Raw genomic sequence first — 72,089 nt, 5'->3', positions numbered from 1 at the left:
TTTGTACACTTTCGGTGTTCACTGTGGGATTTTTTTATTGTTGTGTTTTTGGGGTTTCTTTTTGGTTTTTTGTTGTTGTTTTAATCAAACTTTGTTTTCTTTAAGGTTAAATGTGAACTTTAAAATCCCATTGGCTGCTAATACAAAGCTGTCTCTGTTATCCATATGGGAGCTCTGTGGCCTATGCATTGACTGAAGTGTGGTTGGGTTCTGCAGAAGACGACTAAAACCTACATATTTCTGGTGATGCCAAGCTCTGGCACGTGATATCTGCTATTTCATTGGGTACGGTTTGTACCATTATATCAAGCATCACAACTATTTCATATTACTCATTAACAAGGGACCTAACTAAATGACTGTGATTTGCTTTTCAAAGGTTAGCTTCCCCTTGACAAGAGGGGATGGAACCAGCTATCAAATGGTAGCCTACAGCTTCTGGTTTTGCAACAACTTTGCACCACTTTGAACAAAACACTTGCTTTTTCCTGATCCCTAGTTCCACCCTTTGAAAGGGGAATTATAATCCTGTTTTTTTTCCACCTGCTGTCAACCTTTGGACATGTGTTTTGCAGGTCAGGTGGTGCTGTGTGTGGATCACGTCTGAGCACAACAGGGTTCCCTTGCAGTCAACAGCCTCTGAGCAACACAAGTTGTGAGTTAATTAAAAAGAAAAGGCTGCACAGTTCTGTAAGCGTACAACACTTGGAGTGTGGCCTTGGATAATCTGAAAGCACCGGAGATGCTTTCTCCTATACAGAGGAATCAAGACTCCCATCTTCCTGTCTTTTGTTCTATCTGACTTTCATGAACTGCTTACTTCCCAATGCCTTAGTTTTTAAAAGCGGATATAGTATTTTCTAGTTTTGCCTTTTCAGCACAATATCATTACTGAGGAATCAGTGTGCAAGGTAGAGCAGAACAACTCTTGCTTCGTAGCTAATAGGTAAAGAGCTATCACAGATGAAGCTGAGTTTATACAACCAGAAAAGATCATTAATATATATACCTAAATGAATGAAGATTATTAAGTTTTCATAATAATTTGCTGCATTATTTGACCACTCCATAGAATCACAGAAAGGCTTGGATTGAAAGAGACCTTAAAGACCATCTAGTTCCAACCCTCCTGCCATGGGAAGGGACACCTGCCTCTAGACTAGGTTGCTCAGGGCCCCATCCAACCTAGCCTTAACCGCTGCCAGGGATGGGGCAACCTATTCTAGTTCCTCGCCACCCTCTGAGAAAAGAACTTCTTCCTAACATCTAATCTGAAATCTCTCCGCTTTAGTTTGAAATCATTTTCCCCTGTCCTATCACAATCTACCTATCACTTTCACCAATTTTTATAAGCCTCTTTTAGGTACTTCAGGATAGTCAGCCTGCTATGCATTTACAATTAGGTTTTTAAAGTTCAAAGCTAGAATTTTCAAAAGGCTTCTCTACCTTGCATCAACCGCAGTAAGAAGTTTTCCACTGACTTAATCCAAATCCACATTAGGCTAAAACATCCTAACCTTTCAAAAATCAAAATGATCTGAAGGCTCTTTTACTAGTTCTCCTGCTGACAGAACAATGGCACCAAACACAACAAATGGTTAGAAATTAGTAAGGCTAGTTGTAAGGTCTGCATGGGAGGGCTTCTCACCACCAGTACTACAAAAGTCTTCAAATATATGTCACTGGGACAAAATCCCAACTTATTTAAGACCATATATGTCATTATAAAAGGCATATTCGAGAAGGCATGTGGGATAAGTTTCATTTTGGAATTAAATCTGCCAAGGGATGTCAAGTGCAACCAGAAGGACTTCTTCAAGTACATCAGTAGCTAAAGGAAGACTAGGGGAAATGTGGGCCTGCTGCTGGATGAGGTATGTGCCCTGGTGACAAAGGATGCAGAGGAGGTGGAGTTACTGAATGTCTTCTTTCCTTTAGTTTTTACTGCTAAGGATAACCCTTTGGAATTCCAGACTCCGGAGGCAAGAAAGTCTGAAGGAAAGAAGTCTTTCCCTTGGTCGAGAAGGATTGGCTTAGAGATAATTTAGGCAAACCTGACACCCACAAATCCATGGGCCCGGAAGGGGTGCACCCACGATCCTGTACAGCCTGCTCTAGGTGAACCTCCTATAGCAAGGGGGTTGGACTAGATGAGCTCCAGAAGTCTATTCCAATCCCAGTCATTCTGTGATTCTGTGAGAACAAGGGATTGGATTAAGTGGCCCAGGTGTATGTTTTCCTGACCTATGTTCCTTCATTCCTTTGGGAGGTTATTAAAAATCATGCCTCTTAAGAATCTGAGGTACACACTGAGCAGTTAAGTCTGGCTATTTAAATTTTACTTTTATATTTAGACTCTTAAATTAATGTCTTGGTTATGAGACAGAATGAACATAATTTGTTTCCTTTGTCCTTAGGTAAATGAGATTCCTAAATTGTGTAATCTGAAGAAGAGTCATTCAGACTGTGTAGGAAAATAGTGGGCTTAGCAGTGTAGGTGCTTGTGAAGTACTTAAAGAGAGGAAGCTGTACTTAGGCTAACTCAACCTGCTCAGAGCTGCTGGAAATTTCATTAAAATGCTTATTTTCCGAATTTCAGTCATGCCTCTCTTTTTTTGATAGTTAGGAGCGAAGAGAACATTCTTTGGGTGATCACAACTATTTTTGTAGTGATTAGTAACAGCATTCATTGTTGTAGTCTAGGAATGTGACCAAACATGAAAAGTAAGATCAAGGAACTTCTTTGAAATCAGAGGTGTAAGAGGTGTAAGCAAGTACTGGAGAAGTAATATAAAACCACTGAGTAATTTACAATGCACGTACAGTGTGGTATAGTTTTTGTTGCATACTGAGGGATAACAGGCAAGAAACTTAATTTTTTAAAATTAAACTAACAGTTTATTAAACAGCGAGATGTTTTTCAAGATGATGTGACTGGTTCTGATGTTTACACCTATAGACAGATCCTTCTCTGTATGTCTTGCCCTTTGCATGACTCTTGTTTCCAGTCAGACTGCTACAGTCACTGTTCCCTTCTCTTCCAGCATTGGTTTTCTTGCTTTGTGGAAGGCATTTCCAGCCAATTGTCATGGTCTTTCAGGTTAATTTCAGGTTAATGCATTTTTATGCTAACTTACTGAAATGAATAAAGCCACTATCCTGTCTCAAAAAGCCAAAAGCCCGAAGAAAAAAACCCCGTAAGCATAGTAAGTGACTATTAGCTCCTTTTCTCAGAAATTATTTTAACAGGGAACCCTGTATGCCAAGGCCCTCTTTTTGCTGTGCCTTTGTATTATAGCACCTCACTTTCTGAATGTGATTAGACCCCTTGAGCATCATGATAACTGAAGAACAAAACCTAGCAAAGGCTAAGCAGTCACAAAAATAAGTTTCAAAGCTTGTCAGGATGATACCAACAGAAGGATGTAAATGGTGGGCTAAAAATGTAATTTATTTTTGTGCTTTGTTTTGCTGTAATGACTCACAGCCACTTATCACCTCTGTGTCAGAACAGGAAATGGAGACAAGCTGTCGTTGTTCCTGACAGGGCTGCATCTTCTCTGCTGTTCCTGTTTAGCAAGTGCATCCAGCTCAGGTGTGACAGCCTTGAGAGGCTTTGCAACGTGGTGTCTCAGCCGGAGCTGACCTTTAGATCAAGTATACATTTAGTCTTAGAAGCTGGTTCAAGATCTGAGCTCTGTCTTTAGCTTGGTGCCAAAGAGGCAAACAAGAGCTGTGACTCTTTTCAGTTATACCACTAATAGTTGAGTCTGAAAATACATCACTTGATTACATCCTTTTGCCTATAAATCTGCTTTACATCCAGTGTGCTCATTTGTGAGAAAAGACATGTCTTAAAATGTTCCAAATGCTTTGTGTACACTCTCATCTGAAACAAATTATAACAGTCCCTCCCATAAAAAGATGGAGAATGAAAAAGAGGAATGTTCAGTTTGGCTAGAAGATCTCAGCCCACACCTTTCTTACTGATGAATAGCAGAAAGTGAGAAGTTGATTTGATGTAATTTACTTCAATGATGGTGAACTTTTAGTTCCTTACTGGAAGCACCTCTAGATGGTAATGGGAAAATGAGACTTTTTATTCTGGAAGACAGTTTGAAAGTCTTGCTGATATTTAATATCTAGCAGCTAAACAAAGCAGGACAGAGGTACACAAGCAGAGCTCCACCAAACAAGGATTTTGTTGCGTCAGATGCATCATGGAGTAAATTTCTCATTAAGTCCAGTAACTGCAGTATTAGAGAATATTTCAATAGCTTTCAGTGGTGTATTGGAATTGGCTGTATTTTATTACAAGACCAGAAGTTTTTTGACTGAAAACCAAGAAAAGGGGGGGGGGGTACCTTTAAAGATCACCTAGTTCAACCCTTATGCCATGGGCTGTACCCTAAGCTGAGTTTTTCTATCATTAACAACTTTTATTGTTTCTTTTCCTCAAATTCTTTAAATGGAATTGAAACTGAACTCATCCCTTTACCTAAGTCTGAGCCATTTGGAAACTGTGAAGCTGTTTCAACAGAATATAATAATATTTTATGTTCACCTCCTTTTGCACTTCGTATCATCAGGCAGAGGTGCCTGATTGGAGGACAGGTTGCCACAAGACCCAAGCACTCCAGTGACTGGAGTGACTGGAAGCACCTGGTTGTTCATTCTTCTTGCCATGGTTCCAAACTCCAATTCTCCTTTTTCAAGTTCTTACTCCTGAAGGAGACTAAAGACAGATTATTCTGTGTGATTTCATACCACATCAGTTACCTGTATGTGTTCAGAGCTTTGTAGAGCTTCAGTTGCACTGTTCTTCATAGAGCTACTGGTGCTGACTCTGAACCTTTATTTGCCAGCATATGCTGTCTAATCCAGTTAATTAGACGTGATCTACCTTCTCTTAGGTATTAGAGTTTATTTAGTCTTAATTGTATTGAATTAATTCTGCTAAGGAGCAATTACATGGACAGTTATGCCACTGGATGTGAAGAGCAATGACCAGCCTTTGGGCATAGGCCAGGGACAGAAAAATTTTCATCAGAGTCAGCCACAACCAGAGGGCATGGTCTTAAGCTCTGCCAGGGGAGGGTTAGGTTGGATATTAGGAAGAAAGTTTTTACAGAGAGAGTAATCAGACATTGGAATGGGTTGCCCAGGGAAGTGGTGGATTCACCATCCCTGGAGGTTTTTAAGATGCAACTGGATGTGGCACTTAGTGCCATGGTCTACTGCCATGACAGTGTTGGATCAAGGGTTGGACTTGATGATCTCAGAGGCCTTTTCCAACCCGGTTGATTCTATGATTCTATGTGACACTAATCTTATGGTATTTTGAATACAGACCTTCGTGGAAAAGAACCTACTGTTGAATGCACAGCAAGGTTTCAAATTATCTTGGAGCTATAAGTTACTGAAAAGTTGGGACTGAGTGGTTGTTGGGATTTAATCTAGCCTAACAGGTAGTTGAAAGGGAGAACATGAGCGATATAAACCTCATGCCCAACTTTAAGATAGTTCCCTTCTTCATAAGAGTGGAGGTATTTCCCTTGGATATTTTGGGAACCATTCGTTTTCTTCTTTAAAGAGATGACATTTTATTGAATTATATGTAAGTCCTCCACAGATCAGCTCTGCCCACCACTGACAACCGAGCTGAATTTATTAAGCTTTTAGTCTGTGTTGTGTTTCTCAACCTTGGGTATTGTTTGTCTTTTGGAAGTGAGTTTTCAGCCTGAGGTCTCTGCATCACTAGAGACTACAGACTTAAATGGTCCAAAAAAAAAAGTAAGTCAGTTCTCAGTTAGCTGAGTCAGGTCCATGATTTTGTTGGAAAACATTTTAGAGGTTGGAGATTCTATACTAAGAAAAAGGCAGAAAACCTACTTACATGTTTAAATTGCATTAGACATAATAACTATTGTATATTAATTAATTAATTTAATCACATTAAGTCACATTAAATGTAGTTTCTGTACTGCTAGGTGTTTGTATTAAAGAAGTTTGTGTGAAATGAGGCTGACAATGCACTCATAATCTGAGGTGCTTTCTGTGAGGAAACTGTGTTTTGGGAATATGGAGAAAGTTGAAAACACCATATCAAACAGGTCCTTAGTTTTGAGGGAGGTAGAGACCACATCAAAACTAACTGTCACTTGGCCTGTGGAATTACCCTTTGCTTTCCAAATCTCCATGAACCACTACAATACAGCAGTGTCAATTTGATGTGTCACTGTTTGGTGTCACGTTTTCATTATTGATGTTGCAAGGATGCATTAATGTTGCTAAGTAATGAAAGTTAGTCTTTTGTTATTAATGTTGTGAAGCTTTAAAATCCTAAGTATTTCCATTGATTTTTGCATATCAACTGTCTACTTGATTTAGCTTGATTCCTTGCTAGATTCCCCACAGAAAATCCTCTTCGTTCTGGGGGTGAGCAGCCTCTGTGAGTCAGCCAGGGAGAGGCAACAGGGAGAGCTACCCACATATCCACACTCAGTATGACTCACATCTGCATGGGGGTGTCTCTAATGCTGTGTAAAAGGCTCTTGCCTCCATCATGATGACATAATACAGGGATTTAACTTACCAACCCTGAATATGCCGTGTTTGTTTCCAAATGAATAGTGAACAGACTGCAGATACTGTAAATATTCTATGTAGTTACTTAATTAACCCAAATGTCTGTAAATAAAGAGGACTTTTCTGAATTAGAGGGTAAATAGTAATTGCTCAAAGCCCTTTTGCCCCAGCAAACTGTGGGGTGAGCTGAACTGGTGTACAAGTGCCTTGTACACACAGTGTAATAAGACCTTGGACACACAGATTGCATGCAGACATGTACATAAAACCCCCTAAACTAAAATGGCTTAAAACTGATAGTGAGCCACTGGAAGAGGTCTCCCAGAGAAGTTGTGGATGCCCCATTCCTGGAAATGTTCAAGGTCAGGTCCCTTGAGCAACCTGAGCATGCCTGCCTGTAGCAGGGGTGTTGGAATTGCATCGAGATAATCTTAAGGTGCCTTCCAACACAGAACATAGTATGAAATACCCTGACTTTAAGATTCAAGATGAATGTATTTGTCCATGAGTTCATGACTAGCTTGTAAGGGGAAAAGGGACAAAAGTAGGTTTGCCAGTGATGAGTGATGAGATGGTGTGCCAAAATTTGAAGAAAGGAGCCCTAATGGGATCCCTCAATCTGCTTCACTGGGTATTGGCTATGATGTACCACACCTGAAATACTTCTACACTAATGCATGCGGTATGAGGAACAAACAAGAGGAGCTCAGAAGCTTTGGCCCAGTCCCAGAGATTTGACCTCACTGGCATAAGTGAAACCTAATGGGATGAGACTTGTGACTGGAGTGCTCTGTTGGATGATTATAGGCTCTTCAGGAGAGACAGGTGGGGCAGAAGAGGTGGAGGGGTGGCACCATGTGAAAGGTTAGAATGTATGGAGCTCACAGTTGGCAAGGGCACAGTTGAGAGCCTCTGGGATCTTGTGAATGAAGTTGAGATTGGTGGCCGTCTTGGCCACAGTAACCATGAAGCCATTGAGTTTAAAATGACTGGAGGAAAAGTGTCAGCAAAACCTGAACTATGGGCATAAGGAGAGCAGACTTCAGGCTGCTCAGGGAATTAGTAAGTAAAGTCCCCTGGGAAAATGTTTTTGCAAATGCTGGGGTCCGTTAGTGCTGGTCGCTTTTTAAACATCACCTCCTTAGGGCACAGGAGCAGGCAATTCCCAAATGTTGAAAGTCAAGCAGGTGAGGCAGAAGGTGAGCTTGGCTGAGCAGGGATCTTCTCTGGAAGAATAAGGAATGTGTGTGCCTGTTGGAAGAAAAGTCAGGTGACATGGGAAGAATTCAGAGATGCTGCTTGCCACTGTGGGAAGAAAATTTGTGCAGGCAAAGCTGAACTGGAGTTGAAGCTGGCCAGAAATGTGGGGACAATACAAAGAGTTTTTTCAGATATACTAATGGCAATAGGCAGTATAGAAATATCATTGGCCCATTACAGGATAAGGATGGTCACCTCACAAACAGGGACGGGGACAAGGCAGAGGTGTTTAACACTTTCTTCGTCTCTGTCTTCAACACAGGTGATGGACCAAGGGAGTCACAGTGCTCTGACCTGGAGGACCATGACTGCCAGGATGATCAACATCCAGTCGACCCTGAAATCTGCTCCTCCAGCTGGGTCTATATGGTCTGATGAGATTCATCCCAGAATCCTCAAAGAGCTGGCTGATATCTTCTCAAAACCACTCTCAATTATTTTTGAGCAGTCTTGGGAATCCAGAGAGGTCCCAGCTGACTGGAAGCTGGCAAGTGTTGTCCTGATTTTCAAGAAGGGCAAGTAGGAGGACCCCGTAAACTACAGTCCTGTCAGTCTCACTTCAGTGCCTGGTAAAGTTATGGAGAAGATTATTCTGGGAGGTATTGAAAAACACCTGAAACACAATGCAGTCATTGGTCACAGCCAGCACAGCTTCATGAGAGGAAAGTCCTGCTTATCAAACCTGGTTTCCTTTTATGACAAGGTAATCCACCTAGTTGAGCAAGGGAAGCCAGTTGATATGATCTTTTTGGATTTCAGTAAAGCTTTCGATACTGTCTCTCACAGAATCCTCCTGGACAAAATGTCCAGCACACAGCTGGATAAACACATGGCGTGGTGGGTGAGCAGTTGGGTCGAGCACAGAGGGTGACAGTGAATGGTGTGACATCAGACTGGCTACCTGTCAATAGTGGAGTTCTGCAGAGCTCCATCTGAGGCACAGTGCTCTTCAACATTTTCCTGAATGACTTGAATGCGGGACTGAAAGTGATACTGAGCACGTTTGCAGATGACACAAAACTGGAAGGAGCTGTTGACTCCCTTGAAGACAGGGAGGCCCTGCAGAGAGGACTCAACAAATTAGAAGACTGGGAAATCACCAACCGTATGAAGTTCAACAAGGGAAAGTGCTGAATTTTGCACCTGGGATGAGGCAACCTTGGATGTATGTACAGACTGGGGAATGAGATGCTGGAAAGCAGTGCCATAGAAAGGAACCTGGAGGTCCTGGTCAGCAGCAAGTTGAATATGAGTCAGCAGTGCCCTGGCAGCCAGGAGGGCCAACCGTGTCCGGGGGAACATCAGGCAGAGTATCACCAGCCAGTCGAGGGAGGGGATTGTCCCGCTCTTCTGTGCACTGGTGTGGCCTCACCTTGAATATTGTGTGCAGTTTTTGGGCACCACAATATAAGAAAGATATTAAGCTATTAGAAAGCGTTCAAAGGAGAGCAATGAAGATGGTTGAAGGGCCTGGAGGGGAAGCCATATGAGGAGCAGCTGAGATCACTCCATTTGTTCATCCTGGAGGAGACTGAGGAGAGACCTCATTGCAGTCTACAACTTCCTTGTGAGGGGAAGAACAGGGGCAGACACTGATCTCTTCTCTGTGGTGACCTGTGACAGGACCCAAGGGAATGGTCTGAAGTTGTGTCAGGGTAGGTTTAGATATTAGAAAAAGGTTCTTCACCCAGAGGGTGGTTGGGCACTGGAACAGGCTCCCCAGGGAAGTGGTCACGGTACCAAGTCTGACAGTTCAAGAAACATTTGAATGATACTCTCAGGCACATGGTGTGACTCTTGGGGATAGTCCTGCGGAGGGCTAAGAGTTGGACTTGGTGATTCTTGTGAGTCCCTTCCTACTTGGCGTATTCTGTGATTCTGTGATGTCATGGTTTAGGAATGGTCTAATTTAGTGCTACCGCTAAAATCACACAGCTGCTTGTTCCTCCCTCATCCTCCAGTTGGAGGCACCAAAGACAAAGATCATGAGCTGAGATAAGTACAATTTAATGGAAACAGCAAAGAGATAAGAAAACACAAATTATAGCAACAATACTAGTAACAAAAGATATAAGACAAAAGAGCAATTTCCACAGAAAAGACCATGACAATAAACAAATACTGGCTCTCCCCACCACATTTTCTTGACCAGAAGGAACCCCTTCTCCCTAGAAGAGAGAGTCCCTTTCCCCAGCCTTGGCAGTAAACTGAGGTGATATAGAATTACCTCTAGGTCCTAGCCATGCCCCCTCCTGGCTACTGCAAAAATTAACCCTGTTCTGGCAGAATCATGACAGTTCAAAACCTGAAAACTAAGATGAAACAAAAGAGTAGGTATGATCCCACTACTGTTTGTATGTTATGGATTTATATGAACATGATTCTAGATTTATCTGTTTCCCTGGGAGTTTCTACTTATCTGTGGAGGAAAACTAAACTGATATTCCATACGCAGTACACTGAGAGGCTGTTAAAATGAAGGACCATAGGTGAAGAGAAATCAAGCTAAAATTAGCAAACCTACTCTCTTAATCTTGAGGACTTGAGTCTAAAAATTCATCATGCAGCTTACAAGTGTGGCCCTTTAGCAACTAGGATGTGCCACCAGGAAATCTGTAGGATCCTGCATACCCATTTTTGTGTGCTTGGTGGCTTAATATGCCTGATATACAGCGTAAAAGACTAGCAAAAAGACATTGATGTGACAGCCTTATGCATAGGAATCAGGCAAATCTAAACTCACACTGTGCTCTTGGAAGTTCCAGAATTGAGATTTTGGATGAAGAACATTTAGTATGTATAACCATGGTGCCCTTATAGCTGATCCCTGAATACAGGGAGAAATGCAGAGTACAGCTAGATATTCTTTGCGTCTCTTGCTGTTTCTTCCTACTCCTGGAAAAGAGAGTTTAAATTTTGTGGATGCACTATTTGAAGAAAATGGCAAATAATGGACAGAATTGGCAGCTGATAATATTTTTATATTTCTTTGATCTCCTGAAGATTATTGCTTTATTCCACTATGGTGAAAAGACTTCCTTCCCATTTTACTATGGCATGAAATCTCAGGATTGTTTTACTTGCCTGTTGTTTACATAGTACATAAACTTGTGGCAGAATGAACGGCGTATAGTGGCCATATATGCTAAAAAATGAAATCTGTAGCGTGGAGACTTCCTCCTACATGAAAAGGCATCATCCCTATTGTCAGTGGAAGTTTCAATCTAACTAGGACTGTACATGTATGTCTTGCGTAAATGCATCAGTTATACGGATAGATTGCTGTTTCAGCATGGGATGAGGCTTCTGTCTTGTTCTGTAGCTGCATGAGGGATTTAAATGGTCTTTTCCTACTGCCTTTAAATGCTATGCAGTCTGAGAATGACTGGCCTCTATTTAAACGCAGCTAATCAGTTACCAACTCAGGTATGTTTTCTTCTGCTGAAACCCTTGCCTTGCTCTTTCCTCTCTGTAATTATGGAGACTTCTTTCTGTATAATCTAGAGGAAACATGAAAACCTTCATTGTGGAGTCTGGAAATCATGCAGGAGTTTAGAAGTTTGAAGTTTAGAAAATAGCACATTTACATTTAAATGAAGTGTTAAAATAATAGACTGCTGCTGAAGTTCAAAGCTGACGATCTGAATTTTTTACAAAGGGCACTTTGCATCTTCAAAGAAAGAATCATGGGCTTTTGAAACCCCTAAGTTAAATCTTGCAGCATGTGCCAATCCAGTAAACATAAATGAAAAGAGCTATGAGTAGAATTACAGGGGCTCCGTAACAAGTTATGCAATAATTGTCTGAAATGAGAGCATCTGAAAAGAAATGTCTCTTAGTCTTAGTTTACTCATTCTTTCCAGATAGGCTTATTTAACACGTGGTTGACCAGGGAAGCCTCAGTCAGATCTGAAGCATTTGTCTCTTCATGAAGAGAGGGCCATTATCCTTACAGCAGCTAATGTCTCTGAAGAACCATAGGAAACGATTTAGCCCTTACTGTTGTCAGATCTCATATGCCAGAGAAGAAATATGAACGTTACAAACAATATTTTATCATGTTTTCCTATCACTTAGGTGCCTGCTTCTTCTTTTCCTGGTGCTTTACACTGTAGATGAAGAGGTGTATCAGCATGTCTAAAGGCAAAAGAAACTAGACATTAGGTATGAGGGGATAAAAAAACCTGTCTGTCAAGTGTTTTCTTTTAAGAGATCCTAAAAAATAAATATTCTTCATTTTTAAATACTTTGTGTGTTTAAATACTTTTTGTGTTGCAATTTAGCCAATTAACACTGTGAGGACACTGCTTAAATGGAACAGATGAGTGAGCTGTCAGCCACTTGGAAACTAGGAATGTTTTAACTACTTGTGGCCTAATGAGAGAAGATTATGCTTACTGTTTACCCTCCAAAAGCACACATATCTCTTATAATGCAGAAATCTTAAAGGAATAATAAATTTCTAAATACAAAAAAGCCCTATAACATTTAAGGGCCATACTGTTAACACATATGCTGGTTTTAAAAATATAAATAGACAGTAATGGGGGAAGAATAAAATACATTTCTCTTTTTTATCTTCATGACTCCAAATGTTCTTTGGTGTCTTTGTGCTTCCAGCAGGGAAAAAAAGATTCTTTTGATGCTTTTGATGAGCACATGAGGGAGAGTATATCAGGATGAAAAGGTCATGGAATAAATACCTTGTTGTAACAAAGCCCCAGCCCTCTGAGGTGACAAAGCGAGGGGGCACAGAACAAAGACATCAATAGGACATCAAATAGTTTCAAATAACACCATGTTTCATACATGGCATTTCACTTAATCCCTGCATTGTTTTTGTATAGGAAAAGTTAAGATGATGGCATAAGTTGTTCAGCAAACTAAGTGTATATTTTGGAAAAATAGGTGGAGAACAAGAGGGAGCATGAAACTCTGGAGTCTGAAAACTTCTTTCCCAAAGAAATGGTACTTGAGACCACCTAGTTCCTTGTATGTAATGCATTTGAAAGATGGTCCCTATATATATGGGGCATTATCATTTTGTTTTAGGGGTTTTTCTGGTGTTTTTTTTTTTTTTATTAAAATGTTCTCCACGCAAACTCCATATGCAGAAGGTGCTTTAGTACAGATAACTTGAATACCCTATCAATTCACGATCTACACAAGAAAGGGCTGTTAGACCAATTGTGTTCACTTTTACTGTGTCCAGCCTGAGAGTATCCAGATCAATCACTGCAGTAGCTTTTTGAGAGTTCATATCTGCAGATTGAACAAAATACTCTAAAATACTAAATATCTGCTTGAAATTTAGCAGCAGAACAGGCTTTCATGGTGTTGCAGTGACACACAATGTAAGATTAGTGCCACTTTAGGGCAAAGGGAAAAAATCTCTTGATTCACTGTGTTTAATGATATGTTGCTTGAAATTCCTGTGCTATTGTGTAAAGTGTTTAGACTAAGACTAATTAACCCTTGCAGGAATCTAGTCCTATGAACACAAAATTTGCATTAATTTACAATGACATAGGAACTGAAGTATGACAAAAAGGCCGCAGTTGATTAAAGACAGAATTAGGGCTTTCTATTTGAAAAGCATTGGGATTGCTGGTTCTTGGCTTTACGGATTATCATTTATAAACTAAGGCATACGGTATTGGTGATACATTACAATATGGAAAATCTAGCTTATATGTTGAAAATTATATATATTATGTGTACTTCATATAAATATTTCTGTTTCATTGCCTTTTGAACAAAGTTAATGATAAAGGAAATAGAAAATAGGTTTGCAGTAGTTACTGTGGCTAAGTGCAGCTTTTGACAAAGATGCTTTAACATTAAGCAGCACAAAAGTGCTTGAATCAGACTGCTGAAGTGGACTTTCAGTGAAGTTCTGCTTGAGAGTAGTGAAAAGTGCAGAATATTATAACATTTCCCATGTCAAAAATATCCTTTGGAAGTCCCTGGATTGCTACTGAAATATAAAAGGAAAAAAATCCCAAAGCCTGTTCTTTCTTTTTGATTGATTGATTCATTCACAAAATATTTCCTTCTCAACTTGCCCTAGCATTTCATCAAAATGTCGTTGTCAAGGAATGTTAGATGTCTTGCCAATAAAGTCTCTCACCGGGCTGTGCACTTAGTTTAAATCATCAAGATTAACCTGCACCAGCTAAACTTAAGTCATACAAAAAAGCATCAGGCTGTTGCAAATGGGATGGAAAGGGAAAGGCTGCTTCAGGCTATGAAATACAGAGATTGGAATTGAATCTGTGCAGTAATCTCCTTGACACAGCACACAAAGTCCTGGAGTGACCAAGGTGAAGGCCAACAAGGATGTACCTGTGAATAGCTTGGTATTAAAGGAAGGGTAAAAACCATGGGTACCCACTTTTCAGTGGGGCGGGGAACCTAGTGAGAAGCTACAAGGAAAAAATTGAAGCACTCGGTGCGTTTTTTGTCTCAGTTTTCACTTGGAAGCTTGTCCTCAGGGGTCCCTGGTCCCTGAGTCTTCTAGCAGAATCCGTGGGAGCAAACCAGTACCCACAGCAGAGGAAGAAAGAGTTAGGGATCACTTAAGCCTCTTGTGCATACACGAGTCCATAGGACCAGATGGGATCCATCTAAGGGTATTGTGGAAGTTTGATAATCACATCTTGATGCCACACTGCAACATTTTAGAAATGACATGACAACTGGAGAGGCTCTTCATAACTGGAAAAAGGCAAATGTTATATCATTTTTAAGAAGGACAAGAAGAGGGATTCAGGAGACTGCAGGCTGGTCAGTCTCACCTCAGTCTCTAGGAAGGTGATGGGGCAAATCCACTCAGAATTAATTTCTAAACTCACAAATAGACCAGAAGGTGATTAAGTGCAGCCAGCACAGGTTTATCATAGATCATAGAATGGTTTGGGTTGGAAGGGGACCTTGAAATTCATCTAGTTCCAACTCCCCTGCTGTGGGCAGGGACACCTTCAACTAGACCAGGTGGCTCAGAGCCCCATCTAAACTGGCCTTGAACATCTCCAGGGATGGGGCATCCACAGCTTCCCTGGGCAAGCTGTTCCAGTGCCTCGCCACCCCCACAGTAAAGAATTTTTTCCTAATATCAAATCTAAACTTACTCTCAATTTAAACCTATTCCCCCTTGTCCTGTCACTACATGCCCTTGTAAATAGTCTTGATCCATCTTTTCTGTAAGTTCCCTTCAGGTACTAGAAGGCTGCCATTAGATCACCCCAAAGGCTTTTGTTTTCTCACCTTTATCTCTTTTTCCAGATTTACCAAAGGGGAATCATACCTGACCTTCCTCCCTGTTTTCTGTGATGAGATGATGAGTGCTGTGGCCAAGGGAGAGGAAGTGGATGTTGTGTACCTTGATTTTAATGTGGTCTTTGAACCAGTGTCCCATAGTCTCCTTGTCACTGAATTTGGAAGGTAAGGGCTGTATAAGAGAGCAAAATGGTGGGTCGGGAATTCGCTCAACTGGTGGACCTGAAGAGCTGTGATTAGTGTTGCAAAGTCCAGCTAATGGTCAGTGGGGTCCCTCAAGGATCAATAATGGGACCAATCCTACTTAAAGTCTTCAATAACAACCCAGATGATGAGACAGAGTGCATCCTTAGCAAGTTTTTGGACAACACCAAGTTGGAGAAAGCGTCCTGAAGGGCAGAGCTGCTACTCAGAGGGACCTTCTCAAGCTGAGGAAATGGGTTGTGAGAAACCCCATGAAGTTCAGTAGGAGCATGATATTGCTTGTAGGATGAAATAACGTAACACTACAGGCTGAGGCTCAGCCATCTTGGAAGCAGCTCTAGAGAAAAGGTCATGGGGGTCCCTTGCAGACAAGAAGCTGACCATGAGCCAGTAGCATGTGCTTGCAGCAGAGAGCTACATTAGGAAAAGGGTCACCAGCAGGGCAAGAGAAGTGACCCTTCCACTTTGTTCAGAGATTTTAAGACCACATCTAGAATACTGTGTCCTGTTTTGGACTCTCAAGTGCAAGATACGTAGTGATATACTGGAGTAAGTTCAGCAGAGGCCACCACGCTAGTAAAGAATATGGAGCACAGGCCACTTGAGGAAAGGTTGAGAAAGTGGCATTTATTCAGCCTGGAGAAGAGAAGCTGAATGACAGGCTGTACTGCAGTCCACAACTAGCTGATGAGAGGATGATGGAGCTAGTCTTCTTAAGGGCAAACAGTGATAGGATGGAAGGCAATGGGAGCAAGTTGCAATATAGAAGATTTCAAATAGATATTAGAGGGAAAAAATACATACGAATGATCAAATACTGATGCAGGATGTCCAAGGAGGTTGTGTAGTCTCCGGCCTTGGAGGTGTTCAAAATTGACTGGGCATAGACCTCAACAACTTGATCTGTTCAGATCTATCTTGAGCAGGGGATTGGACAGTTTGTCTTCGGAGGGCTCTCCCAACCTAAAACATGATGCTGGAATTCTGACAGTATTATTGAGATTCTGAGGGAAAATTACATCTACTCATACACTTATTGCCACACAGATGTGAATATTTCAAGCCAGAGGTAGTCTTTATTTTAAAGTTTCTTAAAAATGGTTTTGAAGTGGTTTTTTTTCCTTTTTGGTATGAACTACTCAAAACTAGAAAAAGTACTGAAATTGAAAGAAAGAGGCTGTGAGAGAGTCAATTTTTTCTGTGAAAAACTTTCTTGACAGTTGTAGAAACTGCTTAAGACTCCTCAGTCATGTAAGCAAATCATTCTCCGTAAGTCTGGGGAAACAAGGCTGGACCAAGATGCTTCTGATGTGAAAAAGAGGGAAAAAAGCATAATGAGAAAGAGGTACTAATGCAGTGAAGAGTCAAAAAATAGAGTCCTGGAAGTGTGCTGTCAGCAGAGGATTGGAGGAGGACACTGATAGCCTACTAGAGGAACCACATTTCTATTAGCATTAGTTGTGGTATTATCCTCCCATAAACTATCCTGGAGAGCACCAGGATTTCCCGAGTGCTTCCTTGTCCTGGCGTATTTCTGCACTTATTCTTTGTTCACAGTAATCAGGCAAGCTCCATTTTGTGGGCTAAATAAGAAGCATTTAAATTCATCATTGTGCAGTCTTCCACATTTTGCCCTCATTCTATCCTGTGTGTGTTGTCAGTGTCTTATGGGGACTTCAGAAAATCAGGAATTGTGAAGTGCGCATTTCTAGCAGTGCGCATCTTTTGCCATGGAACAGGACTGTATAATTTAATTTTTGCAAAGCTTTTAGGATTTTTGTTCCCAGGATGAAAAGGTTACATTTACACTAAATACATGCAACCAGGTTATTTGCCATGAGCGATGTAAAAGTATGGTCACATGAACTGCTGTTTTCTTCCTTTTTTTTTTTTTTTTTTTTTTTTTAGGACAAGACCTCACTGTTCATTAGTTTGTAAATAAAACACAGGTGGCATCAACAAACCTTACTTATGATTGCCTACACTGTCAGTTGGCATGCATTTAGTTGATTTTATCACATGACCATAGGTAAAGGGAACCTCAGTAGGTTTACAGAAGAGTAAAATGAGTTGGTATGTATTTCAGACATAAAACATGATTTTTTTTCAATGCTGTTATTGTGGCTAGCTCTTCTTTATTCTCCCAAAGAAGAATTCTCCCTTTATACAGCAATATCAAGGCTTTGTTCTGAAGCCACTGAATTATTTGGAATTATGCCTGCCCAATGCCATGAGATTAATTTACTTTGTGAGTGAACTCTAATGATAGATATTCCGTAGGACTTTCCCTACTATTCACAAGGACTAAAACCCCCAGAGTTGAACACAAGAGTCTTCAGTTAGTGAATGTGACAGTTCCACCTCTGTGACTGGGTCCAGTGCGTCTCACAGTGTGTCATGATCTTTGTTGTTTCAACCTCCAACTCCACTTGTTAAATAAGGAGTATCCATTTTTTGACAATGGATTTAATGTTCTTAACCCAGAGTAATGTTATGACAAAAAATATTTATAAATATAGACTGAAAAAACAATCTTATTAGTCAGCTGGAGGTGTTACTAATAAGACAATGAACAAGAATCAATTGTGTGTTCTGCAGCTGACATTCATAGTGGTCTCATTACACACTCATAACTTGAGGTAAAATACTCATTTATTGTCATAGACCAAGTGTGCAAGATCCAGTTAAAATAGCAACATATTCAGATGACTGAAAATAAATTGTCTTCCACATTTTCCATTAAATCTGTAAACATCTTCAAGTGCATCAAATTGTTCAGATGATCAAAATTATGTTATATACATATTAAGAAATATATACAATCTTCCATATATATTTATTCATTGGCACATTCCCAGACTTGTGCAGTTCATTAAAATACAATTGGGAAATAAAAGCAATAATTTTTATCTAAATATGTTCTTAAAGGAAGAAGTGGAGAGACAGAAGTGCATTTCTGCCCCTGAGAATGAACCAGGCAGGCAATAATTTAGTAAGAAAAGCTGATCTCATGAAAGTCAACAGTAACAGGACTGTTCTTCCTTGAGAGTGAAATTTCACTTGCACAGAGCAACAGGAGAAGGATAATGCATTGTTTCAGTCTCATTTAGACTTTACCACACCTCCACTTCCTACTTTACTGAAACAGAATTTACAAGTGGTCTTCACCCATCTATGCAAGGGTAAGCTTTTTTCTAATCAGAATTCTATTGTAAGAACAATTCGAGGAGACATTTATTTCTTTAAATGAACAGAAAATACAGCACTTTTAAATCAAGATAACATTAATTTTCTGGAAACAGACTTTGTCCCTGAGGTCCTAGCTTTTCCTTCACTAGTTACCTTATGCAGAACGCAGCATCTACCTGACTTTTTTTCCTCCTTTTTCTTAAAGTGTTTATGCGTGATATGCTGGTGCAAATACTTTTATTCAAGAAAAATAATATTTTTTTCAAAGATGCATAAATCTGTTCAGAGCTGATACGTTCTTCCTGACAATACTTTAAAATCACACTATGACCATATCACCTGTCTTGATGGTACATTTATAATTTCTTTCTTCACACATGAATTGAGCGAAAATGGATTTTGAGTTTAAAGTGAAAAAGGGAGAAAATTAATTTAAGGCTCCTGATGCAGGTAGAAGTATATGTTACTACATGAAGAGTTTTCACCATGCAAGAGCTGCATTTAGTCATCTAAATTAATATAATTTTTGTGCATTTGATTGATTTCCATGAAAATTTAAATTTTATGGATTTGATTGACTTCCAGGTAAACTCAAATGGAATGCTTTGTGGCAATGCATGGTATAAAACTTATTTTAACCAGCATGAGTTATTGTCCATACATCAGGACTTAACAAGTAGCAGTACCTGGCAAATTAATAGGTCCATTGGCTTTGCAGACACCATGCAGTGCAGGGTTCCATTCAGGAAATGCTGTGGTAGTAGAATCCACTCCTAATAATTTAGGACTGTTCAGAAAATTTTCTATCATTTGTGAGGAGGGATCAGATTTTGGAACACTTCTTTCTTTCAACAGTGCATTACTGTGTTCCAGTACTGTATTCAGGTCGGGGGCTCCCAGCAAAAGAAAGAAATGGACCTGTTGGAGCAAGTCCAGAGGGGGCTGCAAAAATGATCAGGGTGCTGGAGCTCCTTTGGTACAAGGACAGGCTGAGAGAGCTGGGGTGGTTCAGCCTGGAGAAAAGAAGGCTCCAGGGAGCACCTTCCTGTACCTTAAGGGAGCTTATAAGAAAGATGCAGACAGACTTCACAGGGGCATGTAATGACAAGACAAGGGGTAATGGCTTTAAACAGAAAGAGAGTGGGTTTAGATTAGATATTAGAAAGAAATTCTTAACTGTGAGGGTGGTGAGGCACTGGAACAGGTTGCCCAGAGAAGTTATGGATGCCCCATCCCTGGAAGTGTCCAAAGCCAGGCTGGATGGGGCTCTGAGCAACCTGGTCTAGTGGAAGGTGTCCCTGCCTATGTCAGGAGGGTTGGAATTAGATGATTTTAGCATCTCTTTCCAACCCAAACCATTCTATTATTCTTGATTCTATTCAGTTATGTGTGTAAGCTTCATTTAGGATCATTGAGGAGATACCAGTACAAGGATTCTTAAAGTGATCTTTAATTTTTAAAGAGCACAGATAATTTACAAAATGACTTCATAAAAATTTCAAGCCTTCTCCTCGTGAGTAGGGAGAATGATAGCAGCTCACTTTTACGGCCAAACAAGTGGTTGCCACATTTATATTTATTTTATGGAGCTAAACCAATAATTTTTGGACTCTGTTCTGGGCTCTGTTCTGACTCATGCCAGCGAGTGATAAACCAAGGTCAATCAATTTACTTCTAACATTAATTCATCTCTAAGTCAGTCAACAATTTTTGACTTTCAAGTCAAAATATTGAGTACTCAAAGAAGTCAGCAAAAGCAGGATTGTCAGAGAATCAAACTTAAGGTCCTTTCCTACAACTTTCCCAGACTCTTGAAACTCCTTATTTACTCTGGGGGAAATTTCCCATGTAGACATGCATGTATATTAGTTTTTTGTTCAGTACCTTGGTGTGGAAGTCATGAAGAAAGACAATACATATCAAAACTGTGTCAGACTTACAAAATTATGTTTCAGGTAGAACCTACATATTAATGATTGCTACTTTTAGCCACAATATTTTTATTATGTACCACCAGGTTATATTTGTCCCATCTCTTTATTACTCCTATTCACAAATGTGTCAGCTTCTTATGAGGCTACTACTGTCCGAGTCCTAATGTACTGGACTTCTGGCTATCAGAAGAACATGACAGCAGCTAAAAGAATAATCACATTTGTTCCTTTGCTGTACTTTACATAGGCTTTTGGAAAGCAAATAAAACATTTAAAATGCTGTGGTTATTTGATATTTTTCTATCAGTAGAGCAGCATAAGGGTGATGCTTAATACATCTTCTATGGTTCAGAAGCAGTATATTTGCTGTGCAAGTAAATATTACTACAGAAATATTTTTTTATAATAGCCAGGTCAGGAAACCCAAACTGGAATGTCTTAGAAACCTGAATTCCTCATTTTACCATTTCAGTACCTGACATGGATTTACCAGAGACCTAGCTTCTCTCCCCTGAACAACACTACTAAGAATAATGTGCATTTCAAGTCTAATGATAAAATAACTTCACATTGACTGTCTGTTTGCACACAGATCCCTAATCTGATTCAGAGATAATACAGCCACATTGTGTAAATTACTCTGATGCTGTGGAGTATAACCCAGATTGTAATCTGATCTGCACAGTTACAATGTGTTACCTGAAAAAGAAAAAATCCAGTTTGAATTCAAGCTGAGTTTGAAAATAAAATGGAAAGTCATCCTTTTATTTTATGAACTGTGCAAATATGAACTGTAGGTACACTATTTATGAGATTAAGATCACCTGTCTTTGCCTGAAATGTGTCTACGTGAGCTGCCTGATCTCTGTTACAGTCAATGAAGGTACACTCAATGAGTTCCATTGATCAGCTCCCCTTACCAATAAAGATGTCTGTTTCAAGATAAAGTGAATAATTTCCTAGAACTCTATGGACTATAGTGGGAATTTAGATAATGGATCTGGGCAAACATCTACACTGAAGTCACCCCAAATTAGGCAAAATAAATCCCTGTCTAGCTATCCAAAATGAGGTGTTTGAACTAGTAATCAAAGCTCCTTCTAAAGTCAGTGAAAGGAGACCAGCACCTTCACAAAGGAGTTCATCCCATCCTTGGATGTGTGTTTATCATCACAGATGGAAGGAAACATATCTCCAGTATCGGGAACCTTCAAGGTTGTCTTAGATTAGACACCAACAGAGGGTTTTGTTCAAGATTAGATGTAGACATGTGAACCAAGTATCTCAGCTACCATTATAGCCAAAAGGACTGCTGCTTTTGGTCTAGCATCTCTTGAGATGATCTAGGATGTCTTATGTAGTGGCTGGTTGCCAGTCCAGATGATCACAGGTCATATGTCATATTTTCCAGCCTATTGCAAATGTGTGAGGTGTGCTAAAGTGCCACAGAAAATTGGGTGTATATATTTAGGTAAATAAATGAAGTTCAATGAAAATTCAATCCTTTCTAAAAGATGAATATTGTGTGAAGTAAATCTGCAAGAAATCAACCATTTGTATTGTATTATCTACCATAAAATTGACCACAAAAGATGAGCAGAGTAAATGCACTGCATTCCCAATCTCAATGTATGTAAACATGAAAAACCCATGAGGGAAGTCTCTAATGTTAATATTTGCTTTTACACAAATATTATTCTCTTCAACTTACAGGTTTGTTTCAAAGATACTACTATTGTCATCAGTACATGCACAGAAATGCAGAGTCAGAAGGGAGGAAAATAGCACTCCACATCCTTGATGAGCTGCTGTACCCCTAGACAAGTACCTTCATTAAACCTTCAAGAAATGAATCCTGATACTCTATAAAGAATGCAAAACTCCCACTGAAGTAAAAAATACCTCATTTATGTGTCTGGAAGCAGGATTCAGTTCTGAGAACTAAAACAGCTTGCACCCACCTGCTGCTTTAGTTCTGAAACACATTTTCAATTGATATCTTCTATAAAACACAAATCGAGAGCTATGTGCTTTGCCAAGAAGACAGTATTCCAGTCACAAAGTGTTATCCAGAGGGAATCCCCCCCAAAAGTAAGCAGGAATGACCAGAACATTGCAACTATATTCTTGGTTTTCTCCATATCAAACTCTTGCATTGACTATGACATAGTTACAAGGTATCAGTTTTCATTTGGTTATTGTTGTTTAGAGCAGGAGAAGGCTTGCTCTTCTGGCCATCTGTCCCTCCTTTGGATGTGTCCTGGAAGAAAAGCCTTGGCATCCACAGTGACATTAAAATTCGTTTGTATTCATTCCGAAAATTCTGGTTAAGAAGTCCGTATATAATTGCATTAAGGCAGCTGTTGAAATAGGCCATTAAGTAGCTTATAATGAATAACCATTCAGGAACTTTTGGTGCCATTTCTGTAGGATCAATGGCTACAGCCAGTCCAATGAAGTTAAGTGGTGCCCAGCAAAAGGCAAAAATCACAAAAACCACAAACATGGTAAGAAAGTTTCTGAAATCACTTGGCTTCAATCTTGGCTTTGTTTCTGACTTGACTCGTCTTCTGACTTGAAGCACTAAAACCCAAATTCGAAGGTAGCAGAAGCTCACAATGGTGATAGGGACAATGAAGTGAATTACCACAACAGCTATTGTATAGTAGGAGCTTGCAGTCTGGACAAACGTGCATGAATAGATGCGTGGATCATACTTTAAAGAGCCAACAAAAAAATTTGGCACAGTTGCAATTACTGTTAATATCCAGACTAAGGACACATACAGCATCGTGTTCCAACAGCTGTACACTTTGTCATAGGCAAAACTATGACATATATAGCAATATCGGTTTATTGCAATTGCAGTGATGTTGAAAATAGAGCCTATTACACTCAGTCCCATCACAAAGCCACTCGCTTTACAGTGCATTTCACCCAGCGTCCATCCATTGTGGAAAATAGCTAAGAGCACCAGTGGATATGGATACAAGGCCACCACCAGATCAGCCAAAGCTAGGCTCACCACAAATGCATTACCTGGGGAAAAGAAAAATACATAGGCATAAGTATGAAAGCAAACATAGTTGTGAAAAAGAAGAGAATATGTTACATTATTTTGGATGTGTGCAGTGCTAAATTATTGATGATGCTAGCAAGCAGTGGGTATATAGGATCAATAGGGAAATAATTTCACTATTCAACTTAGAACACCATGGAAATATCTGCAGCAACATGATGTTTCAAATCTGTTGCTGACTAGTTTGTATCCTCCTTGCTATTTTTATCTTTAGTAAACATAACCATCAGTGAGACATTACATAAGCATGTGTTGAATTGTTTCAGTGTACCTAACTCCGCAGCTGGATTGAATAAGATGAAAAGAAAAAAAAGTCTAAATTTTGCTGGGTAGGCAAACCATTATGCCATTCTAACCTATCACTGGAATACTAACAGGCTTAACAAGTATCAAGGAGGACATAAAAGGACTAAGTCTATAGGGATTAGGAGGATGTGATGGTTTATGTGTACTCTAAGTAACCTGTAGTATAGCTATTATCTGCATGAATGGCTTACCCATACTGCAGTTATTTTCCCATTGGATTGACTGAGGAATAGTTACTTGCCTTTACCACCCTATATGGAAAGGCATATTTAATTATACAAGTGAAAAATGCATGCATGCAAGGGAAAGTATTCAAATTCGTGAAAGGAGTCTTTAGAACTGATGATGACATTCAAAGAAATCTTAGTGATATGGTTGAGCCATACTGTCTCTCTTTAAACAGTGTCCTTTTCATAAGTTTGAAATTTCTGGGCATTGCATCTGAAGATATTTTGATAAAATAATGAGATTTAAAACTCATTCCTGAAAAACTATATTCCTGAAAAATTAAATGCAAAATCATTCTTTAAGAACTTTACTCTAGCACATAGAGGTAATAACTTCAGATTCTTGGCATTTAGGTAGCATAAAATATATTTCTGGTTTGCATACTCATTTTTTTTTTTTCTGAAAGTCCTTCACAGCATGAACAGATATGCAGAAGACCCAAGTAATTTTTAAAATTGTGCATGGAACATAATGATTTTTTGAAAAGAGCAGTTAGATGCTTACTTCTACAAACTCCAAGCTTACTAGTCCTTATCTAGCAAAGCAGTTCTTCATTTCATTTTAAGAATGTCGTTAAATGGAAGTCATAAAAGCAACAACCACGTAGGAATAAACTGATCAAAAAATGATGGAATTTCACGTCTACTCTGTTTGCTCCATCTGCTTTACATCTGCTTTACATTCCTGAATTAAGGAATGGGGAGCTCTCTGTCTCCCATATACTGTAGGGGACAACTATGATCATTAGAACTTGCACCAAAGCTAGTGAACTTAACGGAAAGCAGGATTATCCACCTGTACCTACAAAACATGACTCATCTCAAGAATGGTGTACAACATATTTTAGATGGTTCCTTGTTATGTATTTAGTATCCTGGTTTATATATTTTAGAAAGCTACACAAGTATTTTCATAGCTGTAGTTTTATGATCTGTGAGAAAAGATTGAAAAACTAGGGAGAAAATTGAGCAGAACATCAGATCAACAAAGCAGGAAGGATATAACCTATTCCCATGATTGTTGTCAATATAAACAAGCTTCAGTCACAACAAGGAAGTTTCAAAGTAGGCACTGAGGAAAAGAATTTAATAGCAAGAAGAAATAAGTGTGGGAAAACCTCGCTTTGAGTCTGCCAGGGAAGACTGTAAGAAAACGTTAAATAAGCATTTGTCAGTACTGGCCTACATAAAGTTGATCCCTGTTCTGAGTATAGGAAGAATGATATGACTGTGAAGGCCTCTTCTAGCCATATGGTAAATACGATAAAAGACAAAACTAACAAAAGCACAGGGGCATCTTTACAGAATGTATTTACATCATGGCAACAAGAATTTCTCTTACATTTTTTCACCACTTTATCTGACATTAGAAGATAGAGAAGAAGGAAGGGAGGGAGGGAGAAAAAATATTTTTTTAATGTTTTAGAATGCCTTTTGTAGAAAAAAAGAATTTAGTCTGGGGTGTGTGCCAAGATTAATCTAAACTCTAAGGTCTTCCAGCATCAGCTTATATCTAAAACGTAGTTGTTCCATTGAAAAAGAGTGGACATTTGGCTCTTTCAACCATCTTTAGAAATTTACTGTAAAGTACATTTAATGAGATATTTTCAAAATTTTGTGTGCAATTTAGGACTTCTTGAAAATTCCGGGTGAAATGAATAAATACAGTTAGCAATGAACTTGTCAAAACCATAATATACTAGTTTACAACTCAGAAGAAAAATGGTCAAATATCTATAAAGACCTCAGGTGATTTTTCACTTTTATGGCTGTTTACAGGGTTGAGTGTTCACACTGTGCACTGCAAAGTAAGATCCAATGATATTTTTCTGTCTTTGTGACTGACTGCAGAATTAAATTGAATGTTATATTACTGCAATGAGTAGTCTATAAAAGTAGAGGGAAACTTTTCTAATTCATAAAACATAAGTAACACATTGAGAAATCAAAGGTCTTAGATTTCTTTTAGGTGCTTGGAGAAAGTAAATGCTCCTTGATATACCTAAGACACAACTTTTGGAGTGGCCTAAATTACATTCATAAGATAAAACTAAAGAGGTAACTTTTTGGTGCTTGTAACAAAATAGAAAGCACAGAATGTTCATCTAGTTGGAATTATTATTGGTACTTCTGGAATTTACCCAATGGACTTTGTTCCTAGACTTCAGTTTTGTAAGAAAGAGAATTACATTCATTTATAAGAAACATTTGTTCACTGGAATGGAAAGACTCCTAATTATAAGCCATAACTACTAAAAGCCAAATATCTTGCCAAGGATTCAAAAAGATACACATCTGTGCTGTTTTAAATATAGATAGTTGAGTGCATAAAAAAGAATGTAAGTTCTGATAGTGACTTTGGGTGCAACAGAACTAGATTGATATTTCATGAAGTGTTCTTGCATATTGGTTTTCTTACTTCAATTAACAGGAAAAAGAGAACTTTCACGCCCTCTTGTAATATTGATATGACCTGATATTGTAAGAATTTACTCATAGAACAAACTTTTTGATAAGGTCAGAACTTTTAAGGGCTGAGCATCTGCCTTCTGAAAAGGCAGCTGACTTTTAATGTCTCTATCAAAACCAGTAGCAGTTGCAATCACCAACCACCTTTGGAAGTTTTTCTTCTTTGTTTGGTTTTAAACTGGCTAAAATGATTAATTTTATATCATGGTGTTTTATTTTTTTATCAGGTGGTGTTTTGGTTGTTACTGATTTGTTTAACAAGTTGATATGCATTGCATACATATGTTACCCTCTTTGATCTGCTTCCCCTGGCTACAATCATGTTCATCCTGTGTATGTACTCTTCTGCATCCGTTATTCTTGCCTTTAACATACAAGTGCCTAGCTTCAAGACAGAAAGATTGTTTCTACACAGTCTACTGTGCAGACTGTTGCACTGTTTCTGCCCTTTCCTCTTCTACTGTCAGACTTGGGATGCTGTGTAGCAGCAAATGTAGGGAGTAGGGGCAGGTAAGGCAGAAAGGGTATGAATATGACTATAATGTATTGGCAGATTTTTTTAAATGCCAAGGATCAATGACTTAGCATAGTTATTTTATTCTTCCATTTCTATATCCTAGCCTTAAAGGAGAACTCAGAGTTGCTTTTACAGACTTTATTTCTATGTTTTCAGAAGGAATGGGTTTATGGCTTAAAAGCCTGTCTGTTTTTACAGTCAGGACTGTTTATAATTAAGTAGCCTTTTGTATTGGCTGAGAATTATGAGAACATGAGTTTCTCTGTGATATCACTCTGAAAACTACCTGTAGGAATTTATCTTTACTAAAGGAAGCAGGGCAAAATCTTGACTTTAATGAAGTAAATAAGAGTCCTATCATTCTATAAAATTAAGCCAATAATTTCTATGCAGAGTTCACAGTAATAGACATCCTCAAAAAAAGTTAGACTGACAGACTCTTCTCTTACTTTGGATAAAATTAGGCACTTGAATTACATTTGGATGTAAAAGAACAGAAGTCGAAGTCTAGACCCCTTTCATAGTGCCTACAACTTTTACTTTCAGAAAGAGAAGTAGCAGTACATGAATCTCAAGGCTTGTTGGCCAGAATTCACTACAGCAAGTGGCTTGTTGGATCTATTGTTTGAGTCTAGACCAGCATAGAGAGTGAAGAGGCACATCTTACAGTTGGAAGAAAGCAATCAGTCCTTCAGTCAATGACTGCCCCTCTTTAATCTCCCCTTGTCTATAATTACTATTTAGTAATAGAAACTATGCAGCCCTGATATTTATATTGTCTTGAACTTTCTTGTACAATGTCACCTTTTGAGAACCAGGCTTAAATTTAATTTCCAGGCTCAAGAACCTCCTGAATCCTCATTAAAATGAGTCTCAAGGTTTGGACCAGATAAAACAAGAGCATACTCAACTATGAACAAATTGGTATAAAATTGACTTTAGGTGTCCATGTCTCCAGTCCTGTTTGTATAAGAATACCCTTGAGATTGAAACCAAGGACGAATCTCCATTTAAGCAGCATTTATTCTGAATGCCATCCTGAGTGCAAACCTGAGTAAGGTACAAATTCAGAATTCAGGATTTTGGCAAAACAGATGATAACTGTGATGGAACTGTGTAGTAGGTCCCACTCCTGGAGCTTTTCATTGTATATATCCATGTCCATACTTATTCAGCTGATTATCTTTCTCAAAAGTTGAGTTAGTTTTGGCATATTTTATGGAAGAATTACATAACAAATTAGAAGATTATGTTTTCAGAGCCAGGACTACCACTAACCTTTCAGATACTTCCACTAACCTTTCAGATATGGCTTTTAAATGGGAGTCCTGGCCACCTTATTGCTGATTCTTGATGCTGCCAGTGATACCTGCATTTCTGACCTATCGTTTTTTCTACTGGCCCTCAATTCATATGATTCGTGAAGCTCGCTTCAGGCTTGTTTATGGAGGTTGTTCTTAAGTCTTGCTCTTCAATATTGAAGGGAAATGTTGACTCTGGAGGGACGAAAGAATTGGTGCCAAGTAGGCAGGCAGAACCAAGGCCTGGGTAGGTTTTTGTTACTCTTTTGAAAGTGGCTCAGCTAATACAGCTTAATGGCTTAAACGGCATGTAGAGAGACATAAGCTGCTCCTGCAGAAAAGCTGATGCTTCGTACTTCCTACTAATTTTTGTCTTGAATTTTGACTTCTTTGATTAGTATTCTTTTACAGTATTTAAGCTCTTGTAGATCTTGATTTTTTTAAAAATAGGTAATTTTTAAATCTCTTTAAAATCACCTGTGTCAACTTTTTTGTCTCCTCACAATCCATCAGAAAAAAATAGAACCTGCTACACTAATTCAGATGAAGCTCCATTCATATCAGCAGGAACGAAAGAACCGGAAATGGACACCGGTAGCAGGTGGAGCAGAGAATTAAGTCTTTCACACACTGACATTCGAATTCCCTGTGACATTACAAGCCAAGACCTAGGGTAATCTTTGATTTACTGAGACATGTTAATCTGGTATGATGTTCAACAGTGTGTTGCTAACAGAAGGTTTAACATAATGCTCCAAAGAAGTGCCAGATGGGTTTTTGTTTTCTTTGAATATGACAGTTTAAAAGCAGTGATATGCTCTTTTGTAGTTATGTTTCATGACTTCAGGTATTAGCGGGATATACTGAAGACTTTGATGTAAGGGAAAGAGAGAAGCAATGTATTTTCACTAGAACAGCGTATTTTAGAGACTCTAGCAAAAATATAAACAATGAATCAAAGCTGATCTTTGATTTATGAAACACTCAGGTTATTTCTTTTTTTTTGGAAATGTGTGTTCTATGAAACTGTTTAGAATAATTGGTGAATATAATTTTCCTGTGATATGTCCAAAGCAAAAGTCATCACTAGAAGTAGAATTATGAAATCATTCAGGTTGAAAAGTACCTTTTAAGATCATCAAGTCCAGCTGTTAACCCAGCACTGCCAAGTCCACCACTAAACCATATACCACATCTGCATCTCTTTTAAATATGTCCAGGGATGGTGATTCTGCACTTCCCTGGGCAACCTGTTCCAGTGCTTGACAATTCTTTCAATGCAGAAACTTTTCCTAATATCCAATCTAAACCTCCCCTAGTGCAACTTGAGACCATTTCCTCTTGTCCATTCACTTGTCACTTGGGAGAAGAGACTGAGCCCCACCTGGCTACAACCTCCTCTCAGGTAGTTGTAGAGAGTGATGAGGTGTCCCCTGAGCCTCCTCTTCTCCAGGCTAAACAACCCCAGCTCCCTCAGCTGCTCCTCATCAGACTTGTGGGCCAGATCCTTCCCCAGTGCCATTACCCTTCTCTGGACACACTCCAGCACCTCCATGTCTTTCTTGGAGTGAGGGGCCCAAAACTGAACATGGGATTCACCAGTGCCCAGTACAGAGGGATGATCCTGCTGGCCACACTATTGCTGATACAGGCCAAGATGCCACTGGCCTTCTTGGCCACCTGGGCACACTGCTGGCTCATGTTCTGCTGTTGACCAACACCCCAAGTTCTTTTCCGCTGGGCAGTTTTCCAGCCACTCTGCTCCAAGGCTGTAGAGCTGCCTAAGCTTGTTGTGACTTAAGTGCAGGACCTAGCACTTGGCCTTTTTGAACCTCATACAATTGACCTTGGTCCATTGATCTGGCCTTTGCAGATCCCTCTGCAAAGTCTTCCTGCCCTCCAGCAGATCAACACTCCCACCCAACTTGGTGTTGTCTGCAAACTGACTGTGGGTGCACTCGATCCCCTTGTCCAGATCATTGATAAATGACCCCAAGAAGAATGCAGGACTCCCAAGAACAGAAGCATAGCATGCAAAAAGGACCGTGAGATTTTGGCTTTGTGACTTGCAGACTCCTGGGCTGGGATAGACCTGTGTTCTTGGCCCTACATCTGCAACTACCAGTTAGTGCTGGAAGCTACATTTGCAGGAGCTGAATTTTTAGCTTATAAGGCAGAGATCTCAGGTGTCAATACAGTCTTGCTGAAGAGAAGTACACAGGTTGCAATGTTGTTTGATGTGTTTTTGAGATCATGATTTTGGCATGCTTGGCATCCGGGTATAAACACAGCCCAAAACAAAGCCTCTGCTTTTTCTGCGTGCTCACTCTTCTCCCTCAGGTTAAATACGGGAGGACCAGTCCTTGCTGTGAGTTTGCTGCCTTGAGTTTGCTAATAGACCACAGGTGCAAAAGTGTTGTGCTGTTAAAAACTTAGTATAAAGGCTTGAGGTTTCTAATTCCTAGGTGTGTAATTTTCCTCTCCTGTGGCTCCCTCTGGTGTGAATGGGGACAGCGGTGACTCTCTGTTGCCACCTGGTGCATGAGCCACAGCAGAAACATTGCATCGTCCAACAGGGCAGGAAGCAAAAGAAAGTGGTGGGCTCTTCCGGAGCAAAATGCTGATCGTTAATCAGATAGTACAATTTACAGGGTGATAAATACTTTTATGGGCTTCTGATACTTTCTGAGATTGCAGGAACTTTCCTGGTACTGGATGTTCTCAGAGATAAAAGGGGAAGCAGAAAAGGCAAGACAGACTCAACTACTAGAGAATTCAGTTGCCTAGTAGTTAGGACACTTCCATGGTAGAAGAGCCTTTTTTTGAAAAAGAACTTGAGCTTATGTCTCCCATACTCCACTTCCCTATAGACAGTGCCCTACTCACCAGCCCTGCTGCTCTTCTGGGGTTATTGTGCTTGTCTCTTTCTAGGTTATGTTCAAGAATTTCAGCTTATAATCAGGCCTTATCACTTGTATTGTAGAGTGCTCTTCATCAGTATGCAAAAAAAAAATTAAAATTGAAAATCCTTCTCATGATTTAACAGGTGAGAAACTAAGATAGGGGGACTCTCCCAAGACACATTAAAAGAACACTCCAGGTTTATGAACCTTGCTCTTGCTCTTCTTTAATAGATAATACCACCTCTGTCAGGTACGCTCTGAAAAAAATGACAGCACCAGTACAGCATGCTGCTCCAAAATGACACCACAGTGATATACTGGTACTGAGGGATGGAGCCAATAGAAGAGCTAGAGCTATTAAGCAAAGCTAGTTGAATTCAAAGCAAATAAAAGGGGGTGGTTGCAACAATAGATAATAAATCCTTAACAGATTTTGCAGTTGTAAAAATTTTACCTGTATTCAAGAGAAGGCTGGAAAAGTAAGAAACACCAGTTGAAGGTTACTCAACAGACATAGCATGGTAAGTTCAGGGAACCCTTTGAGCTGGAAGGAATCACAAGTGGCAAGAATACAGAAGTATCGCACAGGGTTGCTCTGTTCACTATTTTTCCTCAGTGGCTGCTTACATCTACAGTTAAAGACAGAGCATGAGGCTACCTATGCCCTTGGTCTGCACCATACAGCTGTTTCTGTGATGGGGGCAATAGGGTTTAGTGACACCATGCAGAAGCACAGCTCTTTCTCGGGCTGCTCTGTTGTGGTGGTCTGAGTGCTATGATGTGACATTGCAATTCAGAACCTTGCCAGCCACTCTACACAACTAGCCTGCTTTGGTTGACTAAATGTTTGAAGGAGCAATAACCTTGTTCTGTCTGTCCAGCCACCTGCAACTGAGCTGCATTTTGCAGCAGATGAAGATCCCTTATACCCATGCCCTAACACTGAAGTCAGGCTCTTTACCTTCAGGGTAGTCTACGATGGCAAAAACCATGTTGTTGCTGAGAGAATCATAGAATGGTTTGGGTTGGAAAGGATTTTAAAAATCATCTAGTTATAACCCCCTGCCATGAGCAGGGACACCTTCCACTAGACCAGGTTGCTCAAAGCCCCATCCAACCTGGCCTTGAACACTGCCAGGAATGGGGCATCCACAACTTTCTCTGGGCAACCTGTTCCAGTGCCTCATCACGTTAAACAGTAAAGAATTTCTTACTAGTATCTAATCTAAGTCTACCCTCTTTAGTTTAAAATCTACCCTCTTTCAGTTTAAATGTCTCTACCTAGGGTAATCTTGCTTTTCACGCAGGGAGTGAAGCTAAGACCTTTACCTAGAGTGCTTAGCGCTATGGGCACCAGTGGCAGCTCAGCTTCAAAACCTCCAGTTGCTGAGCACAAATATTAAATAACAACAAAAGCAGACTGTTTTTTCACTGGCCTATGAAAGAAATAGTGTTTCCTGTATCTGCCACTATGTAAAGCTTAATTTTCTTCTCTTGAAGTAATCACAGCTGTTGATTGCTTCAACCAAGAAAGAATAGGAAACCTACATGTACAACTGCAAGTATGAAAACTCATTTACTGCTGACAAAAGGGCTAATATGAAAAGCTGTAAAATACAACAGGTGCAATCTAGTTAGATACTATAAAGAGCTAGGCAACCTATAATTTTTAATAACTTTTTTTCACTCTCAATACTCTATGGCATGTCATAGAAGAAAGAAGTGAAATATGTTGCATTTTGTAGGATGTTATTTTGTCAAAAAACAGACAAAAAACCTGCCCTAAAGCTTGTTTCAGATCAACTTAAAAGACTGAAGTGTGGAAGCAAACAAAGTAAGGATATTTGACTCCTAAAAACTCTGTAGAAAATTTTTATGCCCTGGCAGATATTAATTTATATTGTATGAAAGGCTAGTTCATCTTCTATGACCTTCAATATTACCTTCTATTACCTTCATCTTTGCTACTGTCTTGAGCTTGAATTTGTGTCAAAAGAAATGATGTTGGTTTCTTCCTTTGTTACAGCAACAAAACAGTGCTCAAGTCCTTAGAATAACTTAACTTCCACCTTTTTTTAGAAAGGAGGACAGGAAATTGAAAAATGAAAATAATTCTGTTCAAACTAAAACCATGTTTTGTTTTGTTAAACTGTTTGATTTGTGTTTACTTTTATTTTAATATTTACTAGCAGATTAGTTGAATTAAAAAAAACCCAACAAAACAAACAACTGCTCTCAGACATTAAATAGTTTGATTTTAAAATATAAGGCTAAGATATTATGGAAGATTTTTTAAGTTATCAGACAGGTATATGAAGTTAATAAAATGGGGACTGTTGCAGACTATGGGACATACTCAGCCAAGAGGTTTGGTTATCTGTGATAAGGTGCATCTTGTAGCTTTGCCCTGTAGACCCATTTAAACAGAACAGAACTTTCTGATTTATATAAATATTGGATCTCCTCTTGCAGAAACAAAGACATGCAAGTGGTAATTTCCACAGTGATTTGCTCAACTACTCTGTGGGGCTTCAGATGAAGGACTCGCAGCGTGTGACAGCTACAGAGTCAGAAACAAATACATGCAAAGTATGTACATGTCGACTGGTTACATCTGTGAAAAGAAATCAAATTTAAGCCCAGTATTGCTGCTATGTACTTTTAGGTGTTCCTATGTTCAACTCCAAGACACAGTAGGGGATACTGGATTTTTATAAAATGGGATCTGACACACTGCAGTAAATAGAGTATATGGGAAAATCTAATATGGAAAATACTTATGTTGGCAAGTTGCAAATGCTTCTAACACCCTCTGGAGCCCCTTCATTATGATCTTCTTTTCCTTTCTTTTGTTTCCTGTTTCACCTTCCTTTCACCAAGGAAGAAAATAGATGATACTTGATGAAAATGGCCTTTATAATCTTCCAGTGAGGAAAAGTGTTACCCCTTTTGTTCTGAGCTTTTGGAAGGCCTTATCATTGTACATGCATAGGGAGATGAATGTCTGGAGAAGCTGTTGTCAGTCTGTGCCATCTGCTTCTTTTGGAAACAAGGTCTTAAAGCAAAGTACACTGACATGATTCATCTTATAATGATACTCATGGATTTGTAAACAGCATGTGAACATATGAATAAATAAAATGCTTTTGGAGAAAATCATTGTGTATTCTCTTCTGAAGTATTAGCTGGTTTGTGTTTCAACTCAATACAGACAAAGCGTGTAATGATCATTTGCTGAATCAAGATCTTTTCTGAGAGCCAGTAGAAACCTTGCAAAATGTGTAGACCAAAGCTCTGCTCTGGCTGGGCTGTGAGTCATGATATTGGTGAGATAGGTAAATGAGGGGTGACAGGTAGGCATAGGCATTCAACCAATACAGCCATAGGGTCATGGAAGTTGGAATTGATCTCTGGAGATCATCTAGTCCAACCCTCCCATTCATAGAGGGATCAGCTACAGTGAGTTGTTCATGGCCATGTGCGGTTGGGTTTTGACTATCTGCAGCCATGGAGACTCAATAAGGGTGACCTGTTCTAGTAAGCAACAAGTATACAGGATATTCACTCTTTTCACTAGGGAACAGAGGGAAGATGCTATTGATTTGGCAACAGATGAGGGCTCTACTTGGTCTACTAAATAGCAGAAGTTATGTAAGGTCATACCTGTTACTATGCATGTAAAGACAAGACATGCTCATAAACAGCAAGCTGGAGTTGCTTGGTCAGGAGAGATCCCAGTGCAGATTACAGCACACGGGGCTTTGTTTTGTTTGTCCTGGTGTCTTCTGATTCCTTGTGACAGCAGAATCTGAACAGTGTCTGGACATAATGGTCTGAACCAAACAGAGAATCTGGACTAACAAACATTTACAGACTGCTAAATCTACAGACCAGGAAAGGTACAGACTTCGAGGGGTGGAGGGTGGAGTGTGGTGAGGGCTGCACAGAAAGAGGCAGGAGACACCAGCTCCTAGCAAAAACACTTTTGTAAAGTAATTCCCACTGGCTTTAGCACAACTAGAATTTTCCTCCTTACCTACTCACATACTAGGTTCAGTTTACCAAGGTTGCAGGATCCTGTTGCACATGCTGCTTTGATGATCTTTGAGCACTGTGAGCTGCAGCTAGCCATTCAGACTAATCCCTTGTCCTAGGAGTCCTAGGTGTTATTCCCATGAGTGACCTGGTGGCCTGTGATCCAGAAGGAGCAGTGGGTGACTTCTGTCTGCGTAATGTACTGAGTCACACCTCTTTTACTGTGTGAATACACCTGGAAACTGGATCAAATCAATATAATTTTTACTAAATCAGGCTCAAATGGAAATCACTTTCTTATATGCTACATGAGAATGTTGTGTTTGAAGGTCACGTGCTTCAATATTTCGTTTGCTCTCCATAAGCAGAACAGATATTCTTGCTTCATATTGAACCAGGAAGCTGACTGTTCAGCAAATTTTACAGTCTTTATGGTCCTAGCCTACCAGGTGTTTAATAAGTGTGACTAAAGAGGATTACATTGTTTTCAGATTATCTAAAGGCATAATTACAGGACCTCAAATTAGTTAATTTTTCCTCTACTTTGAAACAACAGATGTCCAGCACTGAAATTGGACTCTGAATTGTGTAGTTGATGTTTCATACCCAGGACCATAATCCTAGGTAAAATCTTTTAAACTTTTTTAACCCACTTACCAGTAGATAATTTTTTCTAGGTAAATCACTATGGTTAAACCATCTTTTAACAAGACCTGTTTCAACATCTGATTAACATTTTACAAATTTTACTTCTAAGGACTTCAAAAGAAAGCATAAAAAATAAAGGAAAATCTTGATAACATGAAAACTTGTGCAGAAAACAATCTGTTGTCCATGGGTTGTAACCTCATCTGTGAATATAATAGCAAGTACTTTTGCAGTCACTTTAGAAATATCTCAGTGAGGCTTTATGTCCTTGAGTAGAAGTGCTCTAAGTTTCTGCAGCATAACAGTCATTTTCTGACACTGTATTTTATGCCAGTAAAACACCTGGAATATAACAGTGTACTACCTGACTTGTGGCAGGGGACTTTGAATTTTAAATTTGCTTTCTATCGTGACCTCTAATGTAACAAGACAAAGGCATACAAAGATACCTGACCCCTATTAATCAAGTATTTTTTCCTCCATAACAATTTAAAAATTACACCCTGTACATTCCTATGAGTAACAACTGATTTTAAACAAGCTGGTTGTAATGTTTAGTCTCTTGAATATAGATTCCCAAGACTCTTAAGAACCATAAGTCGAAGTTCCCAGAACTCAAATTAAATGCTATGTGTACTTGAAGTCTTGGGAAAAATGGACCTGGCTTTAGAATGAGAGGACAGTAAGAATTTCAGGCTTGGAGAAAATCATAGAGACATGAGGATGCCATTTATAGGTTCCTGTCTTCTTTGCAGTGATATATTTTACAATTCTGTGCTAGTTCTGAACTTACGATTAGTTAACCTAATTATATTTACAAGGCTGATGTATTAAGTGGATATTTTTCCTGTTAGTCAGACTGCTAGCTCCAGTAGCTGCATGTGATATCTTCTGACAACAGTTGTTGCCTACGTTGTGCAAATATGGCAGTCTAAAACAACAGGTGAGCAGATGTTGTTCTATAGCAGAAAGCTGACCATGTTTGTGGAAGCGTCGTGTAAATTATTGTAATCTTCACAGAGGTATTGAAACCGATCGAAGTCTGTAAAAAGCAGCTGAAAAAAATTAGTAACTTTGTCAGAAGGGTTTTCTTCTCCAGATGTAATTTAAGCAGCATTTATTAAGCAGTGAATTCAAATACCTCTATAATTAGTAAATAATTAAAATATAATCCCAACAGTCAAGATCTTAGTCACTTGATGAATGTGTTTAGGCTGTTGGTATCTGCTATCATGCCAAGACATAACTGTCGCCTACGCAGCTGAAATGTCAGGAAAATGCTGACTCTAAAATAGCTCAGTCCTTATCAATATTGAGATCAAAAGTAAACCAAAAGATTCCAAAGCAGCTGCTGTTGTTAGGGAAGACAGTGGAGTTGCACCCACAGTGATTTGGATATCTTTCTGTTGGTTTTTCCTGTCAGGAAGTCTATTTTATCCATATCAAGGTGGAAGATTTAAGAATGAAATAGATGAAAATTGCCATAGCATTTCTGCCTCTCTGCAAAGGAAAAAAAATGGCTTTGTTTTATCAGCTCAGGATAACATAGCTGTTTTCATATTCTTGGGAACAAGGCAACGTACTTGCCAGTCTACATCAAGGTACCAATATGCACTTGTAAGGGATAACTTCTAAGAGCTAAAACCTGGAGCATATCTGAAGATACTGGTACTCATAACAGGTCTGAATTGGAGTAGGAGTAGAATTTACTCCTAGAGGCAGAGAACTGGTTGTCACTGATTTAATGAGATGAATGTAGTCTCCTATAACATCCTCAGCACAATGATTCAAGTCACCTGGTGAATATATATCTGCTAAGAATAGATGAAAAAACTAGTCTTTTAAAATGAGCTGTCCTAGTGCTCCGTGAGGAGGTTTGGCCTCGTAGCTCTTTGGCTGATTGTGCCAAAGAGCACCATGAATCCTTGAATTGCTTCTGCTGGTCTATCCAAGAATAGAGCTGTACTGCAGAGAGGTCATTCTTCATACAGTCAACGAGTCTTGAAAAAGAAACTGCAGTCCAGAGTCCAGGAGAGAGCTGGCAGGAAAGGGAGTGCTGCTAAGCCACATGGGAATTGCCATAATACAGCTGCTAAGAGGTCCTTTGAATTTCCTGTATCTGAGAATATGTTTGTATTGGATATTTCAGGGAGATGAGGGAAACTTATTCATACTCTGAAAAAGAATAAAAAAAAGCTGTTTGACTGTGTTAGACTTGACCCTGTGGAGAGCCTGGGTATGCTGTTGCAGGAAAAGCATCACACGAACACCATCCTTTGATTTTCCTTTTGCTCAGAACACAGGTAGAGTGGACTTGTGCCAAATGAAATACACAATGTAAATGTACCCTTAGATTCTTCCATTACAGGTTCAAGAAAACCCTTATACTTCTGCAGCTTAACTAAATGCTTATCATTTTATTTCCTCCAAAGTTAAGCACACCAAAGCTCCATTTACTAAGTAGAATAGAACTTACCATTATATTCTAAAATAAAAGTGTCTTGGAGCCAATCTTGGCAATAAAATTCCTATTCCCTTGTCAATAAAATGAATATTCCTTTACAGGATAAAAGAAAATTATAATTTAGAGATATCATCTCATATGGTATTGCCAGGTGCTTCAAAGGAGGATACAAAGTACCCTACGGCTGCAGAATAACCTGTCTCAGATCATAATTTTACCTTAATCTGGATTCCTTGTGATGCAAACTGATAGAGAAGTTATTTTTCTACTTTATGATGTTTCTGTACTCCTAAATGCTTCTTTCAATCCCTTTAGGCTCATAATTACTTTACAAACTTTCTGTTTCCCAAATATTTTAAAATTCTGTATTCTTTAGATTTCTTCTCATCTAGAACAATCTTAGCGTGGTGCTTTTCACTTTTTCTAAATTTACTTGAAAGATTTACCTACTTTTACTGAAGGATACTTCCTTTGTTAAAGTAATTTTCCTGTTTTGCAAATGAACAATACTGGTTTTTCACTTTGGTCTTCTACTTTTGGAATTATGAACAGGTTAACAAAGTTTAGAGTTATTATTTCATAAGTAACTTTGAGGATTTATTTTCTCATCTGATTACTGTTTGAACCAAGTCTCAAGAAAAGAGGATGGAATTGGTGATGAACTTATTCTGTTTCCTCTCCAAGAAGAGAAGTGTAATTAGAAGTATGAGATGAATCACAGGCACATGACTGAATAATTCTAGAAGTGATGTAGAAAGATTTGGAGTATTGATCATTTGGTGGTTTTTTCTGAGAAGAGGTTTCATATCTTCATGGACAGACTTCACCTAAGCATATGGGATACCAGCTTGCAATCCAATCTGGCAGAATGAACAAAAAGAACTTGAAATTGAGAGATGGAAAGAGAACTTGAAAGGAATCATGCAGTTTCTTCATTTAACGCTCAGGGCAAGGGAATTTTGGCTTCAAGAAGGTGGTGACAAAAAGTACAGAAAATAGGAGCTCAAACACTGAGGAGTTCAGCTGGAGGGGTAATATAAAAAGCAGCAGAGTCAGTAAAAGAGTGCCAGGAACCTGTGCAATAAAATAGGGGATCCAAAACCAATAAGAAATAAAAATAAAACCTCATGGAAACAATTTTGTTTGAGTGGAACTGCACCAGTGATCAGAGAAGAGAAATATTAACCAAAAAGTCTATTGTCTTCATAAAAGGGGGGAAAAGAGACAGCAGGAGAGAGAGAGAATGATATCTATTTAGGTAAAAGCCAAAATTACATTGAGGAAGAGTTGTAAAGACAATGTGCATGGAAGTATGCAGAAACCTGCAATAGGATGAGAACATCTCCTTTTAGTAGGAAAATAATAATGGAACCAATTTAACAATGCGACACTGCAGGTCCTCATATGTAAAGAGGAAAGTAAGTACACAAACGGCTGCTGAGTTCTGGATATACACCCAGCAGATTTCTTCAATACAGTCTATTTGCCAACATATCCTGGCTTTTGTTTGCATAAAGAACAAAGACATCCCTGAAGGGCCTGTCATAGAAAATACGGTTGAATTGAAAGCAAGGAGGATTATTTTGGTTAAATTAAATGGAAGAACTAACAAAACAGATATAACTAAGAAAGGGGCTTGCACATTTTGATAAATAAAAGCAGCTAATTAGGAAAGTGAAATCAATTGTACTGAGGAGCTTAGGGACTTGAATGTGGAGGAAGGTTGGCATTTCTTCATACTAAAGTTCCAAAAATTAAGTTGCATCCAAAAGAGGGAAAAAATATAAGAAAAAGTTCCAGATCTAGATGGAGGAAAAAGCATCTCAGTAAGGATACTGAGGGCAAGAAATGAGGCTAGAAGTAACAGGAAAAGATATGTCCACCAAAGAAAACTGCTAGAGAGAGCAAAAATTGATCAAATGGGAACTGACAAACCCCCTAAACTTCATTGGCTTTGTGAAGACTTCTAAAATGACTAAAATGCTCTTTCAGCACAATAACAAAAGGAAAAAGGAAAGACAAGTTACTCAGGGAGGGGGAACCTGAAAATCAAGTTAAAATGGTTCCTGATCTGAAGAAAGATTTTGCTAGAGCTTTTAATGAGGACAGTGATGGTGGTCTTGGGGACAAGGTGGGCTGGCGGGTGAGGAATTAGCGTATCTACACAATAAAAATGTCAGAGAGATTTAGTATACTTGCTGACAGGAATTTTTAACATCTGTTACCTCGGAAATAGTGTCATCTGTTCTGAAAGGACAGAGAAGCTACATGTGGAACCTCTAAAAAGGGACTGAATGTGTTCTCTGGTCCTTACTGCCAGTAGGGAAGTGCTGATTTCTCTCAGGCTGTGGCAAAGAGCTTGGCTTCCACATGCATCCCAAAGAGCAGAGTTGCCATGACTCACTTGCAGCTGTGGTGCTCCCACACTTTACTACCCATTTCTTCCTCCCTTGCTACAGTGCTGCACAAATGCTGTTTCTGTTTGCATGAATGGTGCTTGCAGTAAGCCAGAAGAGCAATTAGTCAAGGAGTAATGAGAACGGTAAAACAGTGTTGCCACTTCTGGAAGATTCATTCCTCTACCACAGAGTGTGTGCTAACATGGCACTTGTGTTCAAGATGGGGAATTGCTGCAAAGGAAGGAAGAATCAAGAAATCCTTGGGCTCTTAATCTCATCCTAATTGTAGGCAAGGCTGGAGAAACAAACTTGAGAGGATAGGAAAATAAGAGATGCAGTTAAAGACAAATGGAATAAAAGTCAATGCTTATACAAAGCTTACACAAAGTGGCTGTACCAACAAATCTGATCATCTTTATTTAATAAAAGCTGGACTTGGACTTTCTGTACCTAAGAGGTTGCTCTAAATGGATCTTGGAATCACCAGAGTACCACGCACAGTCTGTTGCTACCACTGCCTGGATGGTGATGAAAGAAAACCGTTGGACCAGAGGGAGATAACCTACATTGAAGTAACTTTGTCTGTTTCAGAAGTATTATGTCACAAAACACAAAGAGAACTAATGAAATTTTGTGATAATACAAAGTTGAGAGCCTACATTGATACAGGGAAATGTCAAGATCTTTTTTTGCTTGAGGACTAAAAGAGCAGAAAGTGGATAGAGTATAATAACATGAGGTATAAGGTCAGGTACCGAAGGAATAATTGTGTAACAAAAGAAAAAGAAGAGCTGCATCAGCAAGTGAGTGCACCAAGAACAGTCACCTATATGATGCTATCACATAAAAGGAAAATGTGGCTTCAAGGCATACCAGGTCTATTTTGTCCATCCAGGAAAGGACGGAGTGGAACAGAACATTAATATTTTCTTGAAGGTATTGGTGCTATTTCCCCTGCATTATTATGAACAGTTCAGTTTTCTGTTGTTAAGACCTATTAATTTAGTTTGGATAAGTGATGTAAAAGGCCTAAAACAAATAGGGAAATTCAGACCCTGGCTAATTAGAGGAAACTAAAAGCATTTGGCTTGTTTAGTGTGGAAAGAAAAAACAGGTTGAGAGGTAAATGTGCTTAATCTCCATTAATATTGCACGAAAGTTCTCACCAGGTGGAGAAATGATCCATTCAAGTTAATGACAGTTATAGTTCTACAAATAAAAGTATCCACTATAAATTAGCAACTAATAATCACAAAGTTAAAATAAAATAAAAATTAGTTTGAACCACAGTATTATTACACAGAGATAGAAATTCTTTATTTTAAGTGTTAAGTTCCATGACCTTTTTTGAATATTGAAGCTATATTCCCATCAGTTTCTTAGTATTGAGCAGCTTGAAGCTGAACATGAGAAAGAATGTGGACGCCAAACATACACAGTCCCAGGACTAAGAAGTCCATGGATCCAGGGTTCGAGAAGTCAGGAGTACAAATCTGATCCCATAAGAGTGGGATCTCGGGCTCTGCTCATCAAAATATATTCTTGTCAGCATCACTGCTGATATTAAAATACAATTTTGCCAAGCGGTTTCGGGAACCAGGAAGCATATTGAACATATCAGCTGTATTGGTTTTTTTTTTATGTCAGTCTTAGTTAAATCAATATGATCTCTTGGAGGACAGGCAGTAAGAAGGAGGAAAACGTGCCATTTTTAAAATGAAACTTGACAATTTACTAGAAGAATTACATTATATCTTCTGACTTCATATTTGATTTCTTTTCATCTAATTGTAGGTGGTTACATTCAGACAGTCCTTCCTGCTTCTCTTTGTTTTTAGTGGAGAGACATTAACACTTTTTTTGGCTGAATCAGGTATCTCAATGTAGATGTATAAAAAAATTGTTAGGTTAACTATTCCCTGAAAATGCTCATTTTTCTCCATTGATTACAAAGGGAGCCCAAGGGAAAAAGTTCAGAAACAGGTGTCTCAATTTAGTCTTCCAAGAGATGAATTCCACCACAGGAGACAACTGTCCTCTATCCCAGTGGACAGGAATAATTATAGGGGAGGAATAAAGGAGGGAAAGAGAACTGGTTTGATCAAAGAGATGAAGAGTAATTTAAAAAAGCATTTAGCAATGGAGAAAACTTACTGTCAGCTATATAAAAGAGATGTGGAGTGAGGGCTATGGAAAGAGCATGGAAAAAGACTACAAAACTTGGTTATATTGCTGAACACATTTATTTAGTAGACAGAGGAGTACCAAAGTTAGAATTCTACATTCAGAAATGTTTTTTTTTTTGCAGATGTACCTATGAGAAATATTGTCTATCTCTACAGTCACACACACATTAGACAGAACTAAACATGCAAATACACCCATGTCCTTACAGGTAAAAGAAACATGAATTTTGATTTCATTTGTGTTGCAACAGCACCTTGCTATTCAAATGGAAATCAGAATCTCATTGTGCTGCGTTAGCTGTTATATATAGAACGGAAAATACTGCAGAGAGTGAAGAGGGCTGACAAAATGCACTAAAAATATCACTTTCCACTAATGTGTTCTTTGGCAATGCACCAAGGTTAATATTAGACCTTCTTCCAGAAGTCAAAGGGTCCCAAGTCCTCATTACTCTTTGAAATGATATTGAGTTAATTTGCCTAATTCTCACTTCTCACTGATTTTATGCTGGCTTTAAGGCCAATGAAATATAAATGGTTTGCTTTATCTTTGTCCTGTGGGAGATGCCTCGCCAGTTCCCACCCTCTGGAGTGCCTCCTACCAGGTTCTTAACCCACGCCATAATGTTATGTTTATAGCTATGGCTATAGGAATGTATCCTGAAATTCTTAAAAGCATTTAGTGGTTTTGATTGACTTGATGCACCCTCACAATAGTTGATCATTCAGTGGTGGTTGAACACATGTAAACTTTAGCACTTCAGAAGTTTAGCACTTTAAAAGCTACCTTCAACTGGGCACAAAATCAATAATTGTTTTTGAAAATTCAGAACACATTTGACATTTCAAATAGAAAGACAGGCTAATTTAATTTTATTATTTCCATATATTAAGTTTTATTTCATTTTGTAGTGTGTTGGATGAAATTACTCTCCTCCCAAATTAGAACTGATAAAAGCATTAATTTCTGTAAATTAAATCACTTTTAGAGATCAGAAGTTGCTCAGCCTCTCACAGAAAGACTGGGTGCAATTATGTAAGACAAGCATATTGATTCATACCAATTATGCTATGCATTACTTGGAAGAGTCTCCACAAAGTTTCCCTAAAACCAAATTCAAACCTGGGAAAGAGGCTTCCGTATGATCTGAAACAATCATTCTGCTGTAAGGCTGGCAAAATTCCCACTGTTTGAGGAGTGAATGAGCAATGTCTAGAAGCACCAGTCCTACCCATTCTCCATTTCTCTCCTGCTGAGCATAATATGTATCAGCTTAAAGGCTAATGGGTCATTTTATTTCACTCCATTCTTGAGCATCCCATTATATAACAGCATTAAAATAGATTTACTTTTGATCATGCCTTAATTTTCAGGACAGTGATGCATAATCACATTGTTTCCAATTATCAGATTTCTCTGTAAAGTCTAGGACAGAATAGTGTTGATAAATCCCAGAAAAGTGCTAAAGTCCTGTTTTGCTTTCTGAAGGCAAGATTACTGTTTGCACTACAGAAGTGGGCAAAGCTGATTAATTTATTCCTTATACATCTGTGATTTATTTGAAGTCCCAAATTCTCGTTATCCAAGAAAAATCTCTCATTAGCTTCTTCAAAGGGAACTGGGTGCTCATAGTGCTATAGGTTTTCCTTTTTTCTTTGATCATCTGGACACTCTGTCTCTTGTCACAACAATTCCACTAACTTCATTTTGTCCCTCTCTGACATCCCTTATTACAGCCCTAACTCCTTTCATGACATATTTCCTCACCATTTCACTTTCTACTACATTCACTCCCCTTGCAAGTACAAAGTTTCTTGTTTCCTCAGAAAGGAAAACTGCAAGTCCACCTCCTTGTCCATCTTCTTTCCTTGTCAGAGGCTAAGGGCTCCCATGTACTGCCTTAGCTTTCCACCACTTCCCCATTCCCTTTATCACTCCACCCACATCAGTTTGCAGTCCTCTTCCATTCTGCTCCCTCCTTAAGAAATTTTACCTGAAAAGACCTCTGTGGACATTTACCAAACTAATCCTCTTTCCTTTTCACCTCCAAGAGCCATCTCTCCCTGATGTAAAACTACGAACTGGTAATTTAAAAGCTATTTAACCTCGTGAAGATTATGCAGAAGGATTTTCCTGCTGTTCTTCACAGTACTTATCAAAGATGAAGAGATCGTTGGAACAGGGTCAGTGACATCGCATTAAGGATGATCCTAGAAGGAGATCAATTAGTGGGCATTTGAATTAGATAAGACGACAGTTTTTTTCCCCCCAGCGGTCCTAGGATGCCGCAGAGCACTTTGATCAGTATCTTGAAACTTACTTTTCCCGGCATCACTCTCTTCCAGTCCCAACCCTCCCCTCTGCTGTAGTTTGAGCGAAGGAAACGGTTCAGAGGAGAGCCCCTGTCTTGCTGCCCCCCAGCCGGGACTTGATGCCTCGGGCCGGCCGTCCTCTCCAGCGAGAGCCTGTTCCCTGGGTGTTTCCTCCCCCCGGAGGCCAGGCGCGAATCCCTCGGGAACGCGCCTTCCTCTAGCGCCGAGGGGGCCAGGAGAGCGCCAGTGACTCACGGGGGTCCCGAGGGAACGGGTGGACTCCCTGCCCCCAGCCCCGCTCCTCTCGTCCGGGGCAGCGCCCGGCGCTGCTCGGCGGCCACAGCCCCCCTCGGGGAACGCAGGGCTCCGGCTCCCGGGGTGTGCCCGCGTCGCTGCCCCCGGTATGGCTCTGCTTCTCCGGGTAGCGGCTTGGTCCCCTTGGATGTGCAGCCCAAGCACGAGCCAAAGGACCGGCACTACCTCACCCAAACAACCCTTCCAGACGTCTTCGATTTTGGCGCTGGTCCGTGGGCTGTGATTGCTCAACCTCACGCAAACGGGACTCGCCGGCATCCCTCGCCTATAGTTAGACGTGCAACCATGAGGGAGAGCAAGACTCACCCCTCCCTAAACTGTTTTTGCCCCTAAGTATGATTTAACTTGAAGCAAGGGCGAATGAGCGCCTCCTCCCAGTTAGCAGGAGCTCTAGACACCCCAAGCGAGACACGCCAGCCCTTGGGAAGCGACACTAGTCCAAAAAAAAAATAAAATCAGAAACCACAACACCAAAACACCCCCCCCCCCCCAACAAACCACAAACAAAGAAACTCCCCCCCGGAGAAACAAGTCAGCATCTGCCCCTCCTCTCCCGTGCCAGGGGAGCACCCGGAGGACCGACGCCAGAGCCCCCTGGCTCCCAGAGCTCAGGGGACCTTGCATATCGGACCTCGCTCAGCTCCCCACAAAGTTTGGTTACCCCCACCTGCGTGCGCATGGCAAAGAATGGCACTCAAGACCCGAAGGAGGGAACAGTTCCGGGAACTGCTTGGTCCTATGCGAACTGTAGTAGATACACGACTATTTCGGGAGTAGCACCTTATACTGCACCACCACCCACCAGTCAGTCGAGTGCAGATGTGCAAGCAGCATCCCTGCGCTGCGCATCGGTGAACAACCGGCACCATCGACGGTGGGAGGAGGGCGGGGGTCTAGTATCCAAACGCAGCGGGAGGTACGCGAATCAGGGAAGTTGGCCGGGAGGCAAATCCGAGTGCTTAACTACGGAGTTTTATAGTTTGAGACACGTGTAACCAGCCCAGCAGAGATGAGGAGAGAAAGCCGGTAAGTTTAGCAAATAAAACCCGCAGAGCCACATTGTTAGCACACACAAGGAAAAACTATACACACGATTCAAAGAAAACACCCCACTTTATTTGTTGCAAAGCTGGCTGAAGGATATGAAGTGAGGAGATGAAGAAAGACGATTTCGTGACAGAGTACCGTGAACTCTGATGCAAGGCTGCAGGCTGAGCTGCTTTCCCGCGCATGTACAGCACCGCATCTTCAGGACTTCTGAGCAAGTTTTAAAAACTCCTTTTTTTCTTCCGACCGCTTTGGGTACCCTTTTTGTCTCCGGTATTTTAAGCGGATGGAAGCGATTCCCCTTCCTCGGGAGCTCCATAGAGAGCACACAGTGCTTCATTAAGAGCATTCCTCGCTCCCGGGCCAGGCAGGACGGAGCACGGCCCGAGGGGAGCACGTGGTCGGTGCGCTGGAAAGGGTGATTGAGCGCCTGGGGGGGTTCCTGCACACACGACAGGGCAAGTACAGATGGAGGGGGCTCTGGTCCCACGCATTTAGCGGACGGCCCGCCCGGACTCCACAAGCAGGCTTGGCTCCTCGGGACAGCTGGAAGCGGCAGGGCATGGGTGCACGCAGGGCTTCGGGCGCTCGTCACTCCCTGTCGCCGCCGGGGCAGGGAGCAGGGGTCAAACCCTTACCTGAGTTCCGGAGCTTGCGGTTCTTGAAGACGGAGAGGATCACCAGCAGGTTGCCCAGGATGTCCACGACGGTGGTGAAGATCAGCACGCTGGACAGCACCGGCACCACCCAGGCGGGCCGCGGGGCGCCCGCCGCCGCCGCCTCCCTCTCCGCCAGACCGAGGCGGCCGCGCCCGCCCGGGTCGCAGCAGTTCCTCAGGGAGCCGTTCTCCAGCATCGCGGACACCGCGTCCCGGCGTCTCCTGGCGGCAGCCCTGCGGACTCTGCCCGCGCGGGCGGCGGGAACGGCTTTAAGGGGCGCGCCGGGGCTGCTCCGCCGGGAAGGCGGAGACGGGGCGGGGATGGGGCGGACTCAGCGCCCCCTCCCCTTTCCCAGGCGGTGGGGGAAGCCCGGGGGCGGGCACGGCCCCGCCTGCCGAGGGTGGGGCCGGCAGCGGCAGGGATGTCGGGGAGGGGGCAGGATCCGCGGGCAGCGTGGGGGTTGCGCTCGGCCAAGCCTGTTGACGGCTTGCGGGGCCGGAGAGCCGCGGGGTCAGGCGAGAGCGGCGGAGAAGCCCCTCTCCCTCGTTGCTGCTCCTGCCGCCGGGCTCAGCCGCGAACATCCGCCATCCGCCGCGGGAAGAGTGCTTGTTTAGGGGTTGTTTGTTTGTGTATTGTTTCGGGCGGGGTATGTTTGGTCGGTTTTCCCCTCCCCTGCGGCTCAGACCGCGGTGTTCCCGGCAGCGCAAGGCCAGATTCCCCCCTTTCCCCCTCCCTCACTGCCTCCAGGCACGCGGCGCTCCCGGACGGGTGTCCTGGTGCATTGCTCCTGTCGGCCTGGCTGCGGATCTGAAGAGCTTTTACGCTTCCATTGCCGTGGCCTTGTGCCTCGTGTTTGAACACAGCAGTCCGTCTGGTCGAGACTAAGGGCAGTGCCCGCGAGGAGATAACTGCGAACGCCGCGGACAGGACGAGTCCGCACCAATGTCGGCTTGGGAAACTGTGGACGTTTCGAGGGATTTTCCTTTTAAGCTGCAGGAGCAGACAGTAGGGCATCACTCTGAAATTACCTTTGAAACATGTAGTTTCCTTGGGGCCCCCAAAGTGGCAGATGCCTTGTGCTCATTTGCATTAAGTAAATAAACAAGATGAATGCAACAGAGGAGAGCAGAGCTTGCGTGTCTCCGTGCCCGGCTTCCAGGCATAGCTACCACGTTCCTCTGTATAGCCGTCATCACTGACAGTGTATCACCGGAGTTTCACGTAGCGTGTGCTGGCAATTAGGGCAATTAGGGCAATTAGGGCTGTTCTCGGCAGGCGTAACTCGGAAGGGTTTTGTGCCCTACTTTGCATTGTTTTCAGGCCATCCAGGCCACACTGTATCCTTGTACCGCTTCCAAGTTTTGCTCCACTTTTTAGAATGATGCAGGAGCTACACCTGCCACAGAGGTTACTGTGTGGCTGGAGTCATCTCTTTGTGTCTGTTCAACGCAGAGAAAGGTATGCTCCACAGTTTTTCAAGAATTAAATCTTGAGACAACCTGCCTTGTGGAGTCAGTTTGGAAAAACAGGGCAAGTTTCTGTGCTTTCTAACAGCAAATAACTTATTATGGCACACTGCTTCTTCGTGACTTGCATCTACACAAATGTGCACTGGTGTAATCTAAGTTCTACAAATTACTGTGTAGACTTCTTTTCAAATTAGAAACAGTTTATTGTTCTTTAAAGTAAATGTATTCCTAATCAATTTCAGATATACTAAATTAGACTTGGTTGGAATAATCAAAGAAGTGTGCATGTGGATTTTTGCACCAGTCTTATTTGCACTGATTTAAAAAAAAAAACAAAACAAACCACACTTCGGATGCTCTCTGTTTAATGTAGGCAATATGTAAGGCATCATGATCCTTTTCAAACTACAGATGGAGTTATCACAGCACCATGGCTTGAACCAAAGAGAAAACTGTCTTCTGAGAATTATCACTCCTGAGTAGTTATTCTGCAGTTCTGCCATAGGAAAGTAATAATTGCACACTTGACAGAACAGGCTCATTCTTGATGGAAGTGAAAGTTCACTTGATTTTTCTTTTTCTTTCACCAGAACTTTAAAAGGAAGTTTATCCAAGGAAATGCCTGTATTCTGTATTCACTAGTGCGAAGGAAGATTTTTTACTAGTGAATAATAATCTACATTTAAGAAAAGGATTTTTGTGTTGCAGTCTTTCCCTTTATCTGCCTCTCTTCTGATTCCCCTTTTCAGAAAGTTGTTATCCTCACTGCCCATTGTCTAGGTACCACTCTAGACTTATGGACTTGTTATGGAAAACTAACACATATTATAATTTATTTTCATGCCTGAGACTCTTTCTGGGCATCTTTCCAGAATCTGTATAAGTGCTTTCAGGAAAAATATACCATTTTGTTGTCTGCTATTACTACAGGATTTATCTTTAAGTGTTTTTTAAAAGCTTAAACTGTCCCTGAGCATAAATGTGACTTCTCAAGGTAGTCTTTACTCCTGGCATTATCCAGGTTTGCAGTTTGTCCCCACAAAAGGAACACTATATATTTTCCCTGCCACACACAATTGTTAGGTATCATCAGTCACTTTGTTTTATAACTCCCAAAAGTGTGTCAGGTGATTTAGAGAAAAATTAAAAAGCTATGGCCTGAAGTATGAGTCTGCTACAAAATGTGAAACAGAATAAGTGTTGCTGGCTTCGTAACAACAGTCTGTCTTTTGTGTCTCCACTGGCATTTGACAGTAGAAAAGCAAGTAGGCAGGAATAAAAATGGTACCTTTCCCGCCTCAGCAACCTGTAAAGAGCGGGTTATTCATCTGCTCTGAATTCCCACTCTCTTCATTTATATCAGTAACATAAAACTGAATTACTATTTAGATTTATCTATAAAATGATGTTATAAAAGTTAATCTTGTTTGCTTTGTAAAATGATTGATTAAACTGCACTAAACAATCTATGGATGTTCTTACTCACTTTTTTAGTAGCCTTATTCAAAATGAACTAAATTCTCTTTGAAAGTGAAATGCATGTTTAAACCTATTGATTGTTGAGGCAAATCTGAAATAACTCGTTGTTACAGAAAGCTCTCCATTTCAAAGAAAGGGATATATTCTTCACAGCTGGATTGTGAATACCGTTATATTTTTAAGTTTGGGGAAATTTTCTTCTATGTCTAGGAAGATTGACCGTGTTCTGTGTTTCTTTTTGAAAGCAATCTAAGATTTGTAAGGCCAACTCTATTTGTGTTGCAGGATAAGACCAGGAATTGCCTGTATAGTAGAACAATCAAGTATTCCGTGCATCACTGCTGCCCGAGGCTGAAACCTCATTTGTCTTTTTATTTTTCTTCTTTTCATTCTGAAGACAAATGACTGTTTCCTAGAGATACATTCAAGCACTTTGTTTTCTGTGATTCGTTGATTTGATTTTCTGAAAGGACTTATCTTTCAGTCACAGAAGTCAAAACTTTTCACGAGCGTGGATGAAATTTCAGGACAGAGGATTATTTTGGCAAAATTTCTTGAATTTTGGGTATTCCAGTAGAACAGAAGAAGAAATTTTGTCTCTTTCATGTTTGTTATGTCAGCACACATTTCTACAAGACCAAAGGTCATTTGGAGCTAAAATGCACAGTCTCCAAATAGTGTTCCTGCTTTTAACTGTCTCAGTTCAAACTGACTGTTTTTACAGTGTACACCATGGCAGAGATTGGAGTTTGGACTTTTACACCACTTCCATTTCTATACAATTTTGCGATTTTTTTATATAGTTTGCTCTATATTTGTGGGTCAATTCAAGCCCAAACAGTGTTTAAATGAAAGACTATTTGCTAGTCCACTGCTCTTATGAGCCTGTACAGGAAAGGTGTATCTCCTCTAATCAAGAAGAGTCTGTCTTTTGTGTAGGAACAGAAGATTTACTTAGTAACATTTTCCAGTCTGGGTTTTGTCTTTTCCACTGCAATATTAATAGTTTTTATGTAGAAATCAAAGCCTTAGTGGGGGAAAGGTTATTTTGTTGTCCATAATTTTTCAATCCTTTTTTCCTGCTGGAAATTACCTATTAAGTGAGATCTGTCATCTCATTCTCACATGGAATTTCTATGGCACACAACAGGATTCTTTTGCTGTGAATAAGAAGAGTCACTTTTTTTTTTTTTAATCTTTAATCAATAAATGGGACAAAATGAAGATGGGGAGCAGGAAGGGATTTAGGTTGTGTACATCTCAACCTAAGAGACAGATTGAGAGAGAGTGTGCTCTGCTTCCAAAGGACTGTGTACATTTGTTGCACCGTGATCTTTGGATAGGTGTGGAAGGTAGGTGGCATAGATAACCTTATGCCTGTCTTTCTGACAAAACTGAAAAGGAGCTTTAAGGACTAGCTTAGAGCAGATATTTCAGTGTTAGGTGATTAAAGGGGACTCTTGCTTGGTGAAGATTACTCCAAGGGGTCATTGCAGGACTAAAATCAAACATTGGATCTCCCAGTTCAGATTCAGTGTCAAATTTCAAAACATTTCAAAGCCAACCTATCTCTAAACGTGCTCTCCTATTCCACCTTCCCTATTCTCTAATGTAAGTAGATATATGTATATATGTACTTCGTATAATATATATATAGCATACATGTATACTGTATATATATGTATATGTGTGCACAAGCTGCTGTTGCTATTCCACTGCTGGGACTGTTCTGCCAATTTGTGTTGTGTTTTTCTAATATATAAGCACAAGGCTGGAATGGAAGAAACTGATTTTCATTCATGACCTCAACTAATATTTGAACTTACATTTTTCAGGGGTGAAAGGCTAATTCCCTAATCCCGCATAACCCTTTGACTAATTCTTTTTAAGATGGAAGCCAGAGCCAGAAGAACATAATTGGTTTATATTATTAGAGAGAGCTACCACAATCCCTTGTTTATGTAGCATTCAGGTGCTGTTATCTCTGTCCTTCAGCTTGTTTTTGCAAGCAGCTGCTAGTTTTGTCACAGCCAGAGACTAAGATGGGCTGGAGAGGGAGTGATGCACTGGCAATCAGGAGGCTTTGAAGTCCTGGTGGTGACTGTCCATGGATCTATCACAGGACTGGGGCTAACTTTGTTTCTTTGTCTCTTTTGTCACATTAAAATGAGGCTAAGGAAACTCTGTTATGTACTTCTTGGGAGGTAATTGAGAGTTAATTTGTTAATGGTTTAAAATAGATTTAATTTTGGTATGCAGTTTATTGTCTTTTGTTAAAGTTAATCCAAAGCTGTCATGAATGGTCTAAGCTGCATAAAAAACAGCATGTAGCTCTTTGCCAATACCAGCAGTACCAGATGGTCTGCTTCACAGGGTTGACCATGTGTTCAACATGAGCTGAAACTTGAAACCAAGGAATAATTGGTTTTGGTGAATCAAATGAGTTCAAAGCTTAAGTACAACTTTTTAAATAAAGATAGATATCAGATTTTATTCTTCAACAGCAGTTTCCACTAGTGTTGTCCCTAAGACAATACAGACTGTGCTGTCTTGAGCTCTGTCACAGTGTCAAGGTATCAACTGAAATATGACATATCACCTGAGATCAGTCAGGTGGCTGATATAATATGCACAAAAGAGAGAGACTGCCTTTTTCCCACAGGAGTGTAAGTCTGGCTTCTCTAGCCAGCTGTCGGTTTCCACAAAATATCTGGAAGTATGACAATCTCAAAGCTTGAGGCCGTGACTCAAATCTGGTGGAATTTAGCTGAAGTTTAAAAGTTGTTGGCAGGGCCTAACAGGACAGATATGGTAATAGATGGCTTGATTATCTTAAGTCCCATTTTCACAGGAAGTTTAGATTATGGTGGTCCTGTAATAGGACGCTTCCATCTAGACAACCTAGTGCTGACAACCACTGGGACTGGAGCTGGAACATGATGAACTCATGGAAATAAAAAAAAGGCAGACTTGGTGGTTATGAGAAAATTATCTATTCTAATCAAGCAATCACTATCACACCAACCAAATCATGTACTGAGCTGAATTTGTTTCCCCGCTGTTACCTCTAGGCAACAACCTGTCCCTTTCGCTTTGACAACCAGCAAGACTACCAGTGAGTCAGCAGTGGCTGATTTTGTGGTGCCATTCAATTGCAATCTAAGATGGTTCAGGTCTTCTCAGGGTTGGGAGAGAGAACAATAGGTCATGGTGTAAATTGGAACTTGTTGTCTGGATTCATTGCCTTGCCTGCATAACGAAAGCTGCCCCACTGAATTACCTGCCAAACAGCTGCTGTTTAGGGGTAATGCCATGTGTCTCTCTTCAGTGGCAGACAACATAAAGTCTAAACACCTCTTTAGTTACTGTAATAATGTTTAAGAGAGAAACATTATTGTAGTACTTGAAGTGGTGTAGTGCTTTTGTGATAGTCTTCATTCCAGGTGAGTTTCATCTGTTAAAGTCTTTGAGGTGATTTTATAGGTATTATACCATTCACTGCACTAGAGTCTTCTTCTACTTAATGTTGAAATTATACCTTTAGATTAGGATTTTATTGTGTCAGTTCCAGAAAAAGTTCAAAAGAATCTCCAACTACTTTTCTCTCTGGGGTGCAGTAATAATCATGCTTCTCTTCTGGCATTCTCCTAGCACAAAGGACAAAATCATATTTTTAGGACAAAACTACATTTATGGTAAATGCTAACTATTCATGCATTGACTGGAATTCGTTAACTGTACGAAATGCCTGGAGGTGTGTTTGTGGAAGAATTTTGGAATTGTTTTTTAACTCAATGTGATTATTAACTCAAACAATAAGAAATGGAATATGGCAGACTTGGTATTGCTGGAATGAAGGATATGACTAAAAGCAGAAAAATTAAGAATTCAGGAAGCAATTTGAAACATGCTATAGGGACACTGTGTTTAAAACTAACATAAAGGAAAAAAGTGAAGCTTGGTTGACAGTAGATGAGGGCTGCATGGGTTACAGGAAAATGATATGGGCCATGGATGAAAATTAGGAAAGGAAGAGATGACAAAAATGTCCTTTTTTTCTAGTTTTGAATTTTAATTAGTATATTGCTGAAAACAGGATACTTGAAAAATGCACTATACCATAAGGGGTGAGGCAATTAGAACTGTTAGACATTTAAGGTTTCACAGAAGGGAAGGAAAACCAAAACCAGTTCCAACTTTTAAAGTTAAGGTCTGTAAAGAAGCATATAAAGAGCAATAGAATATATAAGGGTTTTTTCAGTTGAAGATCTCAGAGGGACCATATTAAAAAAACCCCACCCTGTACACCACTGAGATAAACAAATTAGTAACATGCATTTCTTTTGGCAGGAGAAACCTAATAATCATTTCCCCAATGTTAGCATGGGCAAGACTTGATTCCCTTATGGAACATGCCTGTCCATTAGAGACAGAAAGTGGTCATCCAAAACTGTGTCACAGCACGACAAAAAGGGTTGAATTCAGATTTCACCAACATCAGTTTTGCTATTTTTCCAACACTTTCTTGACTTGCAACCTTAAGCTGCAATTTTCTGGAATTCTTTATATGTCATGTCCTAGATATTTTTTAAGAAAGAAAACCAAAAATTGAATATTCTGTCATTCAGGATTTACTGATCTTCCTATGAGCTGTCACTGATAGCGAACATTATGTATTCAAATCTTCTTTACAGCTCTTCAAATTGATGAGATCTGACTAGTTGCAATTAGTTGTCATTCTCTTTTTTACATCAGCATTAGATCAGTCTGAGGCTATTGAATTCCTTGACCACTTGTTTTCAGCAGAAGACTGGAGATGCTCGGGAATCTGGGTTTCATTCTATAGTATGGAAAGGCTTTGTTTTTAGGATTCTAACCTTTCAGCCTATTTCTCCCATGTTTTCTCTCTTCTACTCCATCCTATCCAGTTCCTCCATATCTTCTCCCTTTGGGTGTACCTCTCCTTCTTCTTACTCTAATCTCTTTTCCTACCCTCTCATTGCATCATTTCTTTATGTGTTCTCAGACAGTCCTTGTATCCCCTTTGGGATCTCTCTTTGAGTACTTTTCCTTTTCCTCTTGTGCAGGCAGTCTTCTTGCCTAGGAAAGCCTAATTTTCCTTTCACCACCATGGAAGTTTTTTTTACCCTTTTCCCTACTACTATGGCTTCCCAATCTAACCACCCTATTCCTGCAGTTCAGTATCAATCAATCTTGTATTTTCTTTTCCTCTTGCTGCTGATCCCTCTTTCTCTCCCCAAGTACCTGTACCTCATGCTATCTTGTCTTACTGCTTTGTTCACTTGTCATTTCTGAAAATCTGTCCTAGGTTAGCCTCTGTACCAGCCTTGCCTGCCAGATTGTCCTAACCTGCCATTTCCTCTCACTTTTGACTTGCGTTTTTATCCTCTCCACACTAAGTGGAGAAAAATTCCTTTGTGTGTTGTAAGGGTGTTTGCATGGTTTGAATCATAAACCCAGTACAGTCACTCTCAGGATAGCCATTTCAGGGGAGACCTTTTTAAGTAACTTTCTATTAAACCATGAAAAGTCAGGTCAGTGTGAGCAGTAAGGAGGGGATGAAATACATTCAACCACTCTGTTGAGGTGGCATTAGCAATAGTCACAGAGTGGAGAGAGAATAATCTCTGCAAGTTTTAAGGGGATTCCCATTTTAGTCAGCATTAGAACTTGAGAAAAGTTCATGCATATTGAAGAAGAATAGAAACTACAGACAAGGTTGCCCTGTAACTTTGGAGACAACATGACATTAACCTAAAATTTGGGTCCAAGCAGCTCAATTCCATCAGCATCGTGGGGGCATGGTGGAGTTCAGCTAAGGGATGTCTTCTTGAGGGTCTATTACAGAGGGGTTGGTGAGCTTTGGGTTTCCTATCTGCATCTTCTGGGAAAAGGAGATAGTCTCCCAAGCAGTGTCTGCCTATCGACAGTGTCTGTAATCTGCAGTCCTAGATCCATATGTACATATATCTTTCTGCTGTCATCCTAAAACTCTGTCTCTCTTTTTTTCCTACTTTTTTTCAGCCAGTCATTTAGCAACTAAGCAACTATGATCTTTTTAGCTCTCTCAGGGCTTCAAAGTCCTTCTGTCCCTACATTTGTAGTAGAGTTTCTTCATTCCCCAACCTTTGAAGAAGCTTTCATAATTTTACAGAGATTTCCTTTATTAAAAAATTTACAATCTTGGGGTTGTTTGTTTTTTTCTTATTCCCTGCTGGCATTATTTTAGAAAGCTGTTTTAAAGACTTCCTCAGAGACCTTTGAAATTGTGAGCATTTTCCTGTCTTTCCCCCTGTGTTTGAAGCATGATGGCTTACACGGTTATGTAAGTTTCCTGTTTCACTCTTGTCTTTATGATTGTGGAGGCTGCATTGTTTCAGAAAGATGGGACCAAGTAAGTGAAGCTGGAAAAGCATAGTCTAATGGGTCTAGCAGAATGGCAGCATTTATACTACTTTGTGCAGTCCTAATTGAAACTGTGACTGTGAAACATGAGAAAACATTGAAAAGAAGATCTACTTGGAAAGGTTAAGGACCATATTGGACGACAATAGAACAGTTTGGGTTGGACGGTGTCAAGGAAACTTCCCAGTCTGACCATTCACAGTCACGCTCCCAACACCCGAGACTCTCTGTTGGGACTGAAGCCCCTTCACAGCTGTCAGCTCCTATGAGTCGATAGGGGCCCTGTTTCAGTCCCTACACACCGCACCCACACATAGTTAGACCAGATTTCCTTACCAGTTCTACCCCCAGGTTTCCCGTAGCAGAATCTCAGAAGTCTGGTTCCATAAAGCAATTTATTCACGTCGCAGCAGCACAGAAACAACCCAAGCTGGTGCCTCAGAGGAAGAACCCCATACAAAGAAACCCCTGGGCTTTTATACCCTGACAGTCCAAGTGTGTGAAAGTCTCTGCTCTTCCTCCCAATTCTTTGGCTCCTGCCATGTCTCTGGGTCTGGTCACAGGTCCCTGTCCTCTTTGCTATGCAAAGGGTTGGCAGTTCATGGCTCGGGCCTCGGTTCTTGCCTCAGACTCCCACCCGGAGCTCAATCTGCACCTGGCACTGCAGGTGCACACTGAGCTAACTGCTCTGAGTGTATTCCTCAAGAGATGAGACCTTTAAAGGACATCTTTAAATGTCCCTGCAACCAACAGGGACATCTTTAGCTGTACCATGTTGCTTAGAGCCCCATCCCACCTGACACTGAACACTTCCAGGAATGCGGGCACCCACCACATCTCTGGGCAACCTGTGCAGTGTCACATTACAAAAAACTTATTCCTTATATCTAATCTAAATTAACATGTTTTAGTTTAAAGCCATTACCCCTTCTCCTATCACAACAGGCCCTGCTAAAAAGTCTGTCCCCATCTTTCTTGTAGGCCCCCTTTTGAGTATTGAAAGACCACTCCCTGGAGCCTCCTTTTCTCCAGGCTGAACAACCCCAGTTCTCTCAGCTGTCTTCGCAGGAGAGGTGCTCCAGCCTCTGATCTTCATGGCTCTCCTTTGGACTTGCTCCAGCAGATCCATGTCCTTCTTGTGTTGGGGCCCCAGAGCTGGATGCAGTACTCCAGGTGAGGTCTCAGAAGGGCAGAGTAGAGGGGCAGAATCCCCTCCCTCTACCTGCTGGCCAGGCTGCTTTTATTGTAACCCAGGACACGTTTGCCTTTCTGGGCTGCAAGCACACGTTGCCAGCTCGTGTCTGGTCTGCCATCCGTCAGCATCCCTAAGTCCAAGTTACACTCTTATTCACCAAAATAAGGTCTTCTTCTCTTCCATGAGACTGGAAAGGCTTTAAAAGAAAGGTAAAAGTAGCCTGACACCACTATGTCATAGGACTTTCCTGGTTTTGTAACTCCTACAGAAATACTGACATTTGTAACACCTGCAGGAATACACCATTACTGCTATGTTGCAATGAGGTTTTGGCATTTGAAGAGCAAAAGTGCCTATGGCTCTTAATCTGCACTTTGCTAGTTCTGCCTCCTTGTACTTTGGTATTGCTATCTCATGTCAGATAGGGAGTTTAAGGCAGAATTGTTAGGAATTTTACTTGTTTGGGAAAAAAATCGAGTGTTAGACTGAAATAAAGTATGTGTCTCTAAAATTTATGTTTGTGTCAGCAAAGCCTTTCTGAAATTCATGTTTATATAAAGCAAAGGTTTTACCGGAACAAAGATCCCAGTAATAGTTTTTAATACTGAGAATCTAAATCATTGTACTTGAGGTCAGGATCAGGACAGGGCAATGGATTTTCTTCAAGGCTTTCATTTTTTCCTATTTGTCTTGTGATGTGAGAACTTGCAAAAGTCCGAGGGCAGCCCAATGTTATCTTCAAGTATCAGTTATGCACCAGCCTGCTAAGCTTTGGATTGCTATGGTCCACACAATTTGCACAGTCACCAAAATCACCATGATAACTCTTCAGGCATGAAGTCCAGGTCAGCCCACCTTTTAAGTACCCTTAGCATTTGTTGCAATTGATTAATATTCACCCCAAAAGTTTACTGGCTTATTATAACACACATTTACAATAATTTCATTCATAAGTGCTACTTTAAAATGTAAGTAAGAAATAACATCCTTCCATTTATTTTACACTAAATAGTCACATACATACATACATGTTGTAAATGAACTTATGGCAGTTTGAGCACAGAACACACACAAAGACAACTGTAGCCTGCGTAGGCAATTACAGATTGGTTGGATATAGATAGGAAAATTTCATAGTCACTCTTGACAATGTTTGAAGCAGAAAGCTGTTATCTTCCCAAGTGTATCTTCCCAGCCTTGCCCTGCTGTTTGCTGTCTTCCCTCTGTAGAGACTATCCAGAAAATTCCATCTTGTTCTACCCCTAGTCCATCATTTTATTCATAGTTGTTTTAAAGTGTCTTGCCTGTAGCACTACAAAAACATGCAGTCTTTTAAAATACAACTGATGCACTTCTGTATCTAACTGAATCACCTTTGCTTTTCAACACTGTGAACACTAAGTCCTATAAAGAGACAAAATCATATCCTTGTGCATTTTTATATTACATACACACCTTTATGAGATGGTGATCTATTAATCATGTTCATATTAATGAAATATGTCATCCATCAGTGAGAAAAAAAAGACAAGGCAATTGCCCTAAGAAAGTATTATCTCAATCCCATTTCAGACACGATAATAAAATGAAATTAAAAAAAAAGTGAAGCAAAGTCAAGCAACTTACAATTCATAGTATTCATAGAGAATGAATAGAGTCCTTTTCTGTTCTACCTCTGGATTGGTTTTGATAGTTATCCAAGTTACTCCAGCTTAAGGATTGTTATTAATAGTTATCCGAGTTACTCCAGCTTAAGGGCTGTTATTAATAGTTATCCAAGTTACTTGAGTTTAAGTATCTCCCTCCACAGGATTTTCTATTGATCCCAAAGGCCTGATTAACTGCATTTTTGCTTTTTTTTTTAATTTCATACATCAGCTAGTATCATTATGCTATTGTTTATAAGTTCTCAATTCATGTTGATTATCCATTTATTATCTATTATTTATAACTTACAAGCTTATTTTATCATAAATTAGCAGTTCTTATTTATGCATAGGTTTCTGCCATCTTTCCTTTCCTTCTTTCAGTTGTTTTGTTGGGGTTTTTTTTGTTGTGGGGTTTTTTTTTTATTTCCTTCTTTGTACTTTGAAAAAAATACTGTTTTTCACATGTGACTTAAGATGAAACATTATAGTGTTAACTTCATTTTTAAGAGCTAGGTCTCTACAAGTTCAGTAAAGTACCTGATACATCTCTCTCTCTCTCTCCCCCTTTGTAGGGTCACACCTAATCCACCATTCTTTCAACTGTTAAATACTTGCATGTGCTAAGTAGCACTTTGTTGGTGTTTGTTTTCAAACTTGTCCTTTTTTATTCTTCATTGATTTTGTAGCCCTGGAACCCCCCCTTCTAGGTTTCTTTCATGCAAGTCCTCACATGCCTCACTGAATTTAACAATACTCTCTGTGAACTTGAATGGCTCATTTTCATTCTAATTGCATTGCATTTGTTTTTCTTGTTCTGCAGTTTTAAACGTTTTACCTATTCTACCACTTAGGTATTCTTTTGTATGTGGTTCTCTTTTTCTTTCAAAACTTTCCAGAATATGTTAGAGGAGCCTCTGAGCCGATACTGCCTTTTCTCATTTTCTGCTTCTGGGGTTTGTACCATGTTTGCCTGTCCTATTTATGCAATGCTTCACTCTTATCCCTCTTTCTTAGGTCCAATTGCTGCAGGTCATCGTTAGCAAATGTTAAAGCCCTGTGTTTATTACCTCTTTGAGCCTTTTGCTCATCTCTCAAAATTTTCATTGCTTATTGGAACCTCTGTGTTAATTAAACCAAGGAAGTGGTTCCCAGTCTGATTCAGTGGTTGCTGCTGGTCTAGCTGGCTTCCTGTTCTGGTACCCTGTTTAAGAGCATTGTCATTTTTGTTATTGTTTTAATCTGCTTGGGACTTCAGTTCCTTGTGATAGCAATTTGCTTTCACATCTCTAGCCCTTCCCTTTTACTGCAGTCTCGATGCTCAAAAGAGCTATTAGTTTCCTCTGCATGACTGTCTATATTGCAGAGCTGGGTTTGCAGTAATGCATAGTGTGGTGAGTAACTTCCTTTCCAGTTTTCCCAGCACAATTATTATTATCAGTCCCTACTCTGGATGGGCCTGTATCACTCTGTGTCTCTCTGTCCTAGTGTTTCAGGTGTCCCAAAAAGCTGTAGGAAACCTGTTCTAATCCCATCCTTTGAGGTCGGCCCTGGCAGGGGGATAACAGGGGTCAGCAGACTGTTTGATTCCAATGGAATATTCAACTTCTCTTTTGTATGCTCCTTCTAAAAAACCCCACAATCAACAGTTTAGCACTTCATTCAGTTCTTGGTTTTCTCCATCAGAGTAACTTCTTGATTGCATTGGGCACAGCCTGTCCCAATATTCAAGCTTTCTTTGTTACACTGATGGACATGCTAGTATTTGGGAATTTGTTTCCTAATTTCTCCTTAGCTTCACCAGAAGCCTTCTCCAGGGATACAGTTCTAATTTGAATGTGAGCCAAAGGAAGGGGAGTGGCAGGACTCCCAAGACTATCACTAGGATGGAGAGGATAGAGGGCCCAATTTCCTCTTTTCTTGCACTGATTTCCTGACAGCAGAATGCTTGTCAGGGCATGATCCCAGCAAGTCAAACCAGTTCCCAATCTTCTGAAATGTGCTACTTTAGGGGTTACGCTGTTCTGCCTCTCCTTACTTTATTACTACACTTTCACTACTTACCCTGAGAAAGGGCAGTGAGGGAGTCATACCGTCAAAGGTGACAGTTTGTATGGCTTCTAAATTATTCCTCTCCCTAGTTTTTTTTTTCCCTTAATTTACTGTAATTTATTTTTGTCCATACCACTTCTGTATCTCTTACCCAAACTTTAGTTTATTCCATACTGTCTTCCACACTTACAGATCCTAAAGTTGCAGACCCTTCACCTTGGGGACAGACCATCCACAGTGGTTGTTTCAAATGTGACTTAGTCATAGCTTGGAGCTTGTCTGCCTTATTGCTCAGAACACCACAGACAGAGCTTAACAACCTTTCAACTCCACATATACGTCTGTGGTCTTATGTGGCTTATGCTTACCCAGATAATACAATTATTCAATTTCTGATCTTTCATTTAATGCTTATGTAATGTAACACATCCACTCAGCCTGCTAGCACTTCCTTCATTGGTTCCCAAATCCACGTTAAACTTATTTATCTGTGTTTTTTGTTGTTTGCTTGTTTGTTTTCTTTCCCAAATCAGTTTTTCCTGACCCAGAAGGTTACACTCCTTTAGCCATCAGTCATTGACTACTGTGGCTTATGTTTACAACTTGCACCTCTGGTACTGTCTTTCCTTTTTCTCTCATTCTGCTCCCTCTCACTGAACATTACGGGAGATTTAATTAGCGACGTTGCACCATTTTTGTTTACAGGGTGAAAAAAACAGTTTTCGGTTTTTCACAGTTCCTATTTGCTAAATCTGGCACTTCCTAATTTGGCAAATTCTTCCAAATTTAAGCTTGTCTTTCTAAAGTGCCTCCTCTGAGAAAGGAGGTCTTTTGAGTGCACCTGAGCAGCTGCCACCAAGCATCTGGGAACTGGTGACATCTTCACAACGTTGATCACAACATCCTCATCAAGTTCTAGTCCAACAGCATTACAGGGATGCTCACTGAGAGCAATGCATAGATGCAAGGAAGCACGTGCAACACTGATTTGTACAGCAGCTTCAGGCAGATGTTCAGTCCAGCCTGAACACTGTCTCACAACCCGGACTGGCAAATGCTCCTCTGTTCCACTGGTGCCTTCTCCAACACTTGAACTTTAGTTTTGCCTGGAAAAATACATCCCAACAGAAAGAGCCAGGCTGAGTGGCAGAAGATGTGCAAATAGGAGCTAATGTTTGGTCTCAGAGAAGGGATGTAAATACGAGCCAAGTGCTGTTTCTGTCTTCAGCAGGTTGCCGACCTGCTTCTTTCCTGTTGGTGGGGTCAGCAGCGGGCTGTCAGAGGGCATGTGGGTGGGGGTAGAGATCTCCAGGTTTTGGGAGTGCAACTGATTGGTTGTAAATGGAATGCATTCACACATTAATATTTATGCAGCATGTCCACAAATGGCAAAGGAAGGTTAATTTTAGATTAAGTTGTATTTTAGTGCAATGCAAATCTGAAGAGGTGTTGTGAGATTTCAGTGGCACAACTGATATGAAAAAGTGATATTCTTTGTCTAATCAGTAGGCAAGGGAGTATTATCATCTTAAATCTATAGGTTTTCATGAATGGCTGAAGGTACATTAATTCCTTCATCAGTTTCACAGCCTATTACAGACCGATTTTAGTGAAACTTTACTCTGCTAGTAATTGTTAAATGAGAGCATATTACCCTTAATGGGCTTGAACCATCACAAAGAATGTTTTAGTTTTGATTTTAACCATGCTAATAATAATTTCACCTGTCTTGTTGCATGGTACAATTACTCTAATGTTTTACTTTCTGACTACTCTGGAAGCAAAACTTACTCTGGTAATATAATGGTAGGATATATAGAGGTCACAACAGTTATGATCTGTATTCCCTTTCCAAGTGTTATTATATAAAATCCCTTAAATGTTTACAATGCATGGGCTGAAAAATGACTATCAGAAAAAAATAGAGCGGTGCCATATTTCTATGCCTCAGTGATTCAGCAGCAGATCTAGTGAGTTCACAAACAAAAAATTTAATTTTCAGTCCTGCAGACTAAATTTCAACTCTGATAGTCAGCTGGGCTCTTGACTCTGAAATAAACATCACCATGCTGTTCTTTTCATTACCTCTAAAATTTCTCTAACAGCCCTCTATCTTCTCCATGAAAACATTTTTGAAATTATTTGAGACTGTGATTAGCAGGGACAAACCTCACCTTGATTTCCAGAACCCCTGTTGAATAAACAGGATTTGCAGTTAAAAAAACCCATAGTTTTTAAAGTCTGGAACTAGGCAAATTGATATTGCAATATCTGAAGGAGAAAATACAGAACTCCAGTCACCTTGCAGATTTCTTTAATACTTAAGTCAGTTTAGCACCAGTTCTATTCCAGAAAAGAAGTATTTTCATTTGAATATGATTTGGTTTGACTGTGACTGGATACCTTGACGAGAGGTAAATGGCCCTCTTGCTTTCTAGTGATCTGAATCCCTCAGAGCAGCGACATGATCTCTAAATTACATATCCTGGCTTGCTCTTTCATATATGTTTTAATAAGCTATAAGGATTTTTTGTTTTAAATAAACCTTTAGGCAAGAGATCAGTATTGTTTCTGGTAGAATTCATGCAATTCATCTACTTAATCACACCCATTTTTACAAACTGATGCACCTACATGTAGCATGTTTAATAAGACACATTCCCTATATATTAGCTGCAAAGTTTAGACACGAGCTGGATCAGAAGAAAAAATTCTAATTCCTGTTTCTTCAGAAGCTTCTCTTCCTTTCCACAAAATGGCAAAGAGGATAGGCTCTGAAAGGCAATGATTTTTTTTTTTAATTAAAAAAAAAGTTTTGAAATGGTACTACAGAGTAAGAGTTTGTTACTGCTTGTGGATTCCTCTTTAGTTTTAATTTTTTGAACATACAGTACAAAGGGTCTTGTAGGACTTGTGTGGAATTCTCTCTGTGAACAGGCAAATAACTCCCTTTTTCTGAGTTCTGTTCTTCTGATCCGCTCCCAACATTGCAGCACACAGCAGGTACAAAATATACCACTTAATATGGTTTTGCATGTTTCCCTAGTCCGCACAATGCATCTTCAAGGTTTTCAAAAAAATGTGTGAAACCAAGTAGTTAAAAATTTCCCCTCTATAGGATTACTGATTGTGGATATAAAACTGCTTCCAAAGTCTTCTTTCTGCAAATTGGTAGGCCATAGCTGTGCTTGCATTGCAAAGGGTTCAAGCAGCTGTTAGCTCTGCTTTATCACCATGTGATATATCATACTGTTATAGGCATATGTTTTTATTTTCTCCACTATGCGCAGCGTGCCTGAGACTTTTTCTTGTCAGAGATAATTCAGAGACACTGTTGAAGTTAGTAAGCTTTTTTTACATGCCAGAAAATTGGAATCTAATAAATTGGTGTAATTTACATGAGACAGCAAGATTGATGAGAGGTGGCAGAAAAAGCAGCCAACAGGGAAGTACATGAAGATAATTCAAGACTGCAACAAGACACAAAAAGTTGACTTTACGAGTGTTCTTTTTATCACCCACCATAGTTACTTTTTTCACTCAGTTTTGTTATCAGCTGGCAGCAAGTCAACAACTTACCCAACAGTTAAGCTGTCTGGGCTCTTCAGTGCTTTGGAGCATTGAGTTGGAGTCTCATTGTCCTCACCAGTCAGTGAGGAAACAATGGGATTTTAATTGTTAAATCTTCAGTGCTGATAACAAGGGAAGAGGAATAGAGAGAACAGGTGATATTTGGATTCCACATCTGTGGTTGTTGGTAGTTACACGAGTAATATTCTAACTTCTAAAATACCACTGCCTCGTTATCCACAAAATCCTGTTTTGTCTTCCCTTTTATTACATGAAGTTCGTCATTCTTCTTTGCACCTTTAGGAGTTTATATCATGATGTCACTTTTGTATATTTCATCTCTTCAACTGTCAGATTTTGCCTTTTCTATTTGCATAGCAGAGCCCGTTGGAAAGTTTTACCTCTCCAGCCCAAGGATTGCTTTTCTGAGCTTACCTATCAGTCTACACACATCTTTTCATTCAAGTACTTCCCTAAAATTTACTTCCATTCTTACAGAAAGTCAACCAACTACCAGTGAGTAGAAGACACTAAAAAGCCACTCCACATAATAAAAAGATTTGAATAAGCAAAAAATTGTTTTGGCCATTTTCCTCCCAGCATAATGTTTATTTTTCCTTGTTGTCTTACCTTTTATCTCTTTAGAGGAGTAGTGTAAGATTAATTCTTTTCAGAGATTTAGTTCTTTAGATGGAATATTCCAGAGATTGTTGGAAAATTAAAGATGCTAATAATCATTACTGATGGGAATGTCACAATACTAAAAATGGAAGTAGAAAAAATCCTGTAGTCAGACAAAAGTAATCCTTTTTTTTATCATTATAGTCATATTTTGATAGCTCATGTCACATGCGGCACCTACTTTTAAGAGTCCTCATATTCCGCCATTAGCCCAGCTTTTCATTACAGCTTTTCAAATTTAGATTCATATCTGAACACAAATAGTGAGTGTATATACGGCATTCTAGGTGAGTCATGTCTTATGAAATGCTTTATGCACCATATGGGAAACTCTGGACTGATTTACTGCTGGATGACCGTTTTCACTTTGGTGGCTTATGCTTATCCTGAAGAATAATCAGAGTTTCATGTCCTTCAGTTGCTTCCAGTAGATGACTTCTCAGCTTTCAGACAAAATTCTCAGCAGCTGGTTGGTACCCAGAGTCCTGTTCTGTACCATTCAATGCTCATCATATTTTGGTAACTGAACCACCCAGTTCTTCATCTGTACCTTGGTGTCTTCTACACTGCTAATACCAGCTCTAGTTGTGTCCATGTCAGTGTATTTATCCAGTCTAATCTCCTTTCAGTTTGTCTTCCTTCAAGAGTGTTTGTTGTCACTCATTCCTTTGCCAACACGCAGTTTTTACACCTCATTTGCAATACAACTTTTATGCCACTGGGTGGAAAGGCATGAAGTTATGCTCTCCATTTCCAAACTCAGCAGTTGACAAGAGCTGAACATAACTGCAGGAAAGAATGGATAGCTTGTCACAAGTGAAGTCCAGAAAATGTGAGGCAAAGAGCCAGAGACTTCTTGCATAGAGTCCAAACCACTGCTGTAATGTGCATAGGCTCATGGCGGGAGTGACTCATCCTAAACCAAAGAGGCCATCTTACATGTAAAGTCATGGAAGTGTTCAAAAGTAACATTGTTCCATGAACAGAAGATTACAGTGAACAACTGGACATCCCAACCATCCACAAGAAAACCTCAGGAACAGTGGCTGTTAACCTGATAGTATCTTACAGCAGGAAAAGTCACTGGAGGAGAAACATCTGGAGAAGGTACAAAACTATGGCCATGCTGAAGAAAGGCTTTCAACACTGTCTTCTGTAACCTTCTCATAGAGAAGGGATAGACAGCAGACAATACAGTAGGTTGAAAACAGGCTGAACAGCTGAGCTCAGATGACTGTGATCATAACAACAAGTCTAGTTGAAAGCCAGTAATTAGCGATGCACCCCAGGGGTCAACACTGGTCCAGTTTTATTCAACATCTTCATTAATAATCTGGGTGATGGGACAGAGTGTTCCCTTAAAATTTTGCTGATTACACAAAACTGGGGGGAGTGGCTGATATGCCAGAGGGTTGTGCTGTTACTAGGAGGGATCTGCACAGTCTGGAGACAGACTGACAGGAACCTCATGAAGTTCAATAAAGGAAAGTGCAAAGTCCTGCACCTGGAGAGGAACAACCCTAGGTACCAGTATATGCTGGACCACCCAGCTGGAAAGCAGCTTGGCAGAAAAGGACCTGGGTGTCCTGGTGGACACCAAGCTGAACCAGCAATGGGCTGTTGCTGCAAAGACAGCCAGCTGCATCCTGGGCTGCATTAGGGAATTTACTGAGAGAGCAGAAGGTGATCCTTCCCCTTGGCACTGGTCAGGCCATATCTGGAGGTCTGTGTCCAGTGGTGGACTGCTCACTACAAGAAAGATATGGGCATGCTGGAGAAAGTCCGGCCAAGGGATGAAAGGACTGGAGCATCTCATCAGAAGAAGAGGACGGGGGATCTCATCAATGTCTATCAATACCTGAAGGGAGGGTATAAAGAGGATGGAGCTAGGCTCTTTTCAGTGGTGCCCGGTGCCAGGACCAGAGTCAATGGACACAAACTGAAACACCGGAGGTTCCCCCTGAATGTCAGGAAACACTTCTTTCCTGTGAGGGTGAATGAGCACTGGAACAAGCTGTCCAGAGAAGCTGTGGAGTCTAAGCATGGGATTTGTTGGAAGTTTTCAAGAGTCAGTGGAATAAATGTTTGACTAACCTGGTCTGATCCTTCTGTGAGCAGGAAGTTGGGCTAGAGGCCTCCTGAGGTCCCTTTCAACCTGAATTATTCTATGATTCTATGAGGCTCTCATATATTTATCTTTGAACCTCAATTATACTTCGATTTGATTCTCTAGCCCATGGCTACTTTCCCTGTAATGTAAATTTTTCAAGTGCAAAAATGCACCCATGATTAGTTCATTGTGGAACCAGGAGAGCAATGAACATAAGAGCCCATACATATAACATAGTTGCACACTGTTCCACATTTCTCTTGTCTTTTTAAGATTTTCAAAATGTATCTGATAGTCAGAAAAAACCTCAAAATCTGCAAAAAAGAAGAGCGAGATTGCCGCCTTCTCGCTTGTTTCATTATTCGCATTAAAAAAGAAAAGTTTAATTAGAATTTTGCTTTCAGTTCAGGAGAGCTGAATGTGTCTCTTCCTTAGCACACCAGAAATAATGCACTTACTGAGAAAAGAAGGTATTTTGCTCAGTTAGTATTCTGTCATCTCAATGGGGGGAATAACTCTGCTAAGTAAGAAAGTGCCATTATTACATATCTTCATGTCTTCTTGTCCGACCTTGGTTACATTTTAAGCATACTAGAGATGAGAAATGTGTTTCAGCTTGCTCATGTCTCATTGTGATAACAGGGCTAGATTTCATTTTAAAAGGGAAGGATAATCTGTTTACTTGTTACCTGTGTATTTTTACCATGGTTGCAGTGAAAAAAAAGTGAAGAAGTACATATGACTGATACTGCAGCAATGACTGAGGTATGCTGTGCTTCATTTGAGTCAATGCAAAAAAGGAAATGTCAACCATCACCGGGTACTTAAATAAATTTTAATGACAATATAGAGGTGCAGAACAAGATAGAGCAGGGAAACATTAAAGGCATTTAGGTAAGTTAGAGGGATTCAATCTGTTCAGACCTACTGAAGTTCACTCTAAAGTCATTAAAGAACTTAACCACTAAAAATTACCTGCAAGAATTTCTGTAAGTGAGGAGATCCCTACAGACTGCAGATAGCAAAATTTAAGATCAACAAGATTAAATTCAATATAGGCAATGGTGGAGAATGATGGTTAGGAAGAGGAAATCAGATGCACAAACCTAAAAATGATAAGTAACTCAGCTGAAGAGCCATAGAAAAAGGATTTAGAGGTGCAATAAATCAGAAACCAACACAAGTTAATATGTCAGAGAAACTGAGGCATAGTGCAATGTTTTTTCTAGAAATATAAGTTGTGTTCTGCATTAACAGAAGAAGGAGAAAGGGTAAAATAGAGTGGTTTTTTTCAGTCTACTAAGCATTTAGCTAAGCTAAGCCTTACTGAAATACTGCGTAGTTTGACCATTGTGTTTTAAGTAAAATGTAGACAAATTGCTCTCAGAGCTCTTTCCAAGAATAATTAAAGGATTAAATTACATGACTTCAAAGAAATATCTAATCAAATTGGATATGTTTAGTCAAGAAAAAGAAAACTCGAGTTTAATATAAAGTATAAAGCCAGCATTCTGATTGTAACAAGTTGCTATAAACAATGAGCAAATGTTCTTTACATTCACTATGTTTGTGGGAGACAGAAAGAAATAATCTGATTTATTGCAGTAAAGAAAATGGGTTCTTATTTTGAGAAGTTTTTATCTGGGGAGGGGAGACCGATTTTGATGTGGAGACAATGAAAAACCCAGATTAAGGGAGGGAAACCAAGCTCAGAGAGGAGGCTTAGGGTTTGCTACTAGAGAGCTAGGTCCTAGGAACAACGCTAATTTGTACTCTAAAAGCAGAATCTGTGGAGGTTCTTGGCTGTAAAGCAAAGAAAGTCATAACTCATTCATGCTCTCCCACAGACAGGCCTGTAAAATGTGCAATTAATTATTCATGTGCCTGGCAATACTGATGTTAAACAGAGTGACTGAGAAAGAAATGGCAGGCTGTGTGAAACAGAGTAGTCTGATATCAAGCAGAATGCATATTGAACAAAGAATGGACAGCGAACAGAACTGCAGAGTGTAAGATGGTACCTTCCTTCTGAGAGAAAATGGAAATATTTTAACATCATTAGTACTCTTTTCTGCATTGTAATTATATTCTCATTTTGTTCCATTTGCTGTTTGCATCAGGCACACCCCTGTGCCTGCCTATGAATGCCACTAGGGATGAAATGTTACTATCAGGGATGTTTAAGAGCACAATAATAATAATAAGGTTTATAATAATAGCAATAATAATAAAAATAAAAATAATAATAAGAGGTTTATATGACAAAAGATGTCTGGGTTTATTGAGAAAAGAAGGGCTCTAGGAGCAGAGGAGGAAGAGAGAGGCTCTCTATCTACCCAAGTTAACTGGGTTTGTTAATAACAGAACAGCAGGTGTTGGAAAAGATAATTAAGGCACGAAGTTTACAGTGTTGTGAAATAATCTATAAGGACGGATAATTGTATTAGAAAAATACCTCTGATGCTCAGTGGGGAGCATCTCTATGTCTGAAGAATCTTCAGAACTGTGAAATACGATGGGTAAGTAAATCTGATAAATACTAACCAGCTCAAACTTTTATTTACCTGAGGAAGACTGACTTCCTTGGGAGTCAGGTATGCGGATCTCATGTGCAGAATGGATTTAGTTATTGCTTAAAGAATTGGCAAAGTTTATGAAATCTTACCTCTGATATGTTCAAAAGAAATTAAAGAATTAAAGCTGGTCTATGTGTCTATAGGTATCCATGTGTGTATGGATATGTTTTCTTTGATCAGTAGATTGCATAAGAATTACTGTAAAAAGCAGGGAATAAGAGTGTATAATTTAACATCTCTTTACTTTAAAAAAAAGTGCAAGTTACTAATTTAATGAAAATTAGATTGACGTTTATCTTCATGCATTACAAAATATTGTGCTTCCATCAACCAAATAATTTTATCGGTAAATTCATGAGACAATTTATGCTGCTAAAGGAAATATTGTGTTTAAGACAAAGTGCTATTTTTTCCTCATTGTGCTCTTAAAACTGTTGTATCAACACATTTGTTCAGAGGAAAATAGTTCATGGATTATTTCTTAATTAATAGGGTGAGAAAAGCTAAGAAGGAGGGCTTATCATCCTGTGAAAATGAAGCCTTGCGATCTCAGTGGCAGCTTACAATAGGCCAGTATGTCTGTAGGTCCCAAAGTCTATCTGTCAATGTCAATATGTTTGAATGCCCATGCATCTAGAATGGATAACCAGTAAATCTGAGGTCAGTGTGAGTAATCTCTTTCCTGAAGCATTAGTTTCTCGACTCACAGTTAAGCTGAGGAGCAGAATGATTCTTCAGTTTCATTACATTCTTTTCCATATGCTTTAACCTAGATTCAGGTAACTGGAGGCAGGCTGTACATGAACAGAGGGAATAAGCCAGACGGCATTTGTGTTAATTCATGCTAATTCTTTCTCATGCTAATTCTTTGATGCCTCAAGTGGCTGTTCTTCCAGAGTATCTGCAAGGTGATGTGGAGTATTTATGAATATTTGAAGGTTTCTTGCTCCTTGTAACTGTGCTGATGCTAAATAGCTGAGACAAGCAGATTAGTTTGCTGTATCATCATTGTGCTATCCACTTTCTTGCAAAGTCCATCAGTATTACACAGGGCCTGTTGAACACTGACAGTGTTTAGGATTGTTTAAGACATGAAATATAGTTCTTCCTGTTAGAAATTAAAATTCTAGAGTGTAGGAATAGTTGCACTTTTGGAAGAATTTGTAACAGGAAAGCTAGAAACTTATTTTCACTTGGGAAGCCTGCAAAGTGCCTTCTCAAGAGCGTTAGATGTTTTTTTTCCCCCTTTTGCAGTCCAGAGGGGGTTGCAGAGAGAACTGTTGTCTCTCTCTCTCTGCTATGCTAGAGAGAGATAGCTCTAACAGACACGTACAGAGGCCTTGGGAAGGCGAGGGAAAAACAGAAAGGATACTAAAGGCCTTGGAGAGGGCAGGAACCTACCTTTTCTCCCTGGGGCCCAGTGCTTCAAGAGCACCGTGAGGTATTTCTAACTTTCTCGTGTTCTGGACTTCTAAATAAACTTTTGAATTTTTTCTACTGCCTTGGCATTTCTGGGCATACCTGCATATCTTACTTTACATAGAGGAAACTGGTATGCAAGATG

At 40.0% G+C, this 72,089-nt stretch overlaps 1 protein-coding gene across 3 annotated transcripts; it reads right to left on the bottom strand.

Moving 5' to 3' along the window:
* Positions 1 to 17,964: 17,964 nt before the first annotated feature.
* On the bottom strand, positions 17,965 to 47,674 carry MTNR1B (melatonin receptor 1B). Of its 3 annotated transcripts, none has more exons than XM_064645042.1 (2): positions 47,301 to 47,674; positions 17,965 to 23,492 (listed from the first exon to the last, which is right to left on the bottom strand). In XM_064645042.1, exons 1-2 carry the CDS (start codon positions 47,515 to 47,517, stop codon positions 22,624 to 22,626), a joined length of 1,086 nt encoding a protein of 361 aa, XP_064501112.1. In that variant the 5' UTR covers positions 47,518 to 47,674; the 3' UTR covers positions 17,965 to 22,623. The 3 variants fall into 3 exon arrangements, with proteins under 3 accessions (XP_064501112.1, XP_064501113.1, XP_064501114.1); XM_064645043.1 differs by lacking the exon at positions 17,965 to 23,492 and adding an exon at positions 46,710 to 47,208 and having other exon boundaries at positions 47,301 to 47,672; XM_064645044.1 differs by lacking the exon at positions 17,965 to 23,492 and adding an exon at positions 46,710 to 47,104 and having other exon boundaries at positions 47,301 to 47,665.
* Between the last annotated feature and the right edge of the window lie 24,415 nt (positions 47,675 to 72,089).

Source organism: Pseudopipra pipra, chromosome 2, assembly GCF_036250125.1.
Source record: "Pseudopipra pipra isolate bDixPip1 chromosome 2, bDixPip1.hap1, whole genome shotgun sequence".
NCBI lineage: Eukaryota > Metazoa > Chordata > Aves > Passeriformes > Pipridae > Pseudopipra > Pseudopipra pipra.
The sequence above is the reverse complement of the archived record's forward strand: the minus strand, read 5'-3'. Positions and strand labels throughout refer to the sequence as shown.

What these genes read in the sequence shown, in the direction of transcription:
- MTNR1B (XM_064645042.1), bottom strand. Translation starts at nt 47,517, where the DNA reads ATGCTGGAGAACGGCTCCCTGAGGAACTGCTGCGACCCGGGCGGGCGC. An exon ending in CCGCAAGCTCCGGAACTCAG is followed by an intron (nt 23,493 to 47,300) that starts GTAAGGGTTTGA and finishes TCTTTTCCCCAG; the next exon opens with GTAATGCATTTGTGGTGAGC.